Below are 72,089 nucleotides of genomic sequence, written 5' to 3'. Positions count from 1 at the left end.
CCATCACAGGGCCCATTCGTTATTATTAAACGACTATAGAACCGGGTTGCATGAAACGTCGTAAAGATTCCATTTATTGGCACTTGCCGTCATTATACTCTGGGCATTGATGGAATATTTCGCAAAGTGTTATTAACATAATTGCGCCATAGTGTCATAATGGAAACTCAAGTACAAAGCAAGATGTGAGTAACAATCTCGCATTAACTCCATTCATGTAGGTCTCCTTTGTTTGAGCCGAAATGCGTGTCACGTAATCGTGTCTACGACCCTGCTTATTATTACTTATCTGCTGAGTTGAATTAAGTATACCGCTTTTTTGTTTCAAATTTCTGGAGTCCTTAATGTTAGACGTTATAAGTACAGTTAGGTATCTAAGTACAATCTTACGGACAGAATATTTATTATGTATAACTATTATCACGATACTGAAATAAGCTGTAACTAAAGCGAGATTTAGGTAAAAAAAAAGTTGGTTAATAAATAAACAAATGTTACCAATCTTGTATAAAAAAAATTGCCTCTGCTGCGGCATAGTGCTTAAGATACCTATTAGGCAACGTTTCCTCAATACCATAAGCATATACTCCTACTTAAAGTGTCATTCAATAGAACTTGCTAACTATGTAAACAAAAGTTACTTAGTAAATTGACATTCAGTGTCAATTTTAGTATGGCGGTTTGTTTACATAGTTTGCAAGTTCTATTGAATGACACTTTACTCTTTGACCATAGGTAAGTTTTGCAATAGACAAAAAGAAAGGAAATGTTTTCCGGCCAATCATAGTCTATGGAAATATAGTTTTAACAAGTATCTATATGTGCTAGGCCGCCTCTGTGTTTCATATTTGTCTATTGCAAAACTTATCTAGTGACCCATGTAGGTGATGTAATTAATGTATTGAGCACTTAGGCTGTAAAGTGTAAGCTCTTTGGTCTCCTATGGCCTCACTGTGTGTCTTTGTGCAATATGAATCGTAACTACATAGGAACGATTAATATTGTACATAAATATTCTATTTAAAACTTCTCATAGTAATAAAACTCATTTATTGCACAATAAGTGTTGTTAGCGACGTGCTCAAAATGGTTTTTTTTTTGGTTTATTTTAATTCTGTTTATTATTGTGGTACTCCGATGATTTGTACAACTTTAGTTTTAAGCTGAAATTTGGAGGTAGATATACGTGTGACGCAGCGACAAGGTTCCAACGGTTTTTGTTTTTGACCACGGGTCAGTCGGCTTGTCTATTCGCGCGCGACACACGTAGATACTGCTCTCATATTAAAGTCACGTGGTGTCTGTATCTTTTAGAAATTAAACTGTTTTCGTGTCCCGTATTGTGAGCTTTTATTGTGGAACACCTTCATCATCAACAGTGGTCACTTCGACCGGATTTATGTTCCATACTCCGCCTGCGAAGATGGTTAATACTCGCAGTACAACGCGCAAGGAACGCGAAAGAAAAGCAGAAGAGGATAGACAACTTCAGCTACAAGTGCCTTCTCAGCCAACTAATGGAAATAATGCTCAGAACAATGACGAAATAAAGATAAACGTCCCCGCGTTTAAATTATCGGGTAGCAGTGTAAAATCGGAGCACCGCCCGGCGCAACATACGAGTAATACGCCCGCTTCGCTAACGGGGGCAAAGTCCAAGTCGTCATTTTCGTCTGTGCTGGCTCGAAGAAAACAGCTGGAACTAGAAGCGGCTCAAGAAAAAGCGCGTATCCAGATGGCCCTCATCGACAAGAAGCTTGAGGCTGATTTAGCCAACCTGATGGATGAGGAACAAGAAAACTACAGTCCACATGATGATCTGCACACTGACACACAGGATGAAGTGGAGAAGTGGTTGGAACGAAGCCAACGTGAGCTGGAATCCGCCGCGCAGCAAGTCCCCGATCATGGTAACCAGCCGGACCTGCCGTGCCCGCCGCCGGTCGTTGACCCCGGCACCTCTAATGGAACGATTCAAATGCTCGCAAGTGCGCTTCAAAATCTAACTGCAAGTACCGCTAAACAAAAGAGTGACAAAAACCTGCTAAGCCGATTATGTACTCCCAGAGACCTACCTAGCTACTCTAGCGACCCTTTAGACTGGCTACAATTTAAGCAGGCCTATGAAGAGTCTACCGAAGTGTGCGGATTCAGCCCGAAGGAGAACCTATGGAGACTGAGAAAATGTCTACACGGAACGGCCAGGGAAGCAGTTTCAGCTTTAATGGTTACTGCTACGTCGCCCGATATAGTGATGAAAACCTTGGAATTGGTATGTGGAAATCCTGAAAGCATCTTAACTCGCATCATGCAAGGATTACGAAAACTACCATCTATGTCGAACGAGTACAGTAAGGACATCGTATTTTTCTCAGTCAAAGTGCAAAACTTCATCGCAGCCGTACATGCAGTCGGCCGCAAAGAGTACCTACACGACGTAAACATGGCTAATATTATCCTATCTAAATTACCGACCGTCATTATTTCGAAATGGTCTGACTACAGTTTCCCTATAATAGCCGAAGGCAAGAAGCCACGCTTGGAGATACTCGGAGACTTTTTAAACATCGAAGCAGTGAAAATAACTACTACAGCGAACATTCACGTCACGGATCAGCGCAGCAGTTATCAACATCACTCGAAAAATAAAAGTGATAATAATAACGCTAACCGCCAACAAACAGTTTTATTGCAATCGGCGCAGGCGCGCAGTGACAATAAGTGTTTATTTTGCCGCGGTGCAAAACATGAGTTAACTGAGTGCAAGATGTTCAAAAAGGCGTTAAGAAAGGACCGGTGGCGTCATGTGAAGCGCCACGGAGTATGCTTCAAGTGCCTAGTGTCATGCCACGACCGCGAGAACTGCCCCGCGCCCGCTTGTGACAAGGACGGGTGTGGCGAGGCGCATCACCGACTATTACATTATGTACAACATCGCGACACGGATAAGGATGCTACGTCGGAATCTCCAGATAAGAAGGAAACAGCTGAGTCGAGCCCTACGAACGAAACGGTATCCTTTATAAACATAAATGACCATAAAGTGTTGTTAAAAGTTGTGCCGATAAAAATACGCGGACCTAACGGTGTCTTTACGACAAGTGCATTTTTAGATGACGGAAGTAGTATCAGTCTTATCAGTAAATCACTCGCCGAGCGCGCCGGCCTGCGCGGGCGCACTGAGACTATGCGAGTGAGCGGAGCGTGGAAAGATAGCGATTTAGAATGTACTTATACAGTTGTGTCTATTGATGTGTCTAGTTTAAATGGTAGTGAGATTTTTAATGTCAATTTACGAGCTGTAGATAATTTGGAAATTCCTGAGCAGGACTTTAGGTCCATCGATTGTAATAAATTTGCCCACTTACAAAAGTTAAAAGACAAATGGTCGCCTAATGTAATTTCTTGTAACCCTGAAGTTTTAATTGGGCAGGATAATTATGATTTAATTATGCCGTTAGAAATATGTAAAGGTAAACCCTTAGAGCCGTTCGCTACGCGCACTGTCTTAGGTTGGTCCGTCCATGGGAAGACGCGCGCCCCGCACGGCCGAGGCCCCCGCGCCGCCCACAACCTGCTGCTAGCAGCTGCTGACTGCTGCCCGAGCGCCCACGACGACGCGCTCCGCGACCTTCATGAGGAAGTAAGACGCTATTTTTCTATTGACTCTCTAGGTGTGTGTAACAAGCCTCGTCAGAACAGCGATGACGTCCGTGCCTTAGCCCAGTTGGACCGCACGACCACCTTCGCTGACGGCAGGTGGCAAGTTGGTCTGCCGTGGCGCGACGAGAACAGCGTGATGCCTGACAGCTACCCTAACGCCCTAAATAGGTTAAAGGGAGTTGAAAAGAAAATGGCGGCAAACAGTGAGTATGCTCAAAGGTACACGGATCGAGTAAATCATTTGTTCCAAAATGATTTTGCCCGGGAGGTCATTGACCCTCGATCCGCTTCCCCTCACACATGGTACCTACCTCACCATGCGGTGGACAATTTAAACAAGAAAAAGCTTCGTCTTGTTTTTGATTGTGCCGCAAAAAGTAAAGGTACATCGCTGAACGATTACCTACTTCAAGGTCCCGACCTACTCGCGTCCCTATTCGGCATTATGGTACGATTTAGAGAGAATAGGTACGCTGTGGCCGGTGATTTGCGTGACATGTTCCTAAGGGTCAAAATACGACCCGAGGACCAGGACGCACTTAGGTTTTTATGGAGGACTGACTCTAAACAGCCAGTCAAAACATATGCTATGACGTCACTAGTGTTTGGTGCTAATTCGTCCCCTTTTATCGCCCAGTACGTCAAGAATAGGAACGCACAGCGTTATGCGTCCACAATGCCTGCTGCCGTTGCTGCCATCTGCGAGCAACACTACATGGACGATTACTTGGACAGTTTGCCGGACGAGGCCGCAGCTATAAAAATGGTAAAAGATGTTACTTTTATTCACAAACAGGGCGGGTTCGACATGTGCAACTGGACAAGTAACAGCGAGGCAGTATTGGACAGCGTGCCAAAAGAAGCCTTAGGCACAGCAGCCTTAAGGTTCAAATTAGATCGACAGCAAGAAGGTGAGAGAACGCTTGGTCTTATCTGGTACCCCGCTACAGATGAGTTTGGGTTTGACTTGTCACTCAAACGCATACCTAGCGATATAGTTAGCGGTAAACAATTACCTACTAAAAGGATCATGCTTCGAGTAATAATGTCGATATTCGACGTGTTTGGCTTCTTATCTCCATTCACTATTCAAGGTAAGATAATGCTACAGTCTTTATGGCAGTTATCCATCGATTGGGACGAAAATATTCCAAATAATATTTTCGTTAAGTGGAGTGAATGGATTAACCTTTTAAAAGAAATGCGTTATGTTCGTATACCTAGATGCTATCTAAGTCCTATAGGTACAAGCGGCTTAGGCAACCGAGCGACGGCAGAGCCGCCGGGCAGTGCTACGACGCGCGTAGCCGATGACTCCTCCCCCGCGCGGCCCGCGACCGCCGCACCGCCTGCACATACTACGCCGCCACCTACTTATCAGCCGCGTAGCAGTGCTACGCCAAGTGCACCGGCATCGACTACGAATATTTATTATGGTAATAATTTAGAGATGCATATTTTTTGCGATGCGTCTACAAAAGCGATGTGTGCTGTTGCTTATTGGCGCTGGACTTATAATAATGAAATATACGTCGCCTTTATAGCAAGTAAGTGCAGAGTCTTACCCGTGAAACCTTTGTTGACTGTACCTCGTGCAGAGTTACAGTCTGCTCTTATGGCAGCGAGACTGGCGGACAGTCTACAAAAGGATCACAGGTTAGTGGTACAGCGCCGTCATTTCTGGAGCGATTCAACCACATTTCTTCACTGGGTTAAGAATGACGCGCGCAATTATAAAACATTCGTAGCAAACCGGTTGGGGGCTATCGATGAGCTCACGCGCAGTAATGAATGGCGGTATGTACCTACCAAATTGAACGTTGCAGATATTGCAACGCGCGAAACTTATGACGACGCTCTCTTCCAAAACGAGTGGTTAAAGGGCCCTTCGTTCTTGAGAAGCGACGAGTCATCCTGGCCGCGTAATATTGTCGGCACTGCAGCTGTTGAACCTGAAAGGTCAGAAATTATAAATATAATTAATGACTTACCTGCTACATACTTACCTGTATTTAATCCGGAGCGCTTCTCTTCGTGGTTGCGGCTGTTGCGGAGCACATACCATGTGTTAGTATTCGTGCATAAATGTCGAAAGCAGACTTACGATGACTCTGAGTTGATGCGGCGAGCCGAGCTGCTATTGGTGCGACAGGTACAAGAAGAATGCTTCGGCGCGGAGTTAGCTGCAATTAGAAAAGGTATGAGTCTCGAACGTAATAGTCGAATACTTACCTGGTCACCTTACCTGGATGATTGTGGGGTCCTTCGCTGCGGCGGCCGTATTAATGCTGCACAGGGTGTTGGCGCCGATACAAAGTACCCGATTATTTTGGACGGGCGGCACCAGGTGACGCGATTGCTCGTGAAGCATTATCACATCAGGGCTGCGCATGATTACCAGGAAACGGTGGTGAACAATCTAAAGGAAAAATACGCAATCACGAAGATAAGGCCGACGGTTAAACATGTAGCAACGAGATGCATGTTTTGTAAAATACGCAAGGCGCAACCACATGTACCTGTAATGGGTGAGTTACCTCCAGGTCGAATGGCACATCACCAGAGGCCATTCACACATTGCGGCCTTGACTTGTTCGGCCCAATGGAGGTGGTGGTCGGCAGAGGACGCCAAAAGAGGTACGGGGTCATTTTTACCTGCCTTACTGTAAGGGCGATCCATTTGGAGATCGTACATTCTCTCACGACCGACTCCCTCATTATGGCGTTACGGCGTATGGCGTCGCGTCGAGGATGGCCAGACTGTTTCTACTCGGATAACGGTACGAACCTACGGGGAGCTGATACCGAGTTGAAACGATCTGTGCGGGAACTCGACAACAAAGCTGTCAATGACTTTGCATTGACCAATGGTTCGAGTTGGAAATTTATACCTCCCGCGAGTCCCCATTGGGGTGGGGCGTGGGAGCGCCTCATACGCAGCGTTAAGAAAAGCCTTAGCGTTGTCCTTAAAGAGCGGGCACCGAAGGACGAAGTTCTCAGCACTCTGATGGCGGAGGTGGAGAACATCGTCAACAGTCGCCCGCTAACCCACGTCTCCGTGGAACCAGGTAGTGACGGCGCTCTGACGCCGAACCACTTCCTTCTTCACTCGCCTCCTAATACCCCCGCTTTAGGTGCCTTTGACGATTCAGACTTGTTCCTTCGGAAGCAATGGCGGACGAGTCAAAGGCTGGCCGATATGTATTGGCAGAGGTGGGTAAAGGAATACTTACCGGAGCTACTCCCTAGAAGGAAGTGGAACACTGAACAAACTCCACTGAAGGTAGGAGACTTAGTTTTAGTTGTAGATCCAGGAGCACCACGCAATGTGTGGCCGAAGGCGGTCATCCAGCAGGTATTCCCAGGTAGGGATGGTCGGGTCAGGTTGGTGGAAATAAAAACCAAATCCGGCGTCTTTAAAAGGCCTGCGGCGCGCGTCGCTAGAATCCCTTTGGTTAATGAGTGCTGAGCCAGCACTGGGGTGGGGCGTGTTAGCGACGTGCTCAAAATGGTTTTTTTTTTGGTTTATTTTAATTCTGTTTATTATTGTGGTACTCCGATGATTTGTACAACTTTAGTTTTAAGCTGAAATTTGGAGGTAGATATACGTGTGACGCAGCGACAAGGTTCCAACGGTTTTTGTTTTTGACCACGGGTCAGTCGGCTTGTCTATTCGCGCGCGACACACGTACATACTGCTCTCATATTAAAGTCACGTGGTGTCTGTATCTTTTAGAAATTAAACTGTTTTCGTGTCCCGTATTGTGAGCTTTTATTGTGGAACACCTTCATCATCAACAAGTGTTATAAAATGAATATAAAACTAGAATTAAGTACAACTAATACTAAAGCTAAAAAATTAAAAATACCTATCAAAAATACCTACCTATCCTACCGTTTTTGACGTCTATTTTTAAGAGAACCTCACATGAGTCTGTTTGGACAAAGGTGCGTACGGCATGGACTGCGGCCTCACAGCCCCCGCGAGTGCCGAAACCAACCTGCACTGGCTCGAAGAGTTTTTGTAGCTTAGCTCGAGTATGACGCACGCACACTTTGGCTGCTAACCGCCGGAATGTGGAACCAACAGCAATTGGGCGCACGCCACCGTCCTTCTTTGAAAGGGCTATGAGGTTGGCTCCATAAATAACGGCAGTCACGTCTTGGCAGACATCCCCTAGAAGCATAAGATTTATCAGTCTGGTAATACTATCAGTTAGCAACTCGCCAGCTACTCCAGTGCAGTGGCTAGTGAGGTCTAGTAGATGTTGGGCGGATATACCATCTAAGCCTGACGCCGACCCTTTTGTGAAGGATGCGAGAGCCGACGTTACATCTTCCGGTGAGGCGTGCAGACAAGCTGAAGGATCTGAGGGAGTGTCGGCAAAGATAGGGGTGGAAGGTCCTACAGGGTGCTTAGCTTGCAGCGCAGCTAACGATTCTGGGGTGTCTGGTGCGAGTGTGTCATTTGAGAACATGAACATGTGTCATAGTTGTATTTACCAACTTAGGTACTATTCGATTTCATTAAACCTCTTATCTATTAAGAAAGGAGGAATAATTATTCTGGAGAACTGCTGCGATAATTTCGAGCAGCTTCACGTAGCATGGAAATAAGTACACGGTTAAAATACTAAAAATACAATACAAATAATAGAAATTCTGAATACCGGGTGTACCAAAGTAAACGTAATAACTTATATTTAGAAAAGTGAAAACGCTAGCCTACCATGAGTACTGAGTACTGTTAAATATTTGCATACAAAAGAATGGCATAGGAATTCGACAAGAAAATTTACAATTCATCATTGAATGAGTCTATCCATGATGTAACTGAAGAGACTATCTTTGACTCACTGCTTTTAAGAGCCGTAATAGGTATTAACAACCATCGGAATACTCTTTTAAATGTTTACCGTATTGTCGCCCAATTAAATTACGAATTAAAATTATTTTTTCATTGGTTGTTATATACGTCTGTTATGTCTGGTCGGGCAGATCTGTGGCGTATAGGGAGCGTGCATGAACTGTAGGGGGCAGATAGATGGGTTTCTATTGTTTCCCAAATAGTTTTAAGCCATAATGTATTGTTTGTCCGAATTTTCGTTAGTCATAATTCATTTGGTTCAGAAACGCGTCACTTTTCAGGATTGCCAAAATACAAACCTAACCTAACCTAATTATCTATAGGATAACCAAACTTAATCCTGAAATGTTAACGGTTTCAGTTTTATGACTAATGATAATATGACAAACGATACATTATAACTTAAAACTTTATGGGAAACAACGGGACCCCAGATAGATAGATAGAGAGATAGATAGATAGATAAAGCATTTATTGTCACAACAAGGACTTTAAATTACAATTATTACAAGCAGCACAAGAGCCCCCTGTTTATTGGCGTGGTTCAATAAAGATTTATGTCACACACATATCACAACATTTAGACATTGTGACGACATCCTATACAATCAATTGCGAAATAAAGTTTTAATCAAAGTAAACATGATCCATGTGGACATTAATTTTCATGGTGCAACAGCAGTTGAAAAGTCTTACAAACAAAAATTCAATCAGCTGGAAGGATAAAGAAACCTAGAGGAATCCAACAATATAAGTACACAATGATTTTGCCTCTCAAGTCTAATTGCGAGCGGCAGACCATTGAAACTAGGCTGAACAAGGGGTGTATTATCTGGCGAATGGCGCCGAAATCGCTCCATTTGCCGCTGGGACCGTGGCTGAGCAACTACCGAATTGGGCCAATGACCGTCTGACTCCAAGTCTGGATAATTGCAATTGTTAGCCGGAGCTCTAATTTCTAATTAAGAAATTTTATTTCAGAGAGAAGCCATTTGTTTTATTAAACAAAAAATATTGCATTCAAAAAATAAAATAAATAAATAAATAAATCATATTTTATTTAGTTGAAATAAACCCTAATATGCATATTATTTTCTTCTGCCAAACTGCAGGACAGTTTGTTGGCAGAGGGAACTCCCTTAAAACATATAGATGGGTAAACTTAGCTAATTGCCTAATTAATTGTTAACAGTACATCTTATTGCTAATGTAACTTTAATTTAATTTTGTTTAATAGAAACATTTTCATTTTAAATTTAAACATCCTAAATGATTTACAGTCCCTTGTATCATACGGTATTTCGTTATACAATTTTGGGATCAAGTACCTACTTCCTACATCTTTTTCCATAATATTTTTTACCACATGACGGAACCTCTAATATTTTTTTACTGGCTGTTCTCGTGAACCTAGAGTGATTTATATAGATTTTAAATTCATCTTTATTTAGTTTTAGAGAAAAGCAGAATATGTGAAAGCGAAATAAAATGTAGCATAAAAGTCAATAGGTACACGTAGTGATAACCAAAGAACAAGATGGGTTAGTAGATAAGAACTACTGTCGCGCGGAAGAAAGTTGGACCATTTGTGTCGTTTTCGACACAAACTTAAGCGATTCTGATAAAACTTTTGATTACGGCGTGTTAACTGGAAAGGGTGGATATTTGGTCTTTATTCCTTCTATATCACTTCTATATGGCCTTTATCTCGTGTATAGCTTTTATGATGCTAAAAATTAATACGAAAACGACTTTACAGTTGATATTATAACATTCCAATAAGGTATCTTAATCGTAGTTAGGTCTGATTCTCAACTCAAGCGTAGGTTGATCCAACTCTATGAATAAAGCATTATTATAATTATCATAGTATTTAAAAACACACAACGAATAGTGTACATTTCGTTAAGAGGAAAGTGGAAGACCCATTTACATGTATACAAACTTAGTCCCCGTTTTTCTATAGAAATCAATCATAGCTATGGCTAAACATAATCAAACTGTAAATATTTTAAACTCTGAATACCGCTACAGAGCTCAAATCGTTTGTAGATACCTACATAAATAAGCCAAGCTCAGTGGCTTGGAATAGTAAATAACATGGGTATTAAGTAATGAAACAGTTGTATAAGTAATATTAAGTCGACAGTCATTTCAGAGGAAGCTCCGTGCTTAATGCAAGCTGTAGAACTTGAACGCCCGTTCAATAATTTAGATTTGGTTCGTGTTTAGGTACATTTGGTTTCTCGAGGTATTTGTAAATGTAAATTGAAGGAGAGTCAAGACGCGCGATGGAGTCTTTGTCTTTACATAGTAGTTTTCCTTAGCGAAACACGACAAAATATAACACAGTCATGCCATTGTGTCGATTGTACGATTCCCATTGACTGGGCGGAGCGGAGCGGGAGTGCATCTTACTAGAGTTTTAGGCTTTATACATTCACGGAATTTGAAGGTTTCGATTCTATGTAATGGCCTAATGGTTCAAATTGACAAAACGTTAAATTCCGTGACTGTACATTAGTTACTTTTCATTCCGTTTCCAACCGGACAAGGGTTGCAATGAGTATATTGACTAGTAGGTGGGAATATAGTTCCATGAGATCTTGTGAAATACCTCTACCCTCCATATAATGAAGGACCTCTATTATAAATAAAACACGCTCTATAGATTAAATATAAAGAGCCCGAGAAAATTCATCTATCAAGGTTTTACTGTAATAAATGTATAGGTACATAAAGCGCAAACCCTACTTATTGATACCCGTTACCCATACCGTGGCTCAAGTTTAATTTGCTGATCGTACAACTCGATTGCACTCCCGTGAAGTGGGGTATACGAAGAAGTTGGTAAAACCAGATATTGTGGCGAAGTGCCCCGAGGGACGAGGGCACTTGAGAGTACTCTTGCAAATTATAGGGATTTATTTGAACATGCCCCGATTTCACGGCTCTATTTAGATTAAATAAATAAATAATATCAGTGGCCTGTAACGTAAGGCAAACGATTGGTTGCAATGTCGCTCGAACTGCAAAATTGCAAGGACATATATTACCTATTATGAATGGAATTCATTCATTAGTTTGCCATGCACTTTCGTAACTCGGTGTACACTGTACACCACACCGCAAAATTGCATGGCCCCTTTGTGACTGATTCATTCATAGTGTGTCCAAACGATTTTGCGACTTGCTGCCGTGGGAATTAAAATGAACAAACCAGTAAGGGAGAGGGATATGGATAATACCAAATAAACATGGATGATATGTACCTACCATGTTTAATGGATTTAGTAACTACGAGATAGTTAATCATAACTTAAATCTAGTCATAACTATTTATTACGATTTCCCACTCATATTATAAGTTCCTTAGATCAATCATCGTCACGATTTCTGATAGGTAACAAATACAAGGTAATCCAGATTTTTAAAGTAAAGTATAACACGCTTGCGTAAATTGATGGGCAATTATTAGATTCATTGTCCAATTGAAACCGGATTTTTGCCGAAACCGAAACTAAAGGTTCGGTTTTGCTCTAGTTTCGGCCAAAATCTAAACTTCAGCCGGACACTACCAATTATTAAGCTGTGGCAGCCAGTTCGTGTGAAGGTTTAAGCTTAATAAGGCATTAATTTACAACCTGTTTGATGGATTACAATGATTTCCACTTAAACCAATTACTTACATCGTGTAATTGTTCAAATAGTTAATTAAATTTAATTTGTTGGAATCCAACATACCTAAATATGTATTATGATTTTGTTTATCTAGACTGTATATTAATTATTATTTACTATCTGTTATTTTGTTACAATCAAAAATTACATTTATAAGTACATGTCTAAGCTTAAACTAAATAACATTATACACTAACATCTAACCAAACTAACACACACAAATAATGCGGGAAGTATGTGCAGCGAACATGCACTTTTGTCTCGGGCAATGCTGCGTGGCACTGTTGTTCTTTGGATCATACTAAGCTGATCGGTTGCCCTACTTGCCCTAGCTACGAGACTGCATTAATAGTAACGGATGAAACAGCCACCCTGGCTGCTACATTTTCAAATAGAGATACTATAATTATATCTACAGTCCGCGATCAAAGGTATAATGTACTTTGACATATTATGTCACAGTGTAATCGTTCTACATATAGAAACAGTATTTATTTTTGTTATTAGAGCATGGTTACCTATTAACTTTTGACGCTTAGAATGATCCGTTACTTTGATAATAATGACGCTGACTGTACCACAGTTAAGACTTTTTTCATCAAACTTATGTTGGGAAATTGTATATCATGGCCTCATTCCTGTAGAATCTACAGGCAGATTGAACGTTACAGTGTAGATTGAACGTTAATTCTTTTTTTTTACTTCCAAGCACAAACAATTGAACCGTGTAGACGTCATCAGTCAGAATCTATCTATCTATCTATCTATCTAATATATCTATCTAATCTAATACCTTGAAACGAGCAATTCTTGTTTATTTATATATATATATATATATATATATTTCGGGGATCTCGGAAACGGCTCTAAAGATTTCGATGAAATTTGGTATATAGGGGTTTTCGGGGGCGAAAAATCGATCTAGCTAGGTCTTATCTCTGGGAAAACGCGCATTTTCGAGATTTTATATGTTTTCCGAGCGAAGCTCGGTCACCCAGATATTAATAATAATAGGTATCAGAATTTGTTGACCACCAAAAAGAGATTTTAAATATAAGGATTTTCCTCAATATTTAAAGAGCAATATCATTACGTAGACCTTGCAATATCATTCTCCAAACATTACGTTATAAACATCAAATCTCGATTAAGTTGCGGAAATCCCAGAACGGTACTTTATTTACGCAAACGAATTATAAAATATTCCACGCACACACAGGCGACATGCTTGAACGAATATCTGAGATCGATCTAACACATTCAAACTGGTCTGAGGGCCTACCGCGAACCACGTTCGACGTGTTACCTCCCTGTCACACTTACGTACGAATTTACAAGTGCGACAGAGAGGCAACACGTCGAACGTGGTTCGCGGTAGGCGCTCTGATCACTTATGCGTGTTACCATAGAGAAAAAAATACATAGAGTGCTCACTCCATACATCAGTTTTAGTACCAAAAAGACTATTAGCATCTAGCATCGAGTAGCGGAACTATCAGTACTGCTACTTGACTATAGATGTAACACCGACCGGAAAGTCTTATGCTGTTGAGATAAGACTTTCCGGTCGGTGCTACATCTATTGTCAAGTAGCAGTACTGATAGTTCCGCTACTCGATGCTAGATGTAGACACTGAAATTAATAGTCTGAACTGATGTATGGAGTGAGCACTCTTGTCTTACGATATTTCTCTATGGTGTTACCTATATTTATGAAGATTACTAAATTGAGCGTAGGTCTACCTACGACTACGCCTTGAGAAGCCTCAGAGACGAAATTAGTGTAGTACAACTAAAAATAGTATATCATGCTCTAATTGAATCGAAATTGCGGTATAGCATTATGTTCTGGGGTAACAGTTTCAGATATAACGTGAACAGAGCTCTAATCGCTCAAAAAAGGGCTGTAAGAACCATATCTCGAATTCCACCGTGGGTCTCTTGTAGGCAATATTTCCTTAAGCTTGGTATATTTACGGTGCCCTGCTTATATGTACACATACTGCTTACGGAACTTGTACTAACTGATCAGTATCTATACCTACCTAATAGATATTAGGGATATTGCGATATGTTTGATTCTAAATAATATATAAATAATTATGCTGTCGGCATAAACAATCAAAAGCGTTAAGGAAAACGGGCGTCTTTCCTGTAGACAATTCAATAGTCGATTTTAATACATTTTACGTACTAAGGCTTAAGGTGGTTCTCCTGGCGTGAATTTCATACAACTTTATTGGCATATTTTCTCGTAATACGTACATTTTCTGCACTTTAAACCTTGATGTTTAGGTAGAACATATTAATTTGTCTGCGCCAAATTACAAATGAAGCACCGTTATTCAATAATATTACTGAAAATTCCATTTGAAACGTGAGAAGATTTTGGTCTAACTCTTGTTTGTGTGAGTGATCTTTACACTATCCATGTAAAACAAGATGGCGAGGTTAAGTTTAATCATAGCAAACAAAGATGTCGCTTTAACACAGGTGACCTAACTAAGTAGTGTGTAATTCGCTTTTAGGAAAATAAGGTACCTAGGTATTAACTATTGCTATTAACTTACCTGTAAGGATCCACAGGATACAAACGCATAAATTTAACTCGCTGAAAATGGTTTGACTGATAAACCTGTTAATTAAAATAACAACATTAATAGAAAAATTCATGAAATTAATAATTCCTTTATACAGAGTACCTAATTACTTTAATGTGATTGCTTAGCAGAGTGAAATACAATTTCAATCTAATATGCATGTTGAGTAGTACATACATCTCGCTTTCACAAATAGTTTTCTCATAGAGTGGAAACCGGAGTCAGGGAGTCACAAACCAATCTTATCTCAATAAGTATTTACGTCATTGCGCTCTCGAATGAGACACAAGCCCAAGGCCCACGCGTCTTTTATTTTTAATTATGCGGCTTTTTGTCTGAAAAAACCAGTTTAAAGCCATAACAGCGAAATTTTCCTTCCAATCACACGAATTGCTGTATATGACGACCTCGTATTTGGGTATATTTTATTAATAAACTATGACGCCTTACAAATAGTAGTGGTAGTCAAATTTTACAACATCAATAGGCTATCTACTAGGGTCACTACCCTTTGTAACTATTTTTAGTTGTATTTATCCCTCTCAAAGATATCACTACCTACATTAAAGGCTCGTGCCAGGAGGGGCTCACTCCGCGATTTCGTCGCTTTGCTACCTATGCTTTGGTAGCTAAAAGAACATCCGTTCCACATAGGGTTTGCACGACGGATCCGAAATGTATGGGAAGATCCGCGGATCCAGATCCAGATCCGGATACTTTCATACATTCCGGATCCGGATTGCAAACCCTAGTTCCACACCAATTTTGGTGGCTAGCCATAAGCCGTGCGTGGCGCTGTCGCCACCTAGCGGCCATATCTGTGCTGATACTGCTGATCGTAACAGACGCGTTTTGTTAGAGAGTGAGTCTTCTGTACCTAGTATTATTATTTATTTTGCACGTGCGCGTGCAGCGTTGTAGTATACAGATCCTTATGAGAGACGGCACACCGCTTGCGTGACGTGTGCGTGCGCGGCTCCAACATTTTAGCGCACGTGCACGTCACGCACACGCAAGCCGGTGTGCACAGGCCTTAACTTCTATGACTACATTGTGTTTCACACGCAGGTAAAGCAGTTTTGTGCCTGTGAAAGCAGCCAGGCAAATCAGATTTTACTTCTCTACTTTACATGTAACATTCGGTTGGCAAATGCGGCTGCTTTACTGTGGCGACATTACTGTTGCGGCGTGTACGCAGCCGCTGTAACTGATGAGTGACGTTCGCCGCGTTGCGTTTGCGATGTATGGAGGATAATAAATACTCTCGAATAATTAGGTACCTACCTAGTATTTTTTCTAATAGTAAATAAAATGCATTAATAATCAATATCAATATACATATTATAAAACAAAGTCCTATGCCACGTCTGTCTGTCTGTATGTTCGCGATAAACTTAAAAACGGATTTTCATGCGGTTTTCACCTATTAATAGAGTAATTCTTGAGGAAGGTTTTCGTGTATAATTTATAAAGGTTTTGTGTAAATTCGTTGAAATACCCGTGCGAAGCCGGGACGGGTCGCTAGTTTCTTATAATATGCTCGTATTGGTAAAATCAAAACATTATACTTATCATTTATTAAAATACATACTAAATACTTGTAAATGATAAACTATAAAAATGTATAATTTTCGCGACACAATATTTTTCCTTTTCCATTATTGCCGCAAATATCAAAATTCCGGGCAGCAAGCACAGATTTTGACATAAACGGCAGTTATGTCTCTCTGCAATACTGCAGCAGTAATACTGGTGCAGTCTGAGTCCGACCATCACCTTTTTATAGATACCCCAATCGATGTAATTTCTTTGTACGAGTAAACAAAATAGAAAAAAATGTCACAAGCATTTTCCTTTTAAAAGTGGAACGCATTGCACGTTTTCATAGAATTTTGGTATTCTAGAGGTACAAAAACAACCGGTCCGCGTTCTGATGAACAAAGCGGAGCCAGAGTGAACGGCACTGGCTACTCCCACGCATTCAAAAGTAGTTTTATCCGCAAAGCCTCCCTTGACGCACGCGAACTACGAACTGCCTACACTATTGTTTTCGAAAAATTGTGTGTAAGTTGTGTTCATGTTTAGTGGATAGTGTTTGACTTAAAAGGTGAGGACGTTCATGAATTCTATCTTTTATTTTTATGGTTTGGAAAATTTGTAAGGCTTTTCGATATAAACTGAAATAAATGTCATATACTAAGAAAAAGTGACCCAGGCCTCCAGTGCCCCAGGCTGGAATCGAACCAGCGTCCTCTGCTATCGCGGTACCTGTTTCGATATATTTACCTAATATAAATAATTTACCACAATTAAATAAAAAAGTTATAACTTGCGGCGCAAAAGTAAGGAGTAGGTATATGTACCTAAACCCATTTGTACCTACTTATATGCCAAATAAATACATAAAAATTTTAAATAATACGAGTAAATATGTATAAACCTGCCTCAAGAAACCTGCTTTATACTTATTATTTAATTTCACTAAGAATTTAGTTCCTTGGTCAGTGATCATAAAGTTTATCAGTAATTCTCAATCGAAAGCTTCCAAAAATGAGGAGCTTCTAAATTTATCCATATTTTTATTTGTGAGTTGAAGCGAAATATTGATTATTATTTAAACAAAACTCGTTTTTAGAGTGGACTTTTATCGTGCAGTCAGGATTAACATTTTGTATAATACTAGCGACCCGCCCCTACTTCGCACAGGTTAACAAATTATACATAAACCTTCCTCTTGAATCACTCTATTAAAAATAACCGCATCAAAATCCGTTGCGTAGTTTTAAAGATTTAAGCATACATACAGACAGACAGACAGCGGGAAGCGACTTTGTTTTATACTATGTAGTGATATTTTAGCAAAACGCCTTATAGAGGCTTCGGGTGGCCGGAGGGCTGGCCTATATTTCACTCAGCGGATCAGAGCGCCTACCGCGAACCACGTTCGACGTGTTGCCTCTCTGTCGCACTTGTAAATTCGTACGTAAGTGTGACAGGGAGGTAACACGTCGAAAGTGGTTCGCGGTAGGCCCCCAGCATTGCTATCCATAAGAGTAACATTCCATTTCTGACCGCAGCTGCACTACTGGTACTGAACGCGTCGCTGTTACTGTCAATTTCCATAGTAAAATGAACAGTAGTGCAGCTGCGGTTGGAAATGGACTGTCACCTTAAGGGGCAATGCAGCCAGCCTTCTGGGCCCCTAGTTAAGGTCACATTTGGGTACTTAGGTAATTACGAGTATTTAATTTAAGTACCTACATTGCAATAAGGTCACATTTGGGTACTTGGGTAATTACGAGTATTTAATATTGGGTAATGCATAGTGATGCATTTATACACACAACATAAACATCAAATGTTATGCATTATATTAAACAAATTCATTTTTTTCCTGTACTTATATAATTTCAATAGTAAAACTAATAATTTTTCCGAATTATTACATAAATTTAAGCAGTATTTAAATTAATAAAAAATACATTTGTTTATAGACAAAATGTCGGAAAACTTGGAAAAACCTGTGGCCTATTTTATAAAGCTACAAGTTTCAATTTACAAGCGGAAGTCTCGTTCTAACACATAGGGTTAGAAAGAGACTTCCGCTTGTAAATTGTAACTTGTAGCTTTATAAAATAGGCCACTGGAAGTTGATGATTTTTAGTATGTGATTTTGGGCAGATTTTTCGAGGTTTGTAATTATTTTATATTTACAAACTTTATCATAGAAACATCACAAATAGTGTACCTTTCTGATGGCAGTTAAGTTTTTTCCTATACCCCTTACTAATAGCTATATATTTCCAAAAATATGATTTAGCCAATGCAACTTTTAACACTGATTTCGCAGTGAAAATCGATGATATCATTTTTTACTATTTTTCCTAGAAACGGCAAACAATTATGTGGTACATATATTAATTTCGGGCAAAAAGAAAAAATCATGCATTTAAGGGTTAAGTAGGTACATTACAAAAGCGGTCTATAATTATAAATATCTGGGTGACCGAGCTTCGCTCGGAAAACATATAAAGACTCGAAAATGCGCGTTTTCCCAGAGATAAGAGCTAGCTAGATCGAGTTTTCGCCCCTTAAAACCCCCATATAGTAAATTTCATCGAAATCGTTAGAGCCGTTTGCGAGATCCCCGAATAAATAAATAAATATATAAATAAACAAGAATTGCTCGTTTAAAGGTATTAGATTATATTTCCAATGCTACCCCATATGAAATGTTGATACTTTGCTGATCCTCGACAATATCTAGTAAAGCCATATTAATATTCAAAGCAATCCTGCACTGTCGCTGGATCTGATTAGCTTTGTGGGCGAATACGGGAGTAGAGATTACTGTAGGTACCTATAGTGCATACCTATCTATCTACTCACATTGTGCATGATACGATGCATACGTATGTGAGAAATAGTATCGTTTCACCTTTGACAGTGGTAGTGCCCGTCATTTCAGCTGTTACCTGTGTTAAAAGGTTACCTTCCTTGGGCTTTTGTTTTAAAAGCCAGCATCTACCATAACTAAGAACCACTATAACTTGATCCATCCATCTCCATCTTAAGAGACCATGAACGTGCACACTAGCGCCACTGCTAAATAATCGTGATTATATCAAGATACAGTACGTAGCGGCCCCCTTTTTTTAAATATCTTTCGTTAAATTGAAATAATCACTATTATTTAGCAGTGGCGCTAGTGTGCACGTTGATGGGCTCTTAAAGGCGGGTTTCTTTATGGGCATAGTTGGTACCATCCACTTTTTTCAGTTCAGTATATACGTTGATCTCGTTTTAAGCGATAGTGCGAAATAATCAATTACTTTTATCAATCAGTCAAACTTTTATTGATAAAATAGAAGTATTTTACATGTACACTTACAGAATAGAACAGTACCAATTCACGGTTAGTTTCACTATTAGACTTATATCGACCGGGTTATGAACCGTGATTACCTTTTGTATTGTTTTCGAGCTCCCGATATTTCGACGCATAACATGCATCTTGTTCACCGAATTATTACATACTTTTACAGCTGTGGGTAAAATAAGTTGTAGTTTCTACTTTGGGTTAGAAGATTACGAAGATAGCCGGTTATCGAGGCATTACCCGATAAATACAAATATAGATCCAATAATAATAAATACGAGTCAAACAACAGGTGGTGGAACAACATTAAAGTTTCGATTTACAATATCACGAGGAAATTTCGCTTTTGGGTAAAATTATAAATAGCAATGTTTACTTAGCTAATCCCTTCCGATTTTAATTACCTACCCATTGAAACCGCCAGGCGATATTTACCTTTATTTGAATATTGAGAATCCGTGTACCTCTTCAAAAGCCATAATTAAAATCCGGGTCTCTATTGTTTCCCAAATAGTTTTAAGCCATAATGTATTGTTTGCCCGAATTTTCGTTAGTCATAATTCAATTGGTTCAGAAACGCGTCACTTTTCAGGATTGCCATAAAACAAACCAAACCTATCTATAAGATAACCTAACGAAAATTCTAAAATGTTAACGGTTTCAGTTTTATGACTAATTATAATATGACAAACAATACATTATGACTTAAAACTTTATGGGAAACAACGGGACCCCTTAAAATCCATGTTATTAGTACACAATTTGCTATGCCTCTTGAACCAATGCCTACTACAGCTTAAACTTAATTCATGCTTGATGGTAGAAGTTTAATACACTTTTGTGACATAGGTAGGCCTGGTTAGACCGGTTTTATATAATTTCTGGGTTTGTTTTTAATGCCAGAGCGGTTTTATGCAAAAACAGCCTTCAAACAGGAAAAAATCGTTCAAGTTCGAGTCGCACTAGCGCTCCGAGGGTTATTTCCTTCCAACAGACATTACAGTTATTTATTATATGAAACTTAAAGCTACTTGATGGGTAATTTTACTATTTTTGCACTATAAAGCATAAATTGAGTATACTGATTCTCAAACCGAGGTTTACTTATATTATTATACTCTAAGTTCTATATCATAATTGTCGGTCATTGTGGCACTTTTTAGGGGAGGCCTATGCCCAGCAGTGGACGTCCACTGGCTGATATGATGATGATGATGACTCTTAGTTTAATGAACAAATAGAATTCATAATAACAGTATTTCTGTAATATTATGGAACCCCGTCATAATTGTTTTTTTTTTAAAGTAGTACATCTTAAATATGGAACCATCCATAACGTTACAATGATGTACCTACTTAGTATTACAATTCAACTGCCTATTGATTACAATTACCAAGATACAGCCTTTTTAAGATAGGACAGATGGACGGTGTAAAGTAATAGGGCGCTGTGGGCTTACCACCAGTTTGACATTTACATCGTATTCTCTAGCGTGTGCCGCGTGTGCGTAACTTACTTTATATGCATCTCGCTCGAACTGGCATATTAGTGCGAGCAAGAGGTACAGAAAGTAAGTTACGCAGACGTTAGCGAATATCTCACTCGTGGTATAGGTATTGTTTCCTTCCTTCATTTAAAGAACCCTAAAAATATCTCTATTGAAAGTGGTTCTAAAGTAAGCAAAACAAACATGTTTGAACAGTAAAATAGGCTCATGAATATATTACCTTCATACCTCGCAACCGAGCTAGCAAATCTGTAGCAGTTGTACATCAGGGTTAACACTACTACGCATAAACTAAAGTACTAAAAATATTTTTTCTTTGTTTTCAAACACCCCAATATTTTCAAGCAATGAAAATTCCATGTTAATATTTGAAAGAAATGCGAAAAAAAACGTGATTTTATAAACAAAATAACAGATACATTGAAACGCATCTAATATTGACATTGACCTGTTAATTTATATTATTTGACAGTAAATTAAACCGGGTTATATCGGAAGAGGGTCAACAAGGTTCTCGATCAATTTTATTAATCTTACATACAATAAAGTTAAAGCAAAATTGTTCATCATAATCGCCAACCCTGACACAAAACTGTCATATCATATGCTACGGTTTTGCTAGCTCCGTTGCGGGGTATATCTTATACCTTTAACGGGCAATTTTTGTATTAGGTATATATATATTTATTTATATATATATATTTCGGGGATCTCGGAAACGGCTCTAATAATTTCGATGAAATTTGCTATATGGGGGTTTTCGGGGGCGAATTTTATATGTTTTCCGAGCAAAACTCGGTCTCCCAGATAGTAAGTGCTAATTAGAATAAATAAGACTATAGATTAGACGGATAACACAAATAATTATTGTATTATTTGTGTTTCCATGTACATTTATTCTGAGGTAGGATTTTTATTATTCGAATGAAAAAAAAGAGGGCGCTAATTAAAGACACAATCTGTTGCCACGACTGCGATGTAAAGAAGTTTTATAATTAGCTCGGAAATATCAATTCTACATGAATAAGTAATATTCGCTCAAACTAACGCGTACCGAGGGTACCTGGGTCACCCAACTATTTATTTCATTTATTTATTTCTATAACAATAATACATTGTGTTAGAAAACTTACGATCTTATTACATGCTTATAATTTAATTAAACAAGTATGATGGGACATATCAGCAAAATAAATAAATTTTAAACAATTGAATAACAGTATTCTCACTCATTGCCGAGGTTACGTTCCGCTGGGCAACTCTTAAACGCCTGATTTAATGGTACATAATATTTAAATTTACCAAAAATGTAATTTTTGTAGAAGTTTATAAGCTTTTTAGCTTTTTATGGATTCTTCATGTCTGTCTGTCCCTGTATGTGACAGCCACTTTTTTCCGAAACTATAAGAACTATACTGTTGAAACTTAGTAAGTAGATGTATTCTGTGAACCGCATTAAGATTTTCACACAAAAATAGAAAAAAAAGAATAAATTATGGGAGTTCCCCATACTTAGAACTGAAACTGAATTTTTTTTTTCATCAAACCCATACTTGGATAGGTCTTCAAAAATGATATTGAGGTTTCTAATATCATTTTTTTCTAAACTGAATAGTTTGCGCGAGAGACACTTCCAAAGTGGTAAAATGTGTCCCCCCCCCCCCTGTAACTTCTAAAATAAGAGAATGAGAAAACTAAAAAAAATATATGATGTAGATTACCATGCACACTTCCACCGAAAATTGGTTTACACGAGATCTAGTAAGTAGTTTTTTTTAATACGTCATAAATCCCCTAAATACGGAACCCTTCATGGGCGAGTCCGACTCGCACTTGGCCGCTTTTTTTCATACCGAATAGCTAAATATAGCTGTCGCTTGATATCGACGGCTAGTCGATACCTAATTTAAATATTATTTACCAGGCTCAGGGCATTCCAGCCGTGACTTATTAATGTTTATTTATTTTTTTATACTTAAATAAGATACCTAGGTATAGTCTGTCCGCTTTTTTATGATCAAGTTATTTTCATCGGTGGTTAAGATCACCAAGACGAACACACGGACGAACAGCCAGACAGACAGGGCGAAACTATAACGATTTCCAGATGGCTACAGAACCCTAAAAATTATAAGCATAGAGAATATTCAGCCCGGTCACTTGTAAGTTTATGGCACAGATAAACTGATGCAAGAGACATCAAGACGAGTGAAAGTGATAGTGACGTCACATTACGAAGTTGATGTAATCAAGAGTAACTAAATACTGTGTCACGACGGAGATGAATAATATAGTTTGATGGCCAGCAATAAATCTAACCTTTTTTTAAAACTATCCCCTAAGATTGTAGTGCAGAGAGACTATTATTATTTTTGTAGTTCTAACCTTCTTTTACGTTACATAGTACCTATTCTTTTGTAAATCAATTGAAGTGTTTAACATTTGTCGGGCCATAGAAACCCAAATCTAATCTTATTGACATAATTATCATTCATTAAAATCCACTCAATTTCACACTATTGTTTTGCACGGATTAAGAATACGAACATACGGACAGATACCTGCACATTCTTTTAATGTAGTAGTAGTTAGTAGTAATCACTTTATTGTACACAACATAGGTTTATATAACATACTTAACATATGCATGTAAACTTTTTGAAGTGAAAACTTCTTTAGCGGCGCTGGGCACTTTTTGAGGTGGGGAAAAAATTATAAACTCGAGACAGCGTAAGGCGATCACGTGACCGTAAGGGGCGTAAGATTTAGATGGCCACTCATAATTTAGATGGCATTTAAATCAATAAAGAAAATCTCAATGTTATTTGACATTTATGTCGCGGACTCCTTTTCAAGACTCTTTACCTATGTTCAAATAATTTGACGTTGTCATGGCAGTATGTAAATAAACATGTCAATGAAAAAGTGTGATCTTATTTGAGAATGATAATAATATATAATAAATAAATAGAATACCTCGGCTAAACGTATGTACCTATCGTGTTACCGGGCGTCGGTAACATAGTTAGGTGAGTTTTCACTTATATCGGCACTCCCGGAGTGCAACCGTTGTTGCTTGTTTTACGTATGCTACTACGATTATGTACTTTGTCAATCTAGTATTTTGTAAGTTTTATCTAAATCTAACCAATAGTATGCGTACATATAAAAATTATATATATAATTTGACCCTACGAGTATATACGTCCCACTGCTGGGCACAGGCCTCCTCTCATGCGCGAGAGGGCTTGGGCTATAGTCCCCACGCTAGCCCAATGCGGATTGGGGACTATAAAAAATAATATACATGTATATCGTATCATCATCCTCCTAGCGTTTGTCCCGTACTGTAACGGGGGACATGGGTTGGCAGAAACCGATGTCCGGGATAGGGCCCGGCCACATGTCAGCGGTGCGGCGCCGCCGCCGCCGCGCGGCGCGGCACCGCAGAAATCTGCGGCGACGCCCGCCGCAACGCAAAATTTTGCGGTGCCGCGCTGCGGCGCCGCAAAGCGGTGCGCGGCGCCGCGCGCGGTGCCGCAAAGCGGTGCGTTTCGCCGCGCGCGGTGCCGCAAAGCGGTGAGTTTCGCCGCGCGCGGTGCCGCCAAGCGGCGTGCGGCGTCGCGTGCGATGCCACGCTGCATAGTAAAGAATAAAATTCGACTACCAGTTGTTTAATCAGACATGGATTCCTTCACACGTTTTCTGCTCTTGCTGTTGTTATAGCGATAGCGTTTCGCCAAAAAACGCTGCAAATGGTGTTAAAGGTGTGAAAATCGGTACGATTGATCTTTAGGACATTTGAAACAATTTGACCCGAAGCACCAACAAATAAAAAAAACTAGAGGAGTTATGACGTCATCTTTTTTTTCGTTTAAAAAAAATAAAAAAAACGAGAATAAAAAAAACGAGAGGAGTTATGACGTCATCTTTTTTTTTGTTTAAAAAAAATTGTTTAGAAACCTATCGTGTGTAGTATTAAACGAAAGGTCTTTCAAGCCGATTCCAAAAATATATCACATCATTACATTTGAGTCATTTTTTTTAAATTATAATAAAAAATATTTTTCAAAACATACCAAGTTTGGGTTTCTCCAGATACAATACCGTTAAAATTTTTATCTACACACATGTAATTAGTGCTCTATAATGCGTTCAGAAACCGTAGAATGACCAGCTTTATTACAACCAATTTTACTATGAAAACTTTCTTATCTATGGTAGTAGGAAAATTTGTACTGTAATGTTATAAGTAATTATAACGTTACAAATTTTTAGTATCGTTATGAGTTTAAATTTGGAACAGCAGTCAAAACTCAAGTGGGTCTCTATTCTAGTATCCATAGATATTAAAAAAAAACAGTTATCGATATGAAACGTCAGTTTAGTATATTTTTTAATATTAACCGCACGATATTTGATCTCGAGTGACATGAGAATAGGAACTCTATTCTTTTGTCTAGGAATTAAATATAAACTATGGATGCGTGACATGCGTGAAAAAAGTTTTCATTCACCGTCATTTAGCGTACAGTTTATCTTTTAATTAGTTTTATGTGTTTAGATAAAGTAGTGTATGTAACTGTACATAATTAGGCATTAAAACTCGTGTGATCCTATTAAGAAACTCACTAACGTTCGTTTCTTAAACCCACACTCGTATTTTGATGCCTCTCATTATGTAGCAGTCACATAAACTACTATTTTTGTTAAATATACCTCAAATTATACCTAATATCCTCATATCTAATTCTAATAAAGCAATTTTGAAAATATTTACATTTAGTATATTTGTTTTAATTTTTTCTACTCCCGTACCTTTATTTGTCATTTAAAAGGTCGTACACACACCTTTAAACCCTTTGTTATAGTTGTCAAGACAAGTCTTTAGTCTATTCCCCAAAAAAGTATTTGTGCATACACGCAGTATCTTTTTGGTACTTTTACGATACTTCGTGTAATCACCACTTTTATACTTATATTAATTTTATGCTTTCTATTTAAATATTTAATTGAGAGATTCATAGATCACACTTTGTAAAATTGAAAATTAAAAAAAAACATATTTCATGCAATTATTTTCAAAATTGCTTTCTTAGGGTTAGATATGAGGATATTAGGTATAATTTGAGGTATATTTTACAAAAAAATATTGAACGGTATTGTATCTGGAGAAGCCCAAACTTGGTATGTTTTGAAAATTATTTTTATTATAATTAAAAAAAATGACTGAAATGTAACGATATGATATTTTTGGAATTGGCTCAGAAAGCCCTTTCGTTTAATTTACCACACACGATAGGTTTCAAAACAGTTTTTTCAAATTCCATACAAAAAAAGATAACTCATCTCGTTTTTAGGGTTCCGTAGCCAAATGGCAAAAAACGGAACCCTTATAGATTCGTCATGTATGTCTGTCTGTCTGTCCGTCCGTCTGTCCGTCTGTCTGTCCGTCCGTATGTCACAGCCACTTTTCTCCGAAACTATAAGAACTATACTGTTGAAACTTGGTAAATAGATGTATTCTGTGAACCGCATTAAGATTTTCACACAAAAATAGAAAAAAAACAATAAATTTTTGGGGTTCCCCATACTTCGAACTGAAACTCAATTTTTTTTTTCATCAAACCCATACGTGTGGGGTATCTATGGATAGGTGTTCAAAAATGATATTGAGGTTTCTAATATCATTTTTTTCTAAACTGAATAGTTTGCGCGAGAGACACTTCCAAACTGGTAAAATGTGTCCCCCCCCCCCCCCCTAACTTCTAAAATAAGAGAATGATAAAACTAAAAAAAATATATGATGTACATTACCATGTAAACTTCCACCGAAAATTGGTTTGAACGAGATCTAGTAAGTAGTTTTTTTTAATACGTCATAAATCACCTAAATACGGAACCCTTCATGGGCGAGTCCGACTCGCACTTGGCCGCTTTTTTTATTTAATGGTGCTTCGGGTCAAATTGTTTCAAATGTCCTAAAGATCAATCGTACCGATTTTCATACCTTTAACATCATTTGCAGCATTTTACTGAATTTCTCGGTGTACTGCCAGCGCTATTAAGAAGGCGCAGAAATAAAAAAACAATTGAAAAGAAAATTTTGGGTGAACCCATATCTTCGTATAATGAATGAAGATACAAATCATTTCAAAAGAAAATACCGGCGCGGCACCGCAGAAATCTGCGACGCCGCACGCCGCTCGGCGGCACCGCGCGCGGCGAAACTCACCGCTTTGCGGCACCGCGCGCGGCGCCGCGCACCGCTTTGCGGCGCCGCAGCGCGGCACCGCAAAATTTTGCGTTGCGGCGGGCGTCGCCGCAGAGCGGTTTGCGGCGTCGCAGATTTCTGCGGTGCCGCGCCGCGCGGCGGCGGCGGCGCCGCACCGCTGACATGTGGCCGGGCCCTCATATCATTTTATTTATACATATTTTATACTTGATAAACAACGGATTTTAGTTTCTAAAATGTATTTATTATGTTACAGGCAAGATGGGGTTCTCAATCACTACAATTGTATTGCTGTGTTTAGCATCACAAGTATTTACGGTAAGCAATTTACAACGTATATTATACCTAAGTATAGTGCATAGGCGGTTATCACACAGGATGCTATTTGCACATAGCTCCGATGTGCGAGCGGGATGTCGCTAATAATACGCGCATAGCGTTTTCTGGCTCTAACATTGCAGCGACGACGTGCGAATCGCATCCAGTGTGATAACCGCCTTATATGTGAAACCGGAGTTATTTTTTTTATCTGTAAGATAATAAAGGCGCTCAAAACCTTATATTAGGCAAGCCGGCGAAATCGAATCCTATATGGATGCCTAAATTGTATTCCATATTTTAAATTTATTGAGACGTCCACAGGCTATTTAAAAGTATTCGCTGTTCATAGCCGCAGCAAATTGTAAATAAGTAGACGGAGACTGAGACGTTTTCAGAACTATAAATATTTCTTGCTATGTGTCCTATGTTCGACCTAGTTCAGCGAAGCTTGATACAAAACGCGATACACGTTCAAAATAGGAAGCCAATGGGTATTGTTGTTGCAAGATCGGCCAAATATTACAGCCATATTCGAACTACGTCAAATACTAGATACCTACAGAAACAATATGGATCGGATATGTCAGTGTCAAACATGTGTCAAAAGTGACGTTTCTCTAAACAAAAACGTACCTATTTGACGTATTATAATGTTCGAATATGGCTGTTAACACAAAATATCGGATTTACTCTCGAATCAGGTTTTAGGTAACTTTCCGTTCGAGTCATCTCGGATATGGGTATATATGGTATCAATGCATTCAATTCAGTATGATAACGGCTGACTAAATTATGCTAAATCATGTATTGAGATTCAATTTCAATATGTATTTGCACTGCACATGCTCCTTTGTGGATTTACATAGGTACTAATATCGTCTATAAGTCAGACTGAATAAAAATAGGTTAGATAGTATGTGTTGCAATTGATTATTTACGAGTATATGTCGGAAAATGACTGATTAAATAAATAAATAATTATTTGATGACAATTTTACACGGATCATCCTAGCACCAACCTAAGCAAAGCGTATACTACCCATAGTAGATAAATACCTACATACACACATACACAGATAACATCCGTAACTCAGGAACTAATATTCGTGATAAACACAGCCTAATGGATAAAAAATTAATAGGCAAGTAAATAATATCTTATTAAAAAAATACAAAACGTACAACTACCATTTTTTTAGGGTTCCGTACCCAAAGGGTAAAAACGGGACCCTATTACTAAGACTCCGCTGTCCGTCCGTCCGTCCGTCCGTCCGCCCGTCCGTCTGTCACCAGGCTGTATCTCACGAACCGTGATAGCTAGACAGTTGAAATTTTCACAGATGATGTATTTCTGTTGCCGCTATAACAACAAATACTAAAAACAGAATAAAATAAAGATTTAAGTGGGGCATACAACAAACGTGATTTTTGACCGAAGTTAAGCAACGTCAGGCGGGGTCAGTACTTGGATGGGTGACCGTTTTTTTGCTTGTTTTGCTCTATTTTTGTTGATGGTGCGGAACCCTCCGTGCGCGAGTCCGACTCGCACTTGGCCGGTTTTTTTTATCTTAATTTATAAACTTTATTAATGAATACAATTATTGAACATACATTTACAACAACGCAATATTTTACTAAAAAAATAGTAATTTATCATTAAATATGATCATGGATTAATTTAACATTGAAAAATGTATCTCATCCGGGAAAATGTGCTCGTAAATGTATTTTTTTTTTTTTTTCAAAATTTAAACTTTCCATATTTTATTTGCCGTATTTAAAATACTAAGAGGTGTTACCAAAACGAATTTTTCGATAAAGTGTACATGTCCATGTTCGGAAAATGTACCACTGCATTCATAGCATTCACTGCATCGAAGTTGCTTTATATTGTGTAATATTTTCAAGTTTCTACTATGTTATGTTACCCGTAACTCATGTTTGAAGACGTTACATGATTGCATACGAGCTTTTTAGTTGGGTACTACATCTCCGTGGGAAAAGGAAGCAACGCCCAGGTGTGGCTTGTTACGTAACGTATTCTATAAATACTGATTTCATATTTAAAGCATGTACTGTTGGCATTATTTCGTCCAAAGGTTTGTCAGACAATCCAATTATATACACTGAACGATGGCAAGATTAATAGATAGTTTCGATATTTCCATTTCTAGCTATCAAGTTGAAAATGAGTTAAAACGGAACCATAAAAGTTTTCTTAACCGATTTCCGCAGTATTGAAACAAAGGAATTCTTTCAAAGATTCCAATTTTAGATTTTCAACTTCACTAACTTAAAAAAGTATTAGAGGAATTTAAAAATTCGAAGGTTCTTTAAGTGATATCATTCAAAGCGATTTTGGTAAAAAAAATGCCTGGAGTATTGCTTAGAGAGACGCCCATAAAATTAACATTTTACAACAAATTTTAGTTGAATGCATTCATACTGTGCTGCCAATGCTACGAGACTCAATTAATTGTTTAACGTAGGTATTCTCACGTAATAAATTTCGAGTTCAAACTGGTTTTCAATTACATACGTCCAATATACCTATCAATTACGGTTGCTATAATATGTGGGGTAGTATAGATAGCTTTCTATCACCGCACCGCTAGCCGTCGGCAGGGTGTTCATCCTCATACCCCAGAACCTAAATGGTCGCGCAATGCATTGAATTTCCTCCCGCGGACGCTCCAACTGTGGCGGGGGACTCGAGGGACTTCACTGTCACTTCAGAATGAGGTTCTTTAAAAAAATAAGTGTACAGACGGCCTAGCCAAGTTTACAATCGCTATCGCTTCGACAACGAAACGCTTTGAGTCTCTCTATCATTCTTCCATTTAGTGCGACAGTGACAGTTGCGTTTCGATCGCTACGGAGCGAGCGATTGGCATGTTGGCTACACGGCCAGGTTTTTAAAGGGTCGGCAACGTGCCTGTAACAGCCCTGGAGTTGGTGGCTACGGTGATCGCTTACCATCAGACGTGGTATAAAAAAATTGTAAGTAGGTATGGCAGAACTCACATGGCATCACTAGTCATTTACAACCAGCATTACAAAAACATTGGAATGATATGTTTAGATATGAAGAGTGCACGGAAAGAACATGTCTAGTCACTTCAGTAACATTTTGAGTAATCGCGGTTAAAATTTGGAACAATGTCAAAATGTATGGTAATTCCGTGACCAGGTATTATTTAACTAAAAATAAAGTTGTGTTATATTTATTATACAGTGGTAGCAAAAGATACAACTAATAGTTCATTAAGAGCTCTTCATTTTGAGATAAAAATCTCATTTTCCGAAAAAAGTGACTAGACATGTTCTTTCCGTGTACCCTTCATATGTTTTTTCCCTGTCAAGCATCAAAGGCGAGTCATTTTGTTGTTCGTGATACTTAAATAATAAAAATGAATAATGCATAATGTGTTTTCGTACTCCATGTTTACATATATCATTCATGTTTAGAATATTATTATCTTTTTTGTCAACGATATATTACTGATCTACTGTACAAAAAGTAAGTACGCTGTAAAAAAACAGGGCAGGGCAGCGATATCGATAACTACCTATCATGTTTTTTTTTAATGTACATAATTATGCCAAGGTATTGTTTTAATTTCTTTACTTTCGATAATTCCGATCCTTCTTCAAGTACTTCTGACACAGCCTATTGCATACGGTTTTTCCGCTACAGAAATAGCTTTATCTAATAAATCTAGTGTATGTTAATTCAGATGTGGCTGCCGACAGTAAGTGGGTACAGAATTAGACTTTAACATCGTTGTAATAAGAGTTACCAGGATCGGCTTGTCGCATTGTTCGGACTGCTAGAACAGGAAATGCGTCATAACATGCATTAAACGTAGTGTTGCAACACCCGGTCTAGCGTCTAAAGGTGACAGTCCATTTCCAACCGCAGCTGCACTACTGTTCATTTTACTATGGAAATTGACAGTAACAGCGACGCGTTCAGTACCAGTAGTGCAGCTGCGGTCAGAAATGGAATGTTACCCTAAGACTTATGTTTTAATGATAATCGCGGTTTAATTGATCATTTATTCTGTACTGACGTCTTTACTTTTTTTATAATGTAGTATTACGCAGGTGGAGGTCGAAGAGTACCTAACTACCTGAGTACATACAGTAATATTCTTCACATAATAGAATATTAATCGGATATTATTACCGTATGGTTACCGTGTATACGCCACTCCTTCATACTTTTCAAAATAGAGATAAATTGGTACAGTTCGCATTCAAAAGTATTTGCTGCGGTCTAATGATTCTACTTCTTTCTATTATAGAGACATGCCTATTGGAGAAAATGTTTTGACGAGTAGCGTAGTCAAGAGTCGAGTAGTTGGTATTCAAAATCTGACTATTTAGATGAAATTCATGATACCTATATGTCTACGAAGCTAGAAGATGAAAAGTCAATATAGATAGATAGATAGAATACTCTTTATCGGCACACCTCAGTAAAAAGATACAAAAGATAATTATAATTAAAAGATAATTAGGTTTTAATCATAATTTATAAGAGCACCCACAGAAATGATAAGCTTTGAACACTTCAAAAAGAATAACCCCCGTTTATAATATACTGACATTAATTTAGGAAGAAGCCAAATATATACAAGGAACGTAATTTAGCAATTTTAATAATCTATGATTCGTTAATATTCGGATATCCGATTATACAGGTAACTCTGCTATAATTGCGTTGGCAATATCCCATTGTGCAATAATAGATTAGACCTTGGCGTAAGTAATTATTTTGTGTATGCATGAAAGATTATGAATGTCATCACGTCATCAGGCAGTACCCATGACATTACCGAAATAACAGAATAAATTGCATCGTTAACATCGCAATATTTAATACCTATTTATTTCCAGTTAATAAACAGTTCTGTTGTTTGTAGATATATCTATGTATTGCTTTTAATAAAAGTTAGGTTAACAGTGGCTCAAAAAAGAATTACTTAGTTATATAGATACCTATTGTATTTCGTTAACAAAAAGTCATCCTAATGTCCGTACCTATTTCTCTTAGTGGTTCTGGACTAAAAAATCACCGCTAAAAATCATGCTGAGATGCACCCACTCATATTACTAAAAAATGCGAAATTTAGCAATATGAACGTAAATTTCTTCGTTTTCGTAAGCAGAGTAGGTATAATCATGTGGATTTTTTACGCTCATCTGGCGTTGAATCTCATAATTAATTTGAACAACTAATGTCTATCTAGTTTTAAGTGTAGTCAGAAAATGAGTATGTACGTATATTTTTTCTGCGCATTACTTGAACAAAGGCATCGAGATAATGATCATTAGACAACGCGTCTTTATAATGCAATCGTTTGTAATCGCCTCAAGTATTAAGTACAGTGAGTTGACTCTGAAGTTAGTACTAAGGCTGTGGCTAGTGTTAATAAATGCTTACCTACATACTTAAAAAACTGATCAAGTGCGAGTTAATTTGACTCTTCTGTACGCGAGGGTACCGCACAAAGTTATAAATTTTCAGTTACCTATCTCAGGCAATTATTATAAACACGAAAATGCTTTTTCGCACGAATTGCGACTTGCTTGGCTAACAATTCTCTTCTCTATTTTAGACATTGCTGTACGTACAAAATTAACAAGCTAGCTGATGCTCTCTTGTTACTACAAAAATCGGTAATAACAGACGTGCTACATTTTTGCAGCTAACTTTGATCAAGCTATTAGTTTAAATTCTACCGTAACGTACAATATTATCATTTACCTATAAACAAATAAATTTTGTTTGTGAACGCGCATATGCAATGTGCAACTAAAGTGTAGATATGACGAATATTGGCTATTTCAAATAGAGAATTTAACATTTTACTAACAACAATAATTTCGATAATTTATCACAGCTCAAACTCTAATTTACATTACAGGCATTTATGTAATGGGCATTAATTAATGCGCATCTGTGCGTCATACGGATTTTCCTCATGATTCAGAACGATAAAACTTGATTTAAGTCAGTTAATATGTCAATTGGGTATTTATAATTAATTAAATGACGCATGCTCTCGTTCGCACTTTGACGTCTTAAAGTCAAGTAATGTTTGTTCGTAATATTAAATAATAAAATGAGTAATTCGTTGGCGCTTTAAATGTTTTCAATTTTTTGAGCTTAATGCTACACTACACGCTACCTACAGTGATATTACGAATTCAAAATAATGAATAAATTAAAACTAGGCACTCACGGAAGTTTTGTTATTAATTTTGGTAATAATAAACTGAGAGTAGTTTAAAAATTATTTTGCGTGTTAGGCATTTATTTTTAATCATCACTAAACATTAATGATGTGAATATAAAATAATACACTCTCTGCAAGCGTCAAATGACTGTAGTAATCGCTTTAAAATGAATGTGTCCTTATTACGCCAACCCCGTCAAACTGACTCATTAAAGATGTCTAACTTCCTAGCTGTAAAACGCTAAAGTTATATTGTACACAACGTACAGAGTTTCTTGACTTTATTGCAGACCCAGCGTCCGTGGAACTGGGAATTGTTACAGTATTTTAATTGGGTCACTTCTATAACGCAAATAATCTCTGTTGCACATCAAAACAAATGCTCTAATCTCAAATATAATACGAGTAGCTACGTAATTCGTAATGGTTGAATTGATTATGAATTGTAAGATGTTTTGTGGTGTGTCAAGGAACGAATATTAATCATTCCTTGACACACCAATCATCATAATATATCATCATACCATAACATAAAAAGCGACCAAGTGCGAGTCGGACTCGCCCATGAAGGGTTCCATATTTAGGCGATTTATGACGTATTAAAAAAAACTACTTACTAGATCTCGTTCAAACCAATTTTCGGTGGAAGTTTACATGGTAATGTACATCATATATTTTTTTTAGTTTTATCATTATGTTATTTTAGAAGTTACGGGGGGGACACACATTTTACCACTTTGGAAGTGTCTCTCGCGCAAACTATTCAGTTTAGAAAAAAATGATATTAGAAACCTCAATATCATTTTTAAAGACCTATCCATAGATACCCCACACGTATGGGTCTGATGAAAAAAATTTTTTTGAGTTTCAGTTCTAAGTATGGGGAACCCCAAAAATTTATTGTTTTTTTTTCTATTTTTGTGTGAAAATCTTAATGCGGTTCACAGAATACATCTACTTACCAAGTTTCAACAGTATAGTTCTTATAGTTTCGGAGAAAAGTGACTGTGACATACGGCGGACAGACGGACAGACAGACAGACTGACAGACAGACAGACATGACGAATCTATAAGGGTTCCGTTTTTTGCCATTTGGCTACGGAACCCTAAAAAAGCAATCGTCTATGGTTATTGTTATTTTTTTGTGAATAGACATATAACTTTACTCGATGTCCATTATTGTTCATGTTAGGTGCCCAGTTGTTTAAATACTAACGATGCCAGGAAACTAACCAAAGTTCCAAATATAATTGGGCATCACCAGGTAACGAGGTGGAACATACAGTGTCATCAGCTAATGGTTATTCATGCATGTGGCACTGCACTAACAGTAAGAGCTCAGATAGTGTTTACGAATGCACTAACGGAATACATCAAGTTTTGGCACTTGTAAGTTTATTATCTTATCATTTATGAACTATCATTTGTAGAGGGTAATTTTGTCTAATATACCTATTGTGGTTTTGAATTGCCACATGTTTTAGAGTTCCAATGTCCGTACGTCCATGACGTTGCTCCGGCCACGATAGTACCTACCTAAGACGGTACAGACTACAGTCAGCAGCAGAAGTTGCTAAGCGGGCGAGGTGTTCAGAATGACACGCTCTTATTCTCTTAGCATAATTTTGAACACCTGTCCCGCTAAGCAGCTTCTGCTGCTGACTATACCGTCATAACGGTTTAGAGCGTGCATGTGTAACTTGTTATTTCATTCATGTAGTATAAATCATTTTTTTTTAATAAAAATTAAATAATGTTAAGCATATAAAATCACAAAATGATGGATAGCTGTTTAACTAGGTACATAGTAGACTGTCTGAAAATTATTGCCCAAGGTATCGGGTATGATTTGAATTTTGATACTTTGAGATAATATTAAGCTTTCGAACCCAAGACGCTAGGTAATCACGTTTTTGAAGCAAACAATCAATACAATGACACTTCCGTATAACGTATATATATAAGTAAATATGTATTTTGAATAATAGTTTAACTTTGAAACATTTTACTTTTTACTTAAACGGTTCTGCACCTTCAACAGTTGATAAAAAAAATTTGCATACCTATCTCAAAAGTTCAGTGTACGTCTCTGAACTTTGGACAATATGAAGTTCGTGTTGAAAATTTAGTTAATTTAACTTGTTAAAGGCACATTCTTTTCATAAAAGTAATAAATACTTTAGCTACTCAGACAACTGAAAATTTAAGGGCTTAATTTTCTAGGAGGCGTATAATTTATAGAACGTGAAACACTTACAGGGTACTGAAAAGCTGAAAACAGTTCGTTCGGATTAAGTATATAGATTGATTAGATTACCTACACTAAATTTCAGTAATAGGTACAAGTTTCTTTTTTAAATCTGACTTTATCATGTCTGGGGCCCGTTTCTCAAAAGCTTGTAACATGTAATACTGTCACATTTTGACACCTATTGTTACAAAGGGACTTCCACTTGTATTACAGACATATTTTTATCTTCTAGTATATTCTAACCTATGAGAAGCTAGTGAACCGTATACGTATATCAGTCGCAATGTTCGATTCAATTGCGCTTCTAAATCAAAAGCTAATTATGCCACGTGCCGCGTGCCCGGTCAGTGAGTCATTTCAATGGTGTAGTTACCATTTCCAACGGTAATGAACCTGAATTGTGTCTATAGCTCGTTTTAGTTACAACTGTGGTTCAATGATTTATCGTCGACCTGTTTTGATCGCACTTAGGAGGAATTATAGGAATAGGAATAGTGGGGTCCGCACAGTTCATAATGTATGAGAGCTCACATCATAGATTTTTTGAGATGTGATAACCTATGTTGCAAATACTATATTTAAAAAAAATCTCCACAAAATATGTCATATATAGGCATGCAGTACCGGTCCCGGTACCAAGAATTTCATTTCCCGGTTCTGGGTATAGCCGGAACCGGGATTCCCGGTTCTTCCCGGTTCTCTAGGCATCTTATGATTATTTTTAAGAAATTGTTTGTGTTAGCGTTAATGACTTATTTTCATATAAATTATTGCATAAATATTCATAAATGACTATTTTATAAAAATAATAACACTTTATTAGCGTTCCAACCTATTTTACGAAATTAACCGGCACACTTTGCCTCCGCCTGGGCTTTAAGGTGTACGAGCCACACGGCCGTCATTGATGCACACAGCACTATGACGGCACAGATACGATAGAAAAAGATATAATAGAAGGGTCAGAAGGTAAAAATTCAACCCGAGAACGGAATATTTGCATATAAAACCAACTTACTAGTAGAATATTCGAATATAATATCCTAAAACTAACTAGTAAAAGATAACTACTATTGAAATGGGAATAAATACGCAAACTGATGAGAACCGGGAAGTACCGGTACCGAGTCATCAGTACCGGTTCTTTAAACACTATAAAATTTCCGGGAATTCCCGGGAATTTGAGAACCGGGAATTCCCGGGAGCATGCCCTAGTCATATATTTTTAATATATCCAAACTATTATTAAAATAGAAAAATATATCAAAACATGAATTCCCACACTCGAGATTTTTTAATATGCTTTTCTCAAACATATACTAGAAGTGTCCATTAATTGTCTAGAATATTATTTACTGTTTGTTTCCAAAATCATGCTGCTATTCTGCAAATATAGCAGTTCCTCGGGAGATAAATTAAACATGATCGAAACAGATACTGTTAAGCACAATAGTAAACTTTTCTCTCAGTGTGGGATATTCTCGGTCATGAAAAACTTACAAAATTATATATTTTTTTCATTAAATCTATAATTTATATTATTGTCTGGAGAAATTCTGACCGTGTAGTCGTATAAGCTTCATAACCCATTCTACAAAAAAATCTCTAATGTGAAATTACTGTTTAAGTAGGTAGTATAAAAGATTTTAAAAAAATGTTATTTCTCAAAAACGGGAACTGATATCAAGTTGTTACTTCACAGACGGGTATTCAATATGATACAGAACTCACCCATGCAGAAACATCTGTGTGTGCAATTAATGTAACTTTAACTTTATATTACGACTCGTACGACTTTGTGCCGGTGGCTATCGAGACGGCAGGGCCTTGGGGGTCAGAGGCTCGCGCTTTCTTTAGGGATTTGGGGCGTCGTTTGCGCGAGAGGGGCTGCGATCCTCGCTCTGGGTCGTATCTGGTTTAGCAGGTTTCCATTGCAGTTCAGCGGGGGAACGCAGCAGGAATAATGGGGACATTTGAGCCAGGTACGATTCAGGGTGGTTTATTTTAGATTTTTTAATCATATTAAAATAATAATTGATGTTTTGTGCTGTATTTATTTGTAGTTTTAGTATATAAGTTAGTTTATAGGTATTTATTGTAAATTATCTGTAATGTGACTTAGTTGAGATGTATTTTGGTCTTTATATTTACTCCACTACTAACTTAGCGTCATATATTTTTGCCAATTGTCAGCTGCAGCTGGCTTTAACAATTTACAATTGTTGTTAATTCAAGTAAAGTAAATTAAAATTCAACTTAAAACCTAAATCTAAAAATAAATAATACTATACTTAAAATAAACCTATGTACTTAAAAATTAAACTATAATAGAAAAAATACCTACCTATGAAATTAAAATTTAATTCGCATATATTTGGTGTTTTTAGGGTTCCGTACCCTTAGGGTTCCGTACCCAAAGGGTAAAAAACGGGACCCTATTACTAAGACTTCGCTGTCCGTCCGTCCGTCCGTCTGTCTGTCACCAGGCTGTATCTCATGAACCACGATGTTGAAATTTTCACATAAATGATGTATCTCTGTTGCAGCTATGACAACAAATACTAAAAATAAAATAAAATAAACATTTAAGGGGGGCTCCCATACAACAAACACTATTTTTTGCTCTATTTTTTGTTGATGGTGCGGAACCCTCCGTGCGCGAGTCCGACTCGCACTTGGCCAGTTTTTTTAGGTCTATGGAACAGAAGTTATAAATTAGCACCTTAATATCCGCGACACTGCCTATTAGACACAAGCCACTAACATTTTAAAACTTAATAATTAGCACATTAATGTTAAACATATTAAGCTATTATATTATTATACACAGTATTTGTCTAGCTCGTTTTCACCTCTACAGAAAAGTTTCCATAACCTGCATGACTTGAATGAAATATTGTTTCTTTGCAGGCCCCCCAATTCATTACATTCAAAGAAGGCAAAGTGGGAGTAAACTTCGGCGGTTACCACGCGGCAGCTGGGCTGGGAGGACTATTAGGTACGTAATTACTACTCTTAATCATATAAACTTGGGCACTTTAATTAGGTCTGTTATTGAGCTTACTTCGCATTCATGTGGTTGGTTTAAGGCAAATGTCAGATATAAGATGTGGCCTTGTTCTAACTGTAGCAACTTTCGTACCGACAGGTATTTAATTTTCGAAACTTGTCTGTGATAGACAGCTGGTTCTAATAAAAACCAAACAGGTAAAATCCACAAAAAATGTATATCAGACGAAGGTATAGGTATAGGTATTCGCGGGCTTGGTTTCCGCAACTCGACGTCATATTATTCTATTTTATATCAAACGAATATGATAACTTGCACAAAGGTATGGGCCGCGTTGCTTTATGCATAGTTAGGACGACGGACAGTGTTATTCACAACAAATTACATTATCCAATAATGAATTTTGACATTGAATGATAATGTCCTGACCTGACCAACGATTTAGCATTCACAATATGACTGAATACGTGGCACGGTACGGGTAACTCAATTGTACGAGTTTGTGGATTTAAGTAGTAAGTATAAGCGTTGAATAACCTATAGCGGTAAGGCCGGTAAGGTTCAATTCGGAGGTCGTGAAATATAAATAACTTAAATACTTAAGCATAAGTACTCAATGAGAGCGAGGCGACACCGCTATTCTAAAATTATATTGTCATATTTTACAAATCTGAAATTATTAATTCCAGTAGGTAATTAAGTATACTGACTCGCAAAACATGATATCAACATGATAGCAATCTTAGTCCATCCCTCTCGCATCAATGCTAATTAGAATTAGTAAGAGCAAGATACCCATCTACTTATACTCGCAATATTATTTTTTAAATCGTAGTGTGCCTGCTGTTAGAATCACAAAGATTGATTATTTATTCATAAACCTTATCAAGAGTTCAAATTAAGGTCGTTCGTGTCGTGTTTTGATCGATTCCTCTTACTCAGCACGAAAACGCTATGGGGAGAGAAATTAAAGCCGCCCATACTATGGTATCGCGCCATACCTACCTAATTACTCGGTGGTAAATTGATGTACACTTGTACAGTCTCGGACTTACCCAAATTCTTGAGCCATTTAGGGTTCAAACTAATTTGACTGTGAATACTAACGGTATGAAATGTCCAATGTAAAGTAAACCCTAAATGGTGCAACCATTAAAGTCCGTGACTGTACTATTGTATGACAGATGATTGTAAAGTCATTTTTTAGGGTTCCGTACCCAAAGGGTAAAAACGGGACCCTATTACTAAGACTCCGCTGTCCGTCCGTCCGTCCGTCTGTCACCAGGCTGTATCTCACGAACCGTGATAGCTAGACAGTTGAAATTTTTACAGATGATGTATTTCTGTTGCCGCTATAACAACAAATACTAAAAACAGAATAAAATAAAGATTTAAGTGGGGCTCCCATACAACAAACGTGATTTTTGACCGAAGTTAAGCAACGTCGGGCGGGGTCAGTACTTGGATGGTTGACCGTTTTTTTGCTTGTTTTGCTCTATTTTTTGTTGATGGTGCGGAACCCTCCGTTCGCGAGTCCGACTCGCACTTGGCCGGTTTTTGTTTTAAACGGTATAAGGTAAACGTACTAGTGCTCGACATGCTAATGCCCAATAGATGACACCTTGCTGTCACCTCTATTGATAATGACTTAAGTTTCAAGATGACATGTACTGGTAACGCGTCGAGCACCTGTACGTTTACCTAACCTAACATAAAGAAGAAGGGATACTTAATTTAACAAACGTAATTGTTTTCACAATTTGCTCCTTATGTAATGATATACATATTAATTTTAATTATGTAGACAATTAAGCTGAAAATTCGTGCAATGTAATGCGCAAGACGAAAGTCATAAATATACATTATTAGTAAGTACATAGGTACCAACTTGGTACCTACCTATCAAACTAAACAACAATAATTTGATGAGTAAAAGCACTTTATAATCTTGCCTTTGTAAATAAATAGAACCGCAAAAATTTTACGTAATTAATATTTACCTATAAAATTTCTTCCATTGGAAATAATGTATTTAATTATATAAATATGTATAAGTAGCTTTTATAAGTTATGTCTAGTTAGAAATGATTTATTTTCACAACATTTGAGAAGGCTTCAGTGATTAAACTGGAAAGTGACTTTCATTTTCCATGAAATGGAATTATGTGTAGGCAGCCTTAGAAATCGTTGTAAACATCTTCGCAGTAACACAATAATAGTTCATTACATACCTAGGAGGTGAATTCGTAAATGCTCCAGATCGCAGGTGTTTGTGACCCGAACCGAAGGAGAGGGCCATAAATATGAGATCTGGGGCTTTACGAATTACCGCCCGTGGTTTGTATAAAGTTTTACGTCTTACCTTGGCCAGGAAGTGAGATTTTCTTCTCGCGTAGCGGTGACTAGGGTGACGTAAAAACATAAGCCTAAATTTATAAAAAAAAGTTGCCTTCGATCCTTATCTTCTTGGAGGAGCTGCGGTATTTCGTTGAAAATTGAAAATAAAGCGTTTGCGTTTGTGTATCAAAGCGAAAGGAGACTATTTTGAAGACGATTAATTATTGTTGCAAAAAGACTGTAGTTTTAATTTTTAACTTATTTTGTACTAGTTACGTAAGTGCTTAATAAAATAATTAGAAAAAACTTTGTCAACGTATTTTTGGGCCATCCTGTACATTTTACTGCTATTCATAACTTGGAGTTAACAGAAGTTTAATAAACATAGCAGCCAGACGATACTTAGTTATCACGTGTGCATATTTTTAAGTAAATTAATTGTAGGCTATTCACATACTCTTTTATTTTGTATTAGGTAGGATTATGTCTGTATTTTGTATGTTGTATTTATGATAATAGAACTGATATCTTCAACCAAATAATTTATATAATATCAAATAATACCAAGGGCGTTCCTGAGAGGTTATAAGTAAACTCTACCGCAGTAAGCTGCATCATCGTTTAGTTTGCGCTAAAGTCTACTGAATTTTTAAACATCGGTTAACTCTCCTTCGTAGGAATTTCTCCTAAACATCCTCTATGTATGTATAGCAATAAAGGGTGCCAAAATTCATTAAACCGCAATTGAAAAACTAAAGTCCGTCAACCAAATCTTGTCAGTAGTAAAAGGCGGCAAATTTGAAAAATCGCGGGTTAGCAACACTGTGTTCGAATAATTCCAAAATGCGTGTCATCTGTGTTTTATCTGTGGAATGTGGATCGTGAACGACAGCCGTCACCTTATTTGTTTTCATTTGGTTTTCATTCTGAATCGTTTCTGTTTCAAGAGATATTTCTGCTGTCACCATTAAATACCAATACATTAAATAAGAATAAGCAAAGCTAAGGGGCCTACAATATACAATCATGCTCGTTGATGGTAAACATTACTAAAAATTGAGGTTATGACAAGTACATACTGGAAGAACTCTTTCGAACTTTTAAGATTATGTTCAGTTTTTTTGTTTTAGGGTTAAAAGGCATAAATAAAATTAAAACGTATGCCTAAATCTATCCAACAAGACCATAAATTGTGTCCTGGAAACCGTCCATAGGCCCACATGTCTAATATTTTCAGCAATCAGTTGTGACTATTTACAAAGATGCAATAATATGGTTGAAGTGACCCGGTAACATTGGTAACTTCATTATATTTTTTCAATTAATGACCTGAATTATAGTGTAAGCTAAAGTGACCCTTATCTTATTTACCTTTAAATTAAATAAACACCCAAATATCAGTTGTTTTATTTTTAATATGTAATCCTATTGTACAATATATACCAATCAAAAAAATTACACAGGTATAGTCCGTCAACCAAATCTTGTCAGTAGCAATGTAAAGCAAACTAAAGTAGGGCAACACTCAAAGAGCAGTATTGCGCTAAGAAAAGCAGCAATGTACATCGAACCAAAAGATTTTTTTTTCCGCTGAGCGCGCCCTGCGTACGTCAATTCAAATTGTCACTCGCGGTTTATTGAAAAAATTTGAAACATGGACGGACAATTTAAAAGCGATGTTAAAACAATGTTAATCAAAATGATGAACAAATTTGAAGATATCAAAAACAACTCCCTATTGTAGTGCTTATATTCTCTTTGTTCCCTATCTATGTCTTCTAAGTTTACTAAACTAAAATCATATCAAAATGCAGATAGATAGTGCATATATTTGTTATTTACAATATAATATGCCACTTGTTAATGAAAATTAGTGTACTCTTCTGGATGAATATGACATACCTGTGTAATTTTTTTGATTGGTATATATTGTACAATAGGATTACATATTAAAAATAAAACAACTGATATTTGGGTGTTTATTTAATTTAAAGGTAAATAAGATAAGGGTCACTTTAACTTACACTATAATTCAGGTCATTAATTGAAAAAATATAATGAAGTTACCAATGTTACCGGGTCACTTCAACCAAGCATTAGTAGTATTCTATTGCATCTTTGTAAATAGTCACAACTGATTGCTGAAAATATTAGACATGTGGGCCTATGGACGGTTTCCAGGACACAATTTATGGTCTTGTTGGATAGATTTAGGCATACGTTTTAATTTTATTTATGCCTTTTAACCCTAAAACAAAAAAACTGAACATAATCTTAAAAGTTCGAAAGAGTTCTTCCAGTATGTACTTGTCATAACCTCAATTTTTAGTAATGTTTACCATCAACGAGCATGATTGTACATTGTAGGCCCCTTAGCTTTGCTTATTCTTATTTAATATATTGGTATTTAATGGTGACAGCAGAAATATCTCTTGAAACAGAAACGATTCAGATTGAAAACCAAATGAAAACAAATAAGGTGACGGCTGTCATTCACGATCCACATTCCACAGATAAAACACAGATGACACGCATTTTGGAATTATTCGAACACAGTGTTGCTAACCCGCGATTTTTCAAATTTGCCGCCTTTTACTACTGACAAGATTTGGTTGACGGACTTTATGTCATATTCATCCAGAAGAGTACACTAATTTACATTAACAAGTGGCATATTATATTGTAAATAACAAATATATGCACTATCTAATTATCTGCATTTTGATATGATTTTATTTTAGTAAACATAGAAGACATAGATAGGGAACAAAGAGAATATAAGCACTACGATAGGCAGTTGTTTTTGATATCTTCAAATTTGTTCATCATTTTGATTAACATTGCTTTTAAATTGTCCGTCCATGTTTCAAATTTTTTCAATAAACCGCGAGTGACAATTTGAATTAACGTACGCAGGGCGCGCTCAGCGGAAAAAAAAATCTTTTGGTTCGATGTACATTGCTGCTATTCTTAGCGCAATACTGCTCTTTGAGTGTTGCCCTACTTTAGTTTGCTTTACATTGCTACTGACAAGATTTGGTTGACGGACTATATATATTATCATAGACTATAGTTCGTTTTTTTTTAGCATTAGAAATAAGGTAAACAATCTTGATGTGTCTTTTAATTGTAAAACACATTTTAAAAATATATTACGGCAAATATGTAACAATTATGAATCTAATACGATCATTTATATTCTTCTGCTTTCATAATTAATAGTTTTTGGTTAAAAAAAACCGTTTTTCAATTAAAAGACATGTCAAGATCGCTTACCTTTTTGCAAGTTCTTTCTAATGCTAATAAAACCGAACTATAGGTATACTTCCATAAAAAATACTTCAATACAATTTTAGTTGTAGACATTAATCTAATTAAGTAATTACTATATGTACTGCATTGAAATATGTTTGTGATTTATAAAATCGGAAGAGGCAAGAACACATTTTGTGAATCATGATGCTAAATAGCAAATGCGAAGTACTTGGTGGAAGAAATATAATAATGAAAACAGCGCACGGCGGAGGAAATTGTGAACTTACATGGAACATAATCAAACTATTTGACAGGTCAACTGCCCGATAACTAATATCATAATAGTCGAAGCCGTTATGGATCGCTCCCAAACATACTTAACCCAATTTTTTTTATTAAGCTATGAGCTTCATGACATATGTTCCTTGAGTAATTCTAAGCATTTCTAGTCCGGGAGGCAATAAGAAATGTGCGTCTAGTCGGAGAGAGCGGGGTACAAAGATGGCCGCCACCCTTCATATTTAAAAAAAAACTATTCTCTTCCTGGTGGCTACTAGAGCAAGTTTGGTATCATTTTGCGTATAAACCGAAGACTCATTCACTCCGAGAATTCATTGCTGATATTAGTTTTTTTTTTCACTTTCATAGTAATTTTACAAGAAAAACGTCAAAAGGTGAAAATGTTGGTTGGAGATTTTTGCTTTGAGAGCTAATAACTTTTGTATAGTGACAAGAAATGTAATCCAAAAATACTATACTATTTTTGGGTCATTTCATAACTGCCTCCAGTATAATATGAGTAACATGTCTCAACGCTGACAGGCATAGATATTATATATTATATGTTATTATAACATATAACGCACATGAATACAACGAATTGAGCCACATCACGCCAGTTGTTAACTGCTGTAATAAAAAATATTTATAACTGCTGTAGGTAATAAAAACTTAATTTGTTTAGGTAACGGCGGAGCGGGTGGGCTGTTCGCCGAGGCCGGCACTCCTCACGGGCAAGCGGCGGCCGCCGGGCTAGGCGGAGGAGCCAGCGGTGGCGGCAGTGGAGGTAACGACTCTTCATCATTTTTTTTTAATTGTTCAGAACACATACAGTCATACATAAAACTATAGATATAACTGCAAAAATATATAAAAAAGGACATGGAGGTTCATAACGTAAGCGTGTAAACATCAAAGGATACAAAAGCATCATTATCATACAATTCACCCGGTCCTTACTACGTCCGATCTAACGCCGTCTCCCTTAACTGGCAACTGCATGTGCATTTAAAAACTTACACAAATACAATATAATATTTAAGGCCCCGTGTGTTCACGTTGAGAATTGAGTTTTATACATGCAGTGGATCCACAGAATTCTGAGATAATTAGCCATTGATTCCATTCCTATGAAGATTAAATATGATATTCATAATATAATTCCGATGAAAGGCGTCATGTTGCTTCATTCTTATTTAATTTAGGTATCAGCTATAATAATAAACAGTAGTAGTAGTAGTAGTAGTAAAACAGTTTATTTTACAAAACAAGCACAATAATAGTACATAACACTAGAGACAATACAATAAATGTGTACATACTATAAATAATCTGTAATGTAACTATATACTCATAATGCGGTAAAAGTCAAATATAACGACGAAACGTGCCAAGAAAAGATATGCACTGCCATTTGCCCTTTGTCTCGTCTTGGCGGGGGCACGGCCGTGCCCCCAGATGTCGATTGGAAAAAAGAGTTGTAAGCAAAGTTTACAATATTGCCTGTATCTATTTAAAAAAATAAAAAAATAAATTATCTTTATTTCGGAATATTAAAAATTCCATACAATATACTATCCATATTTATTTTATGAAGTACGACAAATATAAATGTAGTTTTCTGCGTAATATACTATCGACACTTTTTTAACAAATCAATATTGATTCGTGTCACGTGCAGCTTTTACAAGCTTTTATTTAACTCGCCCTGTTAGTATGTGCTTTCCTTAGTGTGGGCCAAATCTTGGAAGCTAAGTTTAACCCGATTTCCGATTGAGCTGTAATTTTGCATACGTATGTAAATCGGATGACAATGCAATAGTATGATAACATGAAGCTGATCACAGTGCAAACTAATCGGGTTTGGGTTGTTAGAATTGTCTCGATGAGTATTAGTTGCCTGTGGAAAAAAAGAAAAAGTACTTACAGTTGGCGATAAAAGCTTTTACCAAAAATCTAATTTTTGACCATAACTTATAAGACAATAGAACCAATTTGATAGTAAGTCTTTCCAAAATAGACATTGTACTTGTTTTACAAAATTAAATTCTTCTTAAGTACTATTTTTACAAAAAAAAAACTATTTTCCTAACGGATACCTACATCCGATAAGTAAATCAATCTATTGTATCATGAAACCCTAAAATGAATGTAGTTACGAAATTTTATTTTAATTAAGGTTACAATTGGAAATCAACACTTATTAAATTAAAATTCATTAAGAGTACCTAATAAATAATTAGTGATTCTAATTGCGTATTATGACGGCATACCTTAGGTACTTACATTTATAGAACTACATCAATTAAACCAAAATTAGTTTCTCTAATTCGTAACTAGAAAGTAGAAACCAATAATTATTCTGTGAATCCAGTGAACACCCGACACGTATATTGCTAATGTCATTCAGTCTCCCAGAGGATACACAATCCTATTGGTATTGTCAGTTAGGGAGGGCCGTGAGCAATGAAATTTACTAAAGGACAATTACGTAGGTTTGATATAAATTATAATAAGCGAGTAAATTATATAAAACTGTGACTAGGTATAGTCACGGTCTAATAAGCTGTCACTTCGATTTTATGTTTGGACAGCGCTTGGATTGAATTTTGTGTCCTAATAGGACTAAATAAGTGAATGAACTTATTTGAAAAAAAGTCATGACGACGAACAACAAACATATTTTATTTTATTTTTCAGCAATAGGTACTACGGACAATGGACATGGTCACTGGATACTTACCTCTCAAAAATTTCCAACTTGTTTCTTTGCTCAATCAAGTCATAATATTTCCAACATACATAATCATTTTACTGCGGTAAAATGTAGGTATTCGTTAGGTGACAAGCAAAAGTCAAATTAGAACGAAAAGAAGGTTGATTTTTGTTTAAATATTTTATAATAATTAGTGACTTTTGCTTGTCACCTGACGATATTATCTTATAGAGTCTGTTCGGAAAGAGAAGAGTCGTGGATGTATTGGGCCCCATACATTCCACGACTCTTCTCTTTCCGCACAGACTCTAAAACAAAGTCCTCCGCCGCGTCTGTATGTATGTATGTTCGTGATAAACTCAACAACTAGTGAACGAATTTCTATGCGGTTTTCATATCAATAGTGATTCTTGAGGAAGGATTATAAGTAGAAGTAGGTATATAATTTGTTATGGTTATGTGTGAATTCTTCCAAAGTCGGGGCGGGTCGCTACTATCATCACATATCGCATTATAAGTCTAACAAAAAGTACTTATAAAAATAGATATCGTAGAAAAACAACACGTAAGGTGAATAACGCTTGAAAATTAACGCGCGCAACGCTTAGATTACTTAATTGCATAGATTAAATAATGAACATTTATACTTCGCAATCCGGTTCCGATGAGTTATGTGCTTTACTTATTTGTCATGCAGATTAATAATACACAATCCACTAACTTTTAGTTTATTAATTCAATTTAGTACCTATACAAATATGTATATTCTATCCGTACCTACACAAAGGGGGAATGAGTAATTATGCTAGTAATTTCGATATATGGTATCATACACATAGAGTGAGTAAATTAAAATTAAAATATACATTTCTTCAGAACTGCACATATCTAAGAAAAATATCCAGTTGTTTGAAGAAGAGAATAAATAGTATCAAAGCAATTTTAATGTTTCTGACCTAGACACTTAAGAAGACAATAGTGGTAGGTACAAGAATAGTAATTAAAACTCACCTCGTTTTAATAATGGCGAAGATACAAACGCAGACATTTACTGAGATTACGTACAGACAAGTACGCAATTACTTAGTGACTGGAATTAAACATATAATGACTAGTGTATGTAAGTAATTAAAATAATTCGTATGTCTAATTACGATCATAAGCGACCAGAAGTCTACTGAAATTGGCTTCTAATATGCCGTGCCAATTAGCCCTATCCTAGGCCTTTCTTGTTATGTCACAGAATTAAATTGTTGAACCATTAGGGTCTACAATAGTCCTCAGGCAACTTAATGTTGCCAACATTAATTATATCGAAGATTTCGTAAGTATCGTGCCCATAATAATTTCACTGATTATACTACATATTTTGTTTGAAATTTAATTTTGTACTAGTAGACAAAAAAATTACATGTACCTATGTACTTTAATTATGAGATAACTGGTTATTATTCTAAGTTTATTTAAAATTTAACTGCATAAAGTAAAGCCTGACCAGTAATATATGATCATTGTCAAGAGGGCGCTGTTATTTTCATGTATACATAGGATGACACTTCAGTATAGTATGGAAAAAATAGTTCCAGTGAAATTCCGCAACATGGCGCGTGATCATATATTCTTGTTCAGGCTTCACCAGCATAGCTCTCTTTTATCTTACATGAAAATATTTGCCACTGCCACTGAATTATAATCAACTAAGATAGAATCATGCTATGTTTTTCATACGCCAGTTTTTCTTTAAATTTGTATTGTGGATTATGACACGTGTGTGTGTGTGTGTTGTCAGGTGGTTTATACGCCGGCGCCACCGCTGGAGGCAACGTGAAAGCGGCCGCGGGTCTCGCCGGAGGCGTCGATGCCGAGAAATCTGGTGGTATTGGGTTCGCTGGAGCTTCCGCTGGCAATCGCAACGCCGCTGCTGGCTTGGTAAGTACTGCTGACTGTACTGATCTTGAAGTACATAATGCACTTGACGTTCAGTCATAGTTATTTTACATTCTAAAAACTATAAGGTTATAAGGTTGCACTGTTTTATCACAGAGTTCTTATGGCCACCTCCTGTCTCCATCATCAGATCAGCTTAGCTCGATGGTACCATAATATTGCATTGTCACCCGACTTACTGTATGCAAATTTTCAGCTTCATCGGCAACCGGTCGGTCAAATCGGTAAAATTTAACTAGCAAGATTTGATAACAGATCCACACACAGACAACAACGGGACAGGTGAAACTAAATAAAAGCTTGTGTAAATAAAAACATTGATACTACGATCTACGATACTACATAATAGTGATATTAGTTCAATGTGTAAATACATTACTGCACGTGCTACGTGTAGTACATTACTGCAGAGGCCGTGAAGTAAGGGATTGCAGGACTAGATTGCGGTAGATGGCCGAGTCCGACGAGTCGGACGAGGCCGGATAAAGCGAGTCTTGCAATCCCTGTTCCGGCCAAGGATTGTATAGTGCTTTTCTCAAACATACATACTTAGTAGAAAATAAAAATGTAAATTGCCGCCTTTTTATTTTTTAAACTTGACATTTGAAAAAGCTATTCGAGCACCATAATGTTTAACCGCTTATAAATATAGTACTTCAATTTTATTTTATAGTACATTAGTTTTTTTTTGTCACGTCACATATAGCTTCTATCCGACAAAGAGCAACCGGCCGCCCGTATTTCTAGGGAGGACCGATACACTCAACAAATGATACAACATAATAAAAAAAAATGTCGCAAGTTTTACAGAGAGAGTGGTCGTTGGCTGTTATGTAATATTTCCTTTGTCAGTCTAATCTTAGTGAGCATATTTAAAAAGTTAGAGCAGCGGACAATAATGTACGTTTCATACTTACAACTCCCTACATTACTTCTTGGCCTAGGTCAAGAAGTAATGTAAGGAGCCATAAATGAGCAACTTCATGTCTTCATTTCGTGACATTAACGCATACATTTTGAAGTATGTTTGAGAAAATAAATTTACTACGATACTATGAGTATACTAATATTTTAGGCTTCTATAATAATAAAGCCTTAGTTGAATAGTTAATTTCAAGAAAATTTGCTAGTAGAGACGGTACGTGAGCTGTGTAGGTGAATAACGTCTTCTTGCCTCTTCCCAAAATTATGCTACTACATTCAACCTTCAGTCTGATAACTTTCATGCCTTTGGCGCTCTAACTCCCAAGATATTCAGATATTAGTAGGATTGTTTTTACTTAATTAATGCTAGGAAAAAAACTTACCTTCTTATTTGGTCACATTTTGAACTTCAATTTTTATTTTTTATAAATTAATTTTATACTTGATTCATCTTCATGGTGATGTTTTAATTATTGATTTCCCAGTTAGTGTAAAAGATATGTATTTTTATTTTCAGGGCGGTGAATCAGGTGCTGCAGGGTCATCAGGATTTACTTACTCGAGCAGCAAGTCATTCGGGCTATCGTCTGGAGCCGCTGAGCAGCCCATCAGTCACGTCGACAATAAAGTGCACACTGAATTAGATTTCAGTGCTGCATCGCCCGTTGTACCTTTAACAAATACCGTTGTAAAATCCAAGACCAAAGTCAAGGAAGTGAGTAACTTTGGGGAACCAGACTTATTCCGCAGTAATACTAGATCGATTTTTAATTTTGACGGAATGTTTAGATCTTTGTTCAGAGTTCCAGAAGTGTTCAGGCAGCCCGTATTTCACTTTCCGCAACAGTCTGGTTTTATGCAAATGCAAAAGGTTTGTTTTTTTAGGGATGAAAGATAATTGCACCAGAAGCTTCCAGACAGCTTTAACTCCGTACGACACAATCATTTTCATTGCAATTTTCTACTTTTACCTGCAAAATTAAGTAGAAATTAAAATAAATCCACCTTAAATAATATTTCATCAGAACCACCGACTGTGCTAACAATACTTTTCATAATTAAAGTGGAACCGCTTGTTTGACTATCCACTGCGGGTTCGTTAAGGAGATACTTCAAATGAACAAATATTATTTTATTGACATGGAAAATACTTCCTACACGTACCTAATGTTTGTCGAAGCCACTAAAATTATTATAAAAAGTAGACTGACGTAATTTGAATCGAGAATGTTTACAGGTACACGTTGAACAACCTCCGCCAGTGTTCGTTGAAAAACACTTCGTCCAGCCTCAGCCGGTAGTGGTGGAGAAGCATGTTTACCATGAACAACCCGTGGTTGTAGAAAAGCACATCTACCACAAGAAGCCACATCGTTTTCATAACAAGGTCTCAGTCCACGGATACATAGGTGGAGCTGGGGCGTTACCTCCTCCCCCTCCGATTGAAAAGAGGATTGACGTTGGAGTCGAGAATTATGCCAGGGCTGGAGCTGACGCCGGCGTTGCCCACGGTGGTAATCAACAAGTCTCTTACACCAAGCAAGTTAATTTCCAAAGGAATCCGCAATTCTTTGCTGATATATTCAACGTAAGTCATATTTTGCTACGACTCAAATTTACTTTTGTAACGTTTTAGTATCTAGCTTATATCGTTATCTTTTAACTACGTGAATATTACACGAAATTTAAATTTTTCATATTAACAAAAACGGATCCCTTCATTCGCGGTAAATCGACTATAAAGAGCAAACAGATTATCTATACCCCTTCCCGCTTCATTACTCCGAGGATAGTTAAAAAGATCCATTATAAGTGCTTACTGGGACATACAATTTAGGTTATAACATGTCCTCCCGAAATTTAAGGAAATTGGCGAAATAAACGCGGACAGTTAGCTGTCATAAATTACACAGTATGTAACTTTTACTTTCGGGAACAAAACACTTATTTGTGTTTTTTCTTTGTGTTCCACCTAAACAAATGTTTAATGTTTACAGATTCCAATTTCCACTTTGAAAGCGGTGGGGAATTTCCTGGGTAATACAGCCGGGAGCACCAGCGTTTCGGTACAAAAGTCGGCGTCGGTGCAAGCGGGCGCAGGTGCGGGTTTCTATTGAATTTAAACAGTGTATTTTTATATGTGTTTTATAGAAAAGCTAAGGTAATAAAGGATACACAATAGTGTTCTCATATTATTTATGAATTATGCCCTCTTATGTGGAACAGACACTATCAGTTAGAATGACATTATGTTGACAGTTTTTAGACTGAAATATATTGATATGCCTATTAAAATGAAAATTATTTAAAGGAATGACGACATCAGACCGCTTTGCATGATTTGCGTTGTCGTTGTTGCTCGGGACCGCAGATATCATGTCTTTGAATTTAAATGTTATGTGTGTTTTAACAATTAAAAAAGTAATCGGTGAGTTCCCTCAATTTTATTAGAAACAATTTACATATTTTTTCTACTCCAGCACTTAAATGTGTCAATTAAATGACTGACAGTGATATCTAAAGCAATGTCATTTGAATGCTTTGTCTATAGGCTCATAAGATGACTGCTAGCAGTCATCTTATGAGTATAATACAACTGCTTTATTTTTTTTAAAGATACAAGTTCCGATCATCTTGATTGAAAGAGGTATGTTTTCATTTACAATAATAACTCTTTTTTTTTTTAAATAATAACTCTTTTTTTTTTTTAATAATAACTCAATTTTTTTTTAAAAATAACTCTTTTTTTTTAATAATAACTCTTTTTTTAATAATAACTCTTTTTTTTTATAATAACTCTTTTTTTTTTTTTTTTTTTTTTTTTTTTTTTTTTTTTTTTTTTTTGCTGCAGCTGTCATAGAAAAAGTAATGTATGCAACGGCTCATAATTGGTTCTTAAAATTCTCGGGTCTTTTTTTACAAAACTCGACTACGTCTCGTTTTGTAACTTCGACCCTTGAATTTTAAGAACCCTTATTATATCACTGTTGCATAAACTACTATTCAGTTTATGTGCTTAATTTATTATAAATTTTAAAAGTGCATTTTAGACCTAAGTATGTCCGTGATTTTTTTCCATCGAGCGAAAGTCAAACCCTCAGTATTCGGATCGCTGAAGTCCCTAGAGAAAGGCCTCAAAATAGCTAATTAATTTTTGGCAACCGTATTGTAATCTAAAAAATGCTACGACTAACAAAAAACTCCGTTCTCTGAGCCTACTTTTGGATTCGCGCGGTCTGATCCGTACCTATAAGAGACAAGAAAACTATGCAGTATAAACGTAACTTCTTTTAAATTATTATTAAGAGGTTAATGTTTTTTTTTTTGGAATGTTCTTAGAAAGACACCATAAGGATTCCATTTTACCTTTTTTGGTACGAATACGAACCCCTAAAAACATAACACAGACTTGTCTTGTATAAGTAAACTGAAGCAAGAAGCTTAGCGTTTTCTAATTTTTAATAAAAGGCATTTATAGCAGCATTTTATGTCCAAGATAAGGCAGTGTAAGAGGCAGGGGCAAAGATCCCCAGCGGCTCTTTCCGCTCGTAATTTTGATGATATTTTTATCTTACAGCATTTATTGCGTTTTATTTTTTTACGAGTAATCCCTGGGACGGAAGCCGCCGGATTTTGGTGACTTCTTAAGATGATAAATGATATTCTCTAAATATCTGATAGGTTATACCCGCACTTATTATATTCTTACATTCATCACAGCTATAGAAATACATTTATACTCTAGTTTATCTTTCATATCTTTGACCAAATAAATGCGCAGGCCTTTCTTATTGGCGCTGTTGTTAAAGATTAAACAGAAATACTTCCACAATAAAAACTGTGTGAGCACGTTGAGATGTTTCTTATGTAATGAACTTTGAATATAAATATTTAATATTTATAAAGCTCTTTAAAGTTACTCCACACATTATAAACAAGTTTATTCGTTTTATTACCTAACTTTAAGACAGTGTGTAACACGATAAGATAGATAGATGTGTTTAAGATAGTGTGTGTGTGTTCTTACATAATTGACCCTTATAATTCATTTCCTCAGAATCACCGAAGCATGATGGTCTATCATCAGATTCATCTAAACAGACCCAAGTGTCCATACAGACACCGGATGCATCCAAACTCATTGACGACATTTTCGCTGTAAGTTCATTTATCATTTCATTTTCCGTTCACTTTCACGCTACTAACTTGCACGTTTGCCGCTTCTTCCCTTTGCGTAGAATACAGTTATGGTAACTTTTTAATAAGATGGAGTAGCCTGCTTAACATGTTAAAAAACTTTCGAGCTGGAGTTTATCAAATGTTACACTAACCTAGATATTGATGTTACAAAATGGAAAACAAAACCAGGACTGACAGAAATACACAGAATTCTTGTTTTACGAGAAGTGCTGCGTTTTGTTAATTCACTAGCACAGTTAATTCACTGGTACATTTACCCTAGTTCAATAAAATTTTAACTACATACATACTTATATCGCGCGTCATACGTCATACTGACAATAAAAATACATTAAGGAAACAGTTAAACCCACACATTGGGAGTCACGAGACTCACAAGTTTTGAACGGGTCGCTAATTATTTTTCGGCGATTGAGAGCAGACTTTTTATAGCGCGTAATAAAAGAATGGTACCCAATGCATTGGAATCATAAGTAGTTATGCCTCTAATAGTATCCTTGCCCGCTGCTTAAAAGACAAATTTAAGACCTACCGTTTCAATATATGTACTTACATTAGTTCAAATACACATACCTAATGTATTAAACTGACAGTGACAGGTGACAATATTGAGTTTAATAATAACTTCCATTATATGAGATTTGCTAATGTAAAATATTGAATTTCAATGGAAATTTAATGCTATCCAGCATTTATTTCATAAAAGTTAAAGCAAAAATCTTTAGCAATATTTTTATACCGTAACGTAATATCAAATTCACAGAAACAAAATTTCAGCTTACTCCATCATATTAAAAAGAAAAAATAAGTACTTAGAAGACATTTGTAATTATTTATATTAGCGGACCAATAGAGAGGACCAATGGAGAGGTGCATCACGACTACTTAACTTAAAGAAATGGGTTTGATATTTAAAGTTAATCTAAAATAAGATTGTATTTCATGAAAAACGATCTAAGAAGTCCTGCATGCATTATAATTTTATTATTTTGATTTTGCGTAGCCTATTGGGAACTAGTTGGCACGTTAACTTTATTTCCACAACATTATTTCATTTACCTATCTAATATATCTATATTCCATTACTAATACCTAGTCTTCTATACAATTTAAGGCACCAACCTCAATAGAAGTTTTGTCTCGTATATTTCATAGTATTTTATACAGAAAAGGTGAGTAAAGATTTCATTAACCCGTCGCTTGAGCAAATCATCAAAAGCAACTTATTACTTATTAAAATATATTAACATATTCATTACTCGCACTGTGACAAAGTGCTAAATTGTATGAAGAGCGAGTTTCGAGACAGACCGTACCTGAAACTAGAACTCAATAGCAAGTGACGGAAGCAGAAGATATTTAATCAGTAGTGACTTACTTTGAGTGCTGTGCCCTGTTTATCAAAAGCTTGTAACTTGTAATACAAGTGGAAGTCCCTTTCTGACAAAAGCTGTCAATAAGGGACTTCCACTTGTATTACAAGTTACATGCTTTTGATAAACAGGGCACTGGTGTTGGTACACGAATTGAGGGAATTTGCTACGTTATGGTTTGGGCACCCTGGTTGCGGTATCTAACGCTGATGGTTTGCTGCTGTTGCTGCCAATGTTTTGGATGACCATGTAAATTGTAAGTACTGTAAGTATAAACCGTCTCTACTACGCGAAACAACTTTACATTGACTATTTTCTTGTAATGAATAGAATCAAGCGTTACTTTGCGGAAATCCATATTAATTAAAATCAAAATATTACTTTGCTAATCCGCGAAAAGATAACGTGATAGTCAATCAGTGCTAACCCGTTATACTTACTTGCGTATTTTTTACATGTAATTAATGTTCCCACCCTCCTGAAGATGCCTCGTAGAGAGGCGAAACACGTGTCGAGTATTGTTCTTTTGGTGGTGGTTTGTTATATTTATTTGCGTATTCATTTTTGCAGTGGGAGGGTGGGAACATTAATTGCATGTAAAAAATACGCAACTAAGTATAACGGGTTAGCACTGATTGACTAGCACGTTATCTTTTCGCGGATTAGCAAAGTAATATTTTGGTATTTATTGTGGCTCAGTGATCTAAAGAGGCTCGGGATGCGTGGCTCGTGGTCTCACTTCGGAGCGAGAACACGACATCTATCCCGATTGTGTGGTGCTAACTTATTTGCTAGTGAGTTATTAGCTAGGAGTTGACAGATATTCGCTTCCGCACTGTTTCTTCTGTATAAATTCAAACAATTTAGACTGGAAATTTGATTCATAAAGCAATACAATAACCTTAATTGTTATTGTAGTACGCGACGATTTTATTTGGACATTTCATAGTAGGATAAGTATTGAACATGAACAATCAAATTAGTTTTAACCGTAAATAGCTTGAAAATTAAAGTCCGTTCGACCATATAAATGACTTATTACGAATAGTGGAGCAGAAATACACCGCTGTAGATTTATGCTATTGTTGTTAAATTCCTAGAACTTAGACTTTACAAAACGTATAATGAATATTATAGTAGAGTTGGGGTCCCATAGTGAAAAAAGTATGCGATTTCACTTTGGTATACGAAGTCTTAATTCTAGCATTGCAGTCGAGGAGTAGAAAAAAGATATAGTACAACTATACGTTATAATTTAATCATATACGTGCTTCACTTGTAGATATTGTAGTCGACCGTACAAATTAAGTACCTACTTAGCCTTATTTGACTCAAATAAATAAAATCACTATTATTTACAAGCTTCTGATTTTTCCTTCACAGAAACATTACACAAAAAAATTAATTGCACGCCTAAAAAGGTACTTCATTATTATTCTTATCGATTATTTTGGCGTTAATTAAAGTTTCCTCAGAAATAATTAACGTTAAAATTATGAATTAAAGTGATTAGTAAACGTCGTAATTAGAGGGCAAAGTAAAAAAAGATAATCAGTTTTGCCTACATTAAATAAATAAAAATTATAGGTCAAGCTTACACAAGTCGACCTTATTCCACAGTAAGATCAAGAAAACTTGAGTGGGACTTGTGGGTACTAGACGACGATATATATCCTATTATATAGATATATATAAATATGTACTCGCATAATTGTATTACTGTCAAGCTCGCACAAACATTAACAACCGGCATCATGGGCGGGACAACAATAATAATTATGCGCGTGCAATATGATAGAGGTAGCAACATTTTGGGTCAATGTACTTACGAAAATCTATGTGGGAAGAGGAGGCCGTTCATTAGAACGAGTAACTTCCATTGGTACCCGATCATATTTTCAAACTGTTTAATACGACAACGGCGACACATGACATGTCGCCAATAGCGACTAAAAATTCAAGTGAGTGAAACCGTTGTCGTATAAACAGTTTGAAGACACAACATAATAAGAACGACAATGAACATTGAGTACTTAGGTACAAATATAGGTAAACATTTAATAAGGGCTCGATTGAAAAATCAGATAAAGCAAGCGCATCAACATTATCGAGATAGGGTACAGAGTCATATGGCGAGAGATCCTAAATCATTTTGGAATTATATGAAATCAAAAAGAAGCAGCCGAGGTACGAAAACAATATTAATTAATGGAGAACCTTTGTCCAGTGAACAAGTAAGTAATGAATTTGCTAGGTATTTTCACTCCGTGTACAGCGTGGCGAAGCCAAAGTTGGAGGTAAGCGCCGCAATAGTGGCAGCGGGCACTGAGAACAGCGCGGCGCGGGTTCAGGTTGACAGACTAGATTTACAGGACGTGCAGCGAGCCCTTCAAAAACTTAAGCCAAAAAAATCTTCTGGTCCGGATGGTATTCCCTCGTACGTATTTAGGGACTGTAGAATGGTGCTGGCGGAGCCGCTATTGCACATTTTCAACCTCTGTCTTAAGCTAGAAGTATTCCCAGAAATTTGGAAAATTACTCGAGTGATACCGGTACCGAAAGGTGGATCGGGAGATAAGGCAGAGGATTATAGACCCGTGGCGGTTCTGTCAACACCGGCAAAGGTTTTTGAATCGGCTATTCACAAACGAGTATATGAGCAGGTGAGCGCGCAGCTCGCGGATGCGCAACACGGGTTTCGTCCGACACGAAGTACGGCCAGCAATCTTCTGAGTCACGTAGCGCAGATTATACCTATAGTAGATAGGGGGGGTCAAGCCGATACTGCTTACTTTGACTTCAAAAAAGCTTTCGATCTCGTCGATAACGATGTGTTGTTGTCGAGGTTGGCAGGCGTCGGTTTTACCCCCCACTTACTTGGTTTTTTTGCAGACTATATGAGGGACAGACAGCAATATGTAGAATATGAAGGGCACAGATCGAAACCTTATTTTACTAGATCAGGCGTAAGTCAGGGTAGCAATTTAGGGCCTCTCGAATTTTTATTAATGATAAACGACTTACCTAAAACGGTAAAAGATGCTAAGTGTTTATTATTCGCAGATGACCTTAAGTTGTCCCTGGCGGTAAATACTGGTGATGACTGTAAAACGTTGCAGGCGGATATCGACAGAGTCGTACAGTGGAGCAAGAAAAATCTTCTACAGTTCAATACCAAAAAATGTATGACTATCTCTTTCTCTCGGGCGCGTACTCCCATTCAAAATAGTTATAAGGTAGATGGAGATTTGATGGTTAGAGTCTCAGAAGTAAGGGATCTAGGAGTCACTTTTAACACTGAGTTAACGTTTCGAAATCACATTGTGAATATTTGTAAAAAAGCATTCAGGAATCTAGGTTTTGTACTAAGGACGGCTAATGGATTCACAAATATGAAGGCTATAACATCTTTGTATAATGCGTTGGTTAGAAGCCAGCTAGAATACAATGCTGAAATATGGGCTCCACATGAAGCAAAGTATATTTTTATGTTAGAGCGGATACAGAATAAGTTTATTAGGTATATGTATATGAGACAATACGGCGTCTATCCGTTTTATCCGCTGATGTATCCGACATTGTTTATTTTAGGCATGGTCGGATACAATCAGCTGAAAGTCAGAAGGGAGCTAGCACTCGTTACATACATCTTTAAGCTGCTTAGGGGAAAAATATACAATGCGGATATATTGGGGTCGGTGGGTATTTGTGTTCCGCGCGCTTGCGTGGCGCGCCGTCAGCCCGGGCTACTGGCCGTGCCGCGCGCGCGCACCAAGCTGCTGCGCGAGGCGCCGATGACGCGCGCCGTGCGCACCCTGAACCTCATAGCCTCGCATATAGACCTATTTTCATGTACGACGAGTGAATTCACTAAAGTAGCTTTAATAACTCTTTGTTATATTGAATAGGTAAAAATATGATTTGTTAGATATAGGTACTTGTGTATTTGTATGTAATATTTTGCTACATTATCGCATTGGGTGCAACCTGTAATGATAATTGTATGTGTGTAAATAAATAAAATAAAATAAAAATAAAAAATAATTTTTCAAATCTTTTTATAGATACCCATAAATACGCTCGGCGCTGTAAACAAGTTCCTGGAAAACAATGTCCCAGCTAGAAAAAAGGTTCAGGTAACGAAATACGAATATTATAAAAACTAGTTTGATTTAATTTATATTATTAGTATTATCACCTATTCCCAGTTCCAAATGTATTTTTTTTTTCATTATATTTTCGGTTAAAGGTGTTTTACTAGTTAATTATATATTCAATCAATATTTATTCATCGAAATTGAAAAATCTTGGTAACCTATACTCGATGTTTTTTCTTTTGTTTTTAGTTTTATCATTAAACTACCTCTTTAAAATATTATTATACTAGCGACCCGCCCCGGCTTCGCACGGGTTAACAAATTATACATAAACCTTCCTTTGAATCACTCTATTTAAAAACACCCGCATCAAAATCCGTTGCGTAGTTTTAAAGATCTAAGCATACATAGGGACAGACAGCGGGAAGCGACTTTGTTTTTACTATGTAGTGATATACCTATTATTGTTGTAACTTCTTTTATTAAAGGTATCATCAGATGGCGTTGAAGAGCCGGCGAGATTCAGAGGTGGCCGCCACGCAAGGAGACGGGCTAGCAAAACTGTGACTATAGAGCAACCTCAGAATACGGCAGACGAAATAAAAGAGGACTAATTAAATAAAACTACAAATATCTAGTTAGCCTTTAAGACGCTGTTACTATAATGTGTATATAATAAGTTATTTAGTACGATAAATAAATACGTACATTATTTTTTTTACAATATTAGAGTTTTCACTTACGTGCCTTTCTAGCAAATTGGAGCGAGAATCTTTAAGGTGACAATCCATTTCCAACCGCAGCTGCACTACTGTTCAATTTACTATGGAAATTGACAGTAACAGCGACGCGTTCAGTACCAGTAGTGCAGCTGCGGTCAGAAATGGAATGTTACCCTTAAAGTAATATTTCTGATCTGAGCAGAGTATTGTATAGTCAGTAGCAGAAGTAACTAAGTAAGTGTGGTGTTTTAGCGACTTGATTTTCCATGGTACAATAACAACCCGGGCAATATGTTTTTATAATTCTTTTTCCTTTGATTAATGTGGCTTATAAATAGTTTCACGACGCAACAATCTATACCTACTCTTAAGTACAACAAATAGGTAACTACAAAATGTTATGTATATCGACGTTGTGTATATGTCGGCGGCAGATCGTAAAATCGGGCATATCGAGATATTCCTAGGCATATCATGAAACGCCGCCATTTCATGATCTGACTAAGTTTAACCCAGGCGTATCACGATCTGCCTTATAAAAGAGGCGGCAGATTGGTCAGACCAATGTATTCGTTGATATTCCTAGCTTCATACCGGGCGCATCGTAAAATAATTGATGAGATATTCCTAGGCATATCATGAAACGCCGCCATTTCATGATCTGACTAAAATTAACTCAGGCATATCACGATCTGTCTTATAAAAGACTCGGCAGATCGATGGGAGCAATGTATTCGTCGAATTCCTATCTTCATTCATACCGATCGCATCGTAAAATAATTGCATTTTTTGCCACTGGTGGCGCTGCATTCTATATGGCGCTGCGTCCGAGTCCAGTGTTGCCAGATCGTACCTTTTATTACAAGTTTACGTTCCTTTTGAGCCTTGAGGTTTGCTCGATATGGCTGGTGGTCGCTAGGCAGATCATGAAATGCCGGCGTTTCATAATCTGCCTAGGAATATCACCCATTGAGGTTTGCACGATATGGCTGGTGGTCGCGCTAGGCAGATCATGAAATGCCGGCGTTTCATGATCTGCCTAGGAATATCACCCCTTGAGGTTTGCACGATATGGCTGGTCGTCGCTAGGCAGATCATGAAATGCCGGCGTTTCATGATCTGCCTAGGAATATCACCCCTTGAGGTTTGCACGATATGGCTGGTCGTCGCTAGGCAGATCATGAAATGCCGGCGTTTCATGATCTGCCTAGGAATATCACCCATTGAAGTTTGCACGATATGGCTGATGGTCGCGCTAGGCAGATCATGAAATGCCGGCGTTTCATGATCTGCCTAGGAATATCACCCCTTGAAGTTTGCACGATATGGCTGGTGGTCGCTAGGCAGATCATGAAATGCCGGCGTTTCATGATCTGCCTAGGAATATCACCCCTTGAGGTTTTCACGATATGGCTGGTCGTCGTTAGGCAGATCACGAAATGCCGGCGTTTCATGATCTGCCTAGGAATATCACCCCTTGAGGTTTGCACGATATGGCTAGTCGTCGCTAGGCAGATCATGAAATGCCGGCGTTTCATGATCTGCCTAGGAATATCACCCCTTGAGTTTCCACGATATGGCTGATGGTCGCGCTAGGCAGATCATGAAATGCCGGCGTTTCATGATATGCCTAGGAATATCACACCCTACTATTTGATATGCCTAAACGTCGCTAGGCAAATCGTCAAACGTTGATGTTTGAACGATATGGCTGGTAGTCGCTAGTCAGATCATGAAATGGCGGCGTTTCATGGTATGCCTAGGAATATCTCGATATGGCCGATTTTACGATCTGCCTCCGACATATATATCCAAACAAGCCCATGAATATTTCTTTTATTTGCTCATTATAGCATTATTCTATCCGGATATCTATTATCTACGCACCATGATCATGACCGCCTATAAGTAATATATGGATAATGATGTAATAATACTAATAATTCATAATTTCATTAATCCTTTAAGTTCTTCTTCTTTTATTTAATGGCGGTCTGCCCAAACAAGTTGGCACAAATTTGCCAATGTCCAGTATTTTATGATTTGCACCTGAGAACAGAGGTCAACACAAACATATACCAACCCCCACACAGAACATGAAAGCACTACACGTTTTGTTATAACTAGGGGCTATATAAGGCTCCAAAGCCTATGTATCACTGCGACCATCGCTGATCTATTGTGATCTTTGTTATAACTAAGTAATCCTTTAAGTTTCTCGAGTGCTGCATTAGACATTACAATACAATACAATACAATACAAATACTCTTTATTGCACACCTCAATAAAATAAGACAATACGAATAAAACAGAAATACAAACAGAGGTAAACAACAGGCGGTCTTATCGCTAAAAAGACATTGTTTGTAATCGAAATTATTAATATAAACTAGGTATTAATATATAAATTAAAAGTCCTCACAACAAATCAATGCAGCTAGAGCTCCGAATGAATATCTTATAACATATTTATGTTCGTACATATTTACTTATTATTACATATTTATTTATTATTTAGAAGGTTTTCGAAGTGTAGTTTCAGAACACAGCAAAATACATCTTTAAATGCAAAAGCAGGTAACTGAAGGAAATTGTGCAATAAATATTAAAATATCTCGGACACTTATTATAACAGTGAACCAGAAAGCATGAAAGTTAGGTATGAAAATGTTTGTACCTTCAGAAGTTTTCGCATTCCAAGTTTCATGATTCTAAGTCGGATATGACCATAAGTAATTAAGGTAGGTATTGTTGAAACTAAGAACCCGGACTTATAATACAAATTACAACTACAAAGACGATAAAAGTTGAATAAAAAACTTTTCCATGAAGTAACATTTTATTTTTATTTTTTTCTTCTTGAGTGTCTTATCGCTTTAAATATTTTAACATAATGCGGACGTCATAACACATAATCGTACCTCTAGGTCCATATAGCGAAAAGACCCAACTGTTTAAGCCCATTACTCTTAGTGGTATAAAATTAACAGCCTTTTCGATCTTGTTTATGTCAAAATTGTCAAAAACGTAAGAACCTTTGTAGATTTTACAGGCATTATCAATTTTAATTTTTATTGATATTGTAACTATTCGAACTATAACGTTTTTACAACTCATGCCTTTACTGTCTAAAGCGTATTGCAAGACATCTTCTCTGAATACGCCGGCTTTGAATCTCCATAAATTACCGACAAGATCATTTTTTACAGTTATATTACCTTTAAGAAGTGTATCATTCTCTTTTACATAAGTAGAAACATTTGATAAAAACATTCTGTCTTTCTCGTAAGGAGGGTCAGGGTTGTCACACGGCTTAACACTGATTAACGTAGTTTGGTACCCACTGTGACATAATAAGTATAGTTGCATAACTATGAATAAGAAGAGTAAATACCGAAATTCCATGTTATGTATTAGGAAAATACGGCTAATAGAACACCGTGTCCTTCGTAACTTATGCAAATAAACTATCGTCATCAAAATGCAAAAATCTTGTTTATATTGGTAGGTACATTACCAGATTCTTATCTAAACACATTATTTCACGTTTAGTCTCTATAAAATACCTAAACTGTTTTTAAGTGTGATTGATTACCATGGAAATGAAGGTTCTAAATTAGTATGTAGGTAGGTAGATATTATAAAAAGTACCTACATAACTTTGAGTACCTATTGAGCGAGCGGGAAAAATGGAAAGCTTAAGTTTAGGAGCCAGTAATAGTACATTACTGCAGAAGCCGTGAAGTAAGGCATTGCAGAACGATTGCGGTAGACGGCCGAGACCGACGAGTCGGACGAGGCCGGATAAAGCGAGTCTTGCAAGTTGCAAGCCCTGTTCCGGCCAAGGATTGTATAATGCTTTTCTCCAACATTGTAAAAAATAAAAATGAAAATAGCCGCCTTTTTTATTTTTAAACTTGACATTTTAAAAAGCAATTCGAGCACCATGTTTAACCGCTTATAAAGTAGTAGTATAGTACTTTAGTTTTTTTTTGACACGTCATATATTATAGCTTCTATCCGACAAAGAGCAACCGGCCGCCCGTATTTCTAGCGAGGACCGATTGACTCAACAAATGATACAACATAATAATAAAAAAAAGTCGCAAGTATGCTTACAGAGAGAGTGGTCGTTGGCTGTATGTAATATTTCCTCTGTCAGTCTAATCTTAGTGAGCAAATTTAAAAAGTTAGAGCAGCGGACAATAATGTACGTTTCATACCAACTCCCTACATTACTTCTTGGCCTAGGTCGAGAAGTAATGTAAGGAGCCATAAATGAGCAACTTCATGTCTTCATTTCGTGACATTAACGCATACATTTTGGAGTACCTATATTTGAGAAAAATCCCTTTACTGATAACAATATGTACAGTCAGCATCAACAGTAGCAGATGTAACTACACGCAAAAAATATTTGTCACCGTCGAATACTTTTCAAAACAGAGATTAATCTGAAAACGTCGTTTACAAGTTAATATTATTGCTCTACATATAGAGACATATCTCTTTTTGTTAGGAGGGGGCTCCCGCAAAATTGTAGTTTGTGTGCCAGACTGTACCGTACAATTAGCACTAGCAGTTAAACCTTACGTCCTAATTAGTATTATTATACTGTCTATTAGACATACTGTACATATTTAAAGGGCATTAAATCACATCATAGCGAGAAATTAATTACTTACGATACAAGTGCGGAAAAGAAAAAAATTGAAACGAGTGGCGATAAATTAAAACCGAAGGGAGTGTTTTAAATTGACACGTATTGCGAATTACCTATTCGCACGTGTATCGTACAACGTTTTACAGTACATATGGCTGATAATGATAAGGCACTTTAAACTTTCGACATACGCATGGAAAGTGCTATTTCCCGTACTACTTAGTTCGGGAAAGTAGCACCATATGTACTGTAAAATTAATTATTAATACAATGTGGCCAACAATATTATACTCATCACTCTCATCAGCATCCCATCATAGAGAGTTTATAATATGTGTGTAGGTATATAAAATAAAACAATGTATGTTACTGTACATAATTAGGAATTATATACCAGTCACATAAATATTCTACTAAAACTAACAAAATATATAGCAGTAAGTATATTATTTACCATTTCGTACGATTGTTCTTTATGTTTTTTTTTACCTTGGTAAAGAGGTTCAAAGGTTTCTTTATAACAATTAATAAAGGCCATAAATGTACATAACCTTCATCCTGTAACTTAACCTTTCAAATATTTGATGCCTCTTTCTGGAAACTCCAGAATTGCTCCAAATGGATTAATATAGAAACACTGGGAACTTTAGAAGATAACTGGGGTTAGTGGGGATATACTAAGAACCCATTATTTTCATTATTCGACTAGAGTTAGACCAAGCTAAGTCGGCAGCGATTGTGATAACTTCATTGAAGTTTGATGTTTAAAATAACACTTGCACAGTCTGGGCTATAAAAATCGCTGTCAACTTAGCTCGGCCTAACTCTACTCCGCTACCGTTACACACAAAAATAGAGAAGTGTTATCATGATCATTGATTCTATTAGCTTTAGTAAATACTGTTCTCGCACCATACATTCAATCGAGACCCCTTGTCACAAAAGACGAATGGATGAACGCCTCCACTGAGATAGAGTGAACCCTTTAGGCGCCGGAATAATATACGATCGCTTTTGTCGTTTGTTTACTGACCGCATAAATACGGTCAACCCATTATTGGTAACCTATTGATTTTAAAAACAAACTTTTAACGATAGCTTCATATAATAATCATCATCATCATCATCATCATATCAGCCCTTTATCGCCCACTGCTGAGCATAGGCCTCTCTTCTAGTACGCCACTTGTCCCGGTCCTGAGCTAATCTCATCCAGAAGTGACCCGCAATCTTCCGGATGTCGTCCACCCAAGGAACCAACGGACGCCAGGCGCTTCTGTCATCCGAAAACGGCCACCATTCTGTTAACATTTTAGTCCACCGGCCATCACTCTGCCTAGCAACATGTCCTGCCCAACTCCATTTTAGTTTGGTAATGACGCAACCCACGTCTTGCACCTTGGTGCGGCGACGGATCTCGACATTCCTTACTCGATCTTGAAGCTTGATACCAAGCATGGGTTTTATGCACAGCCGCCTTAGTGAGCGTCCATGTCTCGGCACCGTAGGTCATGGTGGGCAGGACACATTGGTTGAAGAGGCGAGTTTTCAGGCATTGTGGAATGTTAGCAGGTTTCAGGATGTCCGCTAATTTATTAAATGCCGCCCAACCCAGCTGGATTCTCCTTGAGATCTCCTTCTGCTGTTGTGTTTTATCAAATGATAAAATATAATAATACGCATTTATATGTAGGTATATAAATATATGCATTGATATGTATATATATTTATATGTACCTATATATAAATGCATATGTCCTGACCCTGACTGACTGACTCTCATCAACGCAGAGCCGAAACTAACAAAAGCTAGAAAGTTGAAATTTGCACATCAGGTTCCATTTATATTGTGTAGAAGAAATAAGAAGTGATTTCGATAAATTCTAGCCTTAAGTATCTGACCCGTAGACAACATGCCAATCGCTAACGCTACGTAGCGAACGAAACGCAACTGTCACTGTCACACTAATATGGAAGAGTGATATACAGTATGTATCAGAACGAAAGGCCAAGAAAGAGACCCATTAATGTTTAAGTCATACTGAGCAACTTTTACTATGGGACCAACCCCGTAATCGCGAAAAGAAAGTGACTCTCCCATAGGAAATTTCAACATCAGACCAGCAAAATGTATGAAACATCCAATTTTTTTCCGCGTTTTCGGGGTTGGTCCCATAGTAAAAGTTTCTCAGTATGACTTAAACATTAATGGGTCTCTTTCTTGGCCTTTCGTTCTGATACATACTGTAGTTCGTTTTTTTAGCATTAGAAAGAAGGTAAGCGATCTTGACATGTCTTTTAATTGAAAAACGCTTTTTAAAAATCAGTAACTATTACTTACGAACGCAGAAGAATATAAATGATCGTATTAGATTCATAATTGTTACATATTTGCCATGACTTATTTTTAAAACGTGTTTATCAATTAAAAGACACATCAAGATTGTTTACCTTTTTTCTAATGCTAAAAAAAAACGAACTATAGAGAGACACAAAGCGATTCGATAGCGAAGCGCAAGCGATCGTCAACTTGGCTAGGCCGCCTGGTAATGGCGACATCACAGAACATTATTAAAGAGGTTAGAATGGCTATCGCGCGCAGTTAGTATCGGAACCGGTGTCGCCGCTAGTTCCTCTCCACATTTACTAACACTCGCGCAACGGTAGTAAAAATAAAAACTTGTGTGCCTGGTGAATGGATACGCCTCCTTTAGACAGATTTGATGTCCGAGGGCCTACCGCGAACCACGTTCGACGTATTGCCTCTCTGTCGCTCTTGTAAATTCGCACGTAAGTGTGACAGGGAGGCAACGCGTCGAACGTGGTTCGCGGTAGGCCCTCTGGCTTCTTAATCTGAAGGTTATTGTGGCGCAAAAGGCATGTTTACTTCGTTTTCGGTCAGCGCGGGCGAATAGCATGCGAGCGTTTGCTCAAAACCGGCGGCGACACGTACCCTGCTCGCATCGCCATTCTCTTGTTCTGTGGGCGACATCATCAACAGTTCTTGTCCGGATTATGAAATACTCTAATATAACTTTGTTTTGAAGATGCGGTCACACGATGCGCATTAGAGTTGACCAGTCGAGTTAGGAGAGCTTAGGTCGCGTCTCTTACAATGCATAAATTTCTAATTTTAAATTTCAATAAAATAAAATAAAAATAATTTTCAATTTACAAATTACCAAGAACACCGAAAATAAATAATGAACAGCACCATCCTTGAATTTAGCAAGTTTCATCTCATCACGGATGTTTTAATTTAATTAAGCGTGACGCGGGTCCTAGCCAACACCGAAGTGGAACGAAAACCACTTATGTTAATTTCGAGCGAATTTCCCGAAACCAAAGCGGTTGCATTCCGCTTACCGGAAGAAAAGCCTGTTTTTCTCTTTCGTTTTGCCGACGAGTCGAGATTAAAAGAACGGTCGAATGCTTGATTTTTCTGGGTTAGCTTGTTTTGGTACAATCACGAGGAATTCTTATTGAATAAATTATGAGTATTAATTATTATTACCCACAGTAATGTTGACCTTTAACCGTATTATTATGTACTAAGTATTCTTAATGTTGCTATTATATTTTTCTTCCTTGACGTGTAAAATGACTTTACAAATAAATGAGTATGAGTATGAGTATGTTGCAATACGGGGATATTTGCCGTTAATCGGAAAAAGTTAATTTTTTAATAAAAATCTAATGGTAAATCATGCAATAAAAGTTCTCCGGACGTAATGTTCATAAGTTTCGGAGAAAACGAAACGATTACCTAGGTACTCGTACCCAGGAACCTACCTCGAAACTAATTTTTCATTTCTCATGCTCTGAAAGAGGGTCATTGTTGATCTGAAAGGTGTGCAGAAAATGATACCTTTATGCACTAGAGCATTTTACGTTCCAAGTGCGATTTTTTATTATTTTTACGATAAGCAATTGAAATTTGGGTTTAAATGGATTTGTTGTATAATTTCCATTTTGATATTTAACTCCCAATTCTATAAATAACGATACTTTTGCATACATTATTAATTGAAAGTACTTACCCTCAGAAATACGAACCTACTCACTGCCAACTGTCTACCTCGGCAGAAATGAGTGCCTTTACTGCCTTTCATCCCTTGGTTAACAATCTACTAATGGTATGTTCGTATAAAGGTGCAGATAAACTGTATTTTCCGCTTCGAGTGGCATTAAAGAAATATGTATCAGGTATTATGAGCGACTGTACGCATTCATCAATCATCATCCAATAGCCGCCATCTAACATTCGAGCCCAGTAATTGCGTTTTGCGTAAAGGTAAGAGCGTCGTTGATGTGCTCGTAAGTGACTGATATAGCCAATCAAACTAAGTGCTACAACGATGGCTAATGGCAGTAAAGCCAAATTTAGGTACGATCACATTTTCAGGTAAGGACACAAAGTCGGTGGCTAATAAGCGTACGACTAGCCTAATTAATGGCTAGCATATACCTTTTTTTATAGGAGTACCATAATTTAATGTTGTGTGCAACTCCAGTGATCTTGCATGTATTGTTATGTTTGTTTGTTCTGAAACTTTGTTTCTGATAAGTATATATTTATTGTATAATATTTAAAACAGAATGATATTTTTTCATTTTACGACAAAAATTACTTTATAGTTCAATAGTGTGGTCTTGGTTTTAATTAAAATTCATCGTTAAATCATACTTAGCCTTACATCAAACGCCTTCATGGAAATCAATATCATATGCTCAATACAATTAGTTCATAAGACAGACACCACAGATTACCTCCTACTATAGAAACTTGTTCATACTAGTTATGAAGTCTCGTCATAATACTCATAATAGCACAGGCAGCGTCTAATAGATAGTGACGTGACGGCCAAAGTGACCAAATATATCGGAACACATCTTTATTTATATGATAACAGAGGTGTGTTACGATTTATTTGGCCACTTTGAAGGTTTGAAGGTCGTATCGGTCCGGAAATACCGCAGGCAACAGTTTATTCCACAGTTTAACTGTGAAAGATTTTGGAGAAACGCACAGTTGAGTTCACCCAACCTGTATCCACCCACTGCTGTGTATTATGCTTTCTCTTTATTACACCACTCTCCCCATTCCTGTGCTAAACTCATGCAGTGTATGCTTGTCGTTCGGCAAATATAATCTGACCATCCATTCGAAAGTCTTTTTGCCCATCTTCACCACCATAAAGTAACCTGTCTTGTCTTTCACCCACCGTTCCTTCTCGCCCAGTGTCCTGACCACCTCTACTATAACTGTACTGTTTGTTTACCGAACGTCAGATACTTTCGTACGGCGACGGATTTCATTATTCGCGTCCCTTAAGTTTCTCACACTAAGTATTTATTCGGGTCCCCAGCACTTCCAAGTCACTTGATAACTGTTCGCGAAATTACATCGGGATGTCCCTAGAGAGAATTAATTTTAGACCCCAATCAAACTTGTCCCAAGTTACGCGGAGCCAGTTAGAGCCATATAGAGGTTGTAAGGCGGCACACACAAGCCTCAAATGGGACCTTTATTGCTACAGGATCCTACCGTCTTAATGAAAGGGGTTAGTGTTACAACCCTTTTTATTCCTTTCTTAATTTGACTTGGCTTTGAGAGGAAAGCCTTGAAATAACTGAGTTATCGGCACAAGTTTAGTGTTTAATGATAATATTATGATACTTGTACTTTGGTTTAGAATACTTAAGTATTGTTTAAATGTTCACCTTGCTAATTAAATTTAAATATAATAACTATAAATAAAGTATATGTGCGTATGTCATTACAATACATTTTAAATATATTAAGCTTAACCAAAAATTATTTAACAGGAAGTTAATTACCTAGGTATAATGAGCATTTTAATCTAAAAATACACACATTGGCGTTTTAAGGCGTTTTAGTAGCACATTTTTTCTCCCAGTCACTCCGTTTTCCAGTTACAAAATACGAAAGAGATAATTAAAGCTAGGATCATCTTCTCAGCACAACAAGTTAAGCGCGGATAATTGAGCTGGCCGCAGCCTGCCGCGTAGGGAATGCAATAATTTAACCGACCAAAGTTAAACCGATAATCGGTTACGTATTAATCGGTTGCAGTTATTTTCGACAAAAAATTACAAGCATTCAAACAGCGCAACTTGCACCATCCCACTAACCGGTTAAACTATTAACCCAGTGTTAAATTGTACTGATAACCATGGTAACTCCGGGTTTTACCGGTTAACCCCGGGTTAGTGGAATGGTGCGAGTAGCGTTAGTCAACTACTAAAATCGTATAGTCGGATACGTCGGATATTTGGAGTTCGAATATTCG

At 37.0% G+C, this 72,089-nt stretch overlaps 1 protein-coding gene across 1 annotated transcript; it reads left to right on the top strand.

Annotated features, from left to right (window-relative positions):
• The first annotated feature begins 16,762 nt into the window (after positions 1-16,762).
• On the top strand, positions 16,763-61,107 carry LOC134651373 (pupal cuticle protein 36). The gene is made up of 11 exons (XM_063506461.1): positions 16,763-16,918; positions 27,690-27,751; positions 39,162-39,249; positions 45,818-45,919; positions 49,638-49,777; positions 51,237-51,434; positions 51,957-52,307; positions 52,717-52,819; positions 54,777-54,877; positions 60,357-60,428; positions 60,878-61,107. The coding sequence occupies exons 2-11, from the start codon at positions 27,695-27,697 to the stop codon at positions 61,001-61,003; spliced, it is 1,338 nt and encodes a 445-aa protein (XP_063362531.1). The 5' UTR covers positions 16,763-16,918; positions 27,690-27,694; the 3' UTR covers positions 61,004-61,107.
• Positions 61,108-72,089: the final 10,982 nt, after the last annotated feature.

This window comes from Cydia amplana, chromosome 10 (assembly GCF_948474715.1).
Source record: "Cydia amplana chromosome 10, ilCydAmpl1.1, whole genome shotgun sequence".
In the NCBI taxonomy this organism is placed as follows: domain Eukaryota; kingdom Metazoa; phylum Arthropoda; class Insecta; order Lepidoptera; family Tortricidae; genus Cydia; species Cydia amplana.
The sequence above is the reverse complement of the archived record's forward strand: the minus strand, read 5'-3'. Positions and strand labels throughout refer to the sequence as shown.

Excerpts from the sequence above, each read along its gene's own strand:
- LOC134651373 (XM_063506461.1), top strand. The coding sequence starts at position 27,695 with ATGGGGTTCTCAATCACTACAATTGTATTGCTGTGTTTAGCATCACAA. Across the intron at positions 27,752-39,161 it reads TAGCATCACAAGTATTTACG|GCCCCCCAATTCATTACATT; the intron begins GTAAGCAATTTA and ends GTTTCTTTGCAG. Across the intron at positions 52,820-54,776 it reads GTCGGTGCAAGCGGGCGCAG|AATCACCGAAGCATGATGGT; the intron begins GTGCGGGTTTCT and ends TCATTTCCTCAG.